Raw genomic sequence first — 72,089 nt, 5'->3', positions numbered from 1 at the left:
TCGACGTGTAATGATTAGGGCTCTTGAGGGCATCATCCCCATCCCTCCCCCTTCCCACCAAGGCCCCTTAACTTATCTGAATCCTGGTATCCTCCTTTGTGTGGACGTAGAGCTGTGGCTCTGGTGACCTGGGTCACCTTCCCCCCCAACCCCCCTCACTTTAGGCTGGCTGGCAGAGGTCCCTTTCTCCTTTGCAAATCTACCTCTCACTTCTCTGCCCTCTTTCTCCTGTTTCACTTCCCCTCACTCCTCTCCCCCACCCCCAGCTTGCTGCTTCTTGGGGCAGAACTGAGGTCCTTTCATATCCCTCACCCTCGCTCTGTTTGCTTTCCTGGCCGGGTGCAGACAGCAGGAGGCCCCTGCTGTCCATTAATGACTTCCAGACACAGCCCAGAGCACAGCTGAGCAGCTGGGCAAAGCAAGGCAGCGGGAGGCCAGGCAAACAGGAGTTGGAGAAAGACGGAGCCACTGGGGAGGAAGAAGAAGCTGCAAAGAGGGCCACGTGGTCAGGACTCCGCCTCACATTTGGAGAGATCCAGAATGTGTCTGCTGACGTTAAGGGCTATGCCTCCAGACCCTCCTTGGAAGTCTGTCCCTTCCCACCCAGTGCAGCCCATTGGTCTACCAGATCCTCAGCTGAACCCTACTCTGCCCTGCTTACCAGCCGTGTCTCTGGCATGTCTCCATTTCCTGCCTGGTATTTCACCTTCCCTGCCTTCCCTCAGGCTATACCTTGTTGTGTGTGTGGGGGGGGGAGGGGACTTTCCTTCACCCGTCCCTTAAGGCCTATTGTCACAAGCCTCTATGTCCACAGTCTCAGGTCTAATTGCCTATGGTACCTCTCTCCTGGCATAGAGCTCCCGATAACCTATTCTATAAATTAACAGCGCAATAGAAACAAATTATCTACCACAATCAAGTTGATTTCATTCTTGACATGCACACAAACCAATAAATCTAATACAATACATGAAGATTAAAATCACATGATTATCTTAGTAGATGCAGAAAAATCCTTCAATAGAATTTAGCATCCCTAGCCTGGCACCGGTGGCTCATACCTATAATCCTAGCTACTCAGGAAACTGAGATCTTAGGATCACCGTTCAAAGCCAAGCTGGGCAGGAACATCTGTGAGACTCTTATCTCCAATTAGCCACCAGAAAACGTGAAGTGGCGCTTTGGCTCAAGTGGTAGAGTGCTAGCCTTAAGCTGAAGAGCTGAGGGACAGCTCCCAGGCCCTGAGTTCAGCCCCATGACTGATAAAAAACAATAACAACAAAAAGAATTCAGCATCCCAGCTGGATGCTAGTGGCTGTGGCTCATGCCTGTAATCCTAGCTACTCAGGAGGTTGAGATCTGAGGATTGCGGTTCAAAGCCAGCCCAGGCAGGAAAGCCTGTGAAACTCTTATTTCCAATTAGAAAACTTTCATTTCTATCGGAAAACCAGAAATGGAACTGTGGCTCAAAGTGGTAGAGGATTAGCCTTGAGCAAAAGATCTCAGGGACAGCACCTAGGCCCTGAGTTCAAGCCCCATAACCAACAACAAAAAAAATCAAACTACCATGAGAAAACTGAAATGGGACAGAAAGATTAAGACTATAAGCCAAACATATGGAAGAAGATGAAGTTCTTGGATATAAAACATAACAAATGTCCACTTCTTTAAATTAGAATTGAATTGTAATTGTGCTCTGGGGAAGTGGAGGAGGAAGAAGGGACAAAATGATTTAAATATTTACAGGGAAGTGTGAGTTTACAAGGAAATTATTAAACAAAATAGAGGGAAATTGACTGGCCAGATGTTGATTACTTTATAGTCACTTTAATTGAAAATAGCACCTGGAATGACCTGTCTATTCAGCCTGCCATTTCAGGACATGTAAGTTTCCTATGAGCCACTGGATATCTGGGAGGTGGCTGGCCTTGAGTTAACCCAAAAGATCTCGCTGGATAAACTTCCAAACCAAAGGCAGAGGGAGGGTCTTTCAATGCCAACCAAGGAGGCACTGCCAGTCTGGCAGCCAAGAGTTCCCTGCTGGCCACTAGTGGCTCACACTGGTAATTCTAGCTACTCAGGCAGCTGCGCTCTTGGGACTGAGGTTTAAAGCATAGGCAGTAAAGTCTATGAGACTCTTACCTCCAACTAACCAGCAAAACAGCTAGAAGAGGAGGTGTCTCTCACACCTGTAATCCTAGCTATTCAGGAGGCTGAGATCTGAGGATTGAGGTTTAAAGCCTTGCCTGGGCAGGAAATTCTGAGACTCTTATCTCCAATTAACCACCAAATGCCAGAAGTGAAGCCGTAGCTCCAGGGGTAGAACACCAGCCTTGAGCGAAAAAGCAAAGGGACAGTGCCCAGGCCCTGACTTTTAAAGTCCCAGTACACACACACACACACACACACACACACACACACACACACACACATGAATTCCTGCCTCCCCCCCCCCCCACAGGGTGGGCGGCTCACTGAGAGAACTCCTTAGGCACTCACCCAGCAGAGAAGGAAATAACCTTTAGACATCTCCCATACCCTAAAGGCTTAAGCACCAGGCAAGAATGATATCTCTCCTCTTACCCTCCAACTCAAGAGGAGCAGGAAGATTACATCACCGCATAGTGAAGAAGCCAACCAGGCCTCTCCAGGTATCCCAGCATGAGGTTGATACCATTGGAGTTGAGGACCACTGCCAGAGCTTCAGAGAGACATTTCCCATGGCACGGGAAAGGAATGTGATGTAAAAGAAGAAACTCTCTGCTTGCAACTCTTCATTCAATCAGGTGCCCATCCGTTCTGTTATTAGTCTACAAATGTATTTGTTTCCTGTGGCTGCTAGAACAAATGACCACAATTTGAATGGCTTAAAACAAAAATAAATAAATAAACAAAAAAGAAGTTCTCTCATAGTTCTGGAGGCCAGGCCTCTGAAATCAATCGGTTGGCCTTTCTCTGAGAGGCCTGTGAGTAGTGAGGACCAGGAAAGGCCAAAGTTAAACAGACTTCCTCAGCCCACCCCAGCTTTAGTCCTGGCTACACCATGTCTCAGCAGTAGCCGGGAGCAGGTGTCACCCCCATTCTTGCAGTGAGAGGAAATCCCTCTTCCGGCCAGCTAGCTGTGGACATAAGCAGAATGAATGAATAGAGGTAGGGGGATTGGTCACTGGAAAACTCAGAGCAGTCTGGTTCTCAACACTATATCTGGCCATCCCTTCCTTTTGTCCCTCTGCTCATTCTCTTCCCAATGGGTGGATCTCCAATGGGTCTATCTCCATTATACAGAGAGGCCAAGCTTCAGCAGAGAAGTCTCCCAGCCCGCACAGTGCCAGTCCTGAGCTGGCCAGCTGCTGGGAGGGTCTCTCCACCCCAAGGTCAAAGTACTTCCCCGGTATTCAGCAACCCAAATTGCAGACAAACAGCTCTGATCCCATCATCACTGCTGAAAATGGGCGGCAAGAGTGACAATGGGAATAAGTCAGAGGCTGGCTGAGCAGGGAAGGAGAGCTGTGTGGCCCGGCAGGGAAGAAATGACAGGCGTCATAAACAAGCATGACTTCACGCTCGTCTCCGCACACGCCCCTCTGAAGTCAGACAGACCCCTCCCGTCCCCTGGGCCCACTGTACACACCACGAGGCTGTGTATTCCTGGGGGTGAATCTGTGGCTTGCGCAAGGACCACAGGCACGTGGGCTGTGTGGGGGAAGACACACAGGTTCTGCCCTGGGAACCCCGGAATAAGTCCTAGACATCTCTCTATGTGGGGCCTTGGCCTGGGTTCTGGGAACATGGGGTGGGTCTTTACCCTCCAGACCCCCAGCCCTGGAGGGGAATGCACAGCTATGGGAATCTGCCATCACATTACAGAGTCAGGCAGGATGAGTGGGGGAACATCTATGGCCTACGGTGTTCAAGAAGAAGAGAGCTTTCTCCTGCAGTGGGTCAGAGGAAGCATCCAGAAGGAAGAAATCTAAAGATAAGGAAAGAGACTCCATCCAGGCAAGGAGGACTGGAAGGCCAACTACAAAGTTCAGTGGATTGGGACCCAGGATGCGGAGACCCAGGGATCTGCTGATCCATCTGACCAACGTTCTTCCAGGAGCCACAGGCTCAGGGGCTATGGCCACCAGGTGGACACCATGTTGAAATCTTCCTACCACAAGGATTCTTCTCTTCCTCCACTCCATGGATGAAGTGATAGCCAGAAAGGCTGCTGTTCCATGTAAGCTGTGGCCTCAGACCACCCAGAACCCCTCTAGGATACCCTGAATTTGCCACTCATCCTCCTATGTCAATAATTTTCATGTGCTCCCCATCCTGACCACAACCCCCAGCTCACATAGCAGGCTGCCCACATCTCTCAAGCTGCCTGAGACCAGGCCCTGAAACACCAGCTTCAGGCTTTTCAGCTGGGACATTAGGAGGAGGGTGAGGCCTGAGCAGGGGAGTGCCCAACTCTGGTTTCTGAAAGTACCCTCTCTCTACACCCTCATTCTGCTCATGTTCAAAGCTGATGGACAGGCAACATGACCTCCATACAGGATGGGGGGGTGGACATACTTCCTTAGGGAAGCCTCCAGCTGTCCTGGCCCTTCAGGCAGCTGAGGGCAAGAATACAGAGCATGCTGGCCTTCACTAGAAAGCTGGCAGGATGCACATACATAGATGGCCTACTGAAGAAGCAAATCGCTGGCTGGGATTGTGGCCAAGCTGGAAGGGATAGTCTTGTTTGAAGAGATGGCTGTGTACTCTGCTAATTACCACTTGCTGCCCTCTCTCACATATTCTTAGACCCTGTGCTCCTGGAGGGTCTTATCCTTTTAAAAGGCGATTGAAATTGCCCGTAATCATGCTGGAATTTAGTCATGCTGTTGGCATCATTAGGTCCCAGATATGTCTGACCTTAGAGCTCTTGCTTTGCATTGTTCTGCGGCCTTCATTTTCTCACTGCCCTGGGTTCAAGTTTCCGTCCCTTTTTATTCTTGTCCCTCTTTCCTTGTCTATAAACAGGGTCATAATCTTTGTGGTGCTTAATTTCAAATTTCTGATTGATTGGAATGAGAGATGATCAAGGTTAGAAATGTATACCTTTGGAGGGGTCCATGAGGGCTTTTCCAGAGACCATTAGCTCATGAAGAATCTGGCACCATTAGAATGGATTGACACACTGGTTGATTTATAATACAATGCCATTATTGGGAGGTGGTAAAAGGTAGGAGGTGTGGCCTACTGAAGAAAGTAGGTCACTGGGGGTGTGTCCTTGGGACTATACCTTGCTCTGGCTCCTTTTTTTTTTTTTTCTATATCCTTTTCTTTCCACTGTTTCCTGGCCACCATGATGTGAATTTCATCCCTGTTGTGATGGAGAGAACCTTCAGAAACCATGAATCAAAAATCATTCGGAGCTGGGTGTTGGTGGCTCACACCTATAATCCCAGCGACTTAAGAGACTGAGATCTGATGATGGTTCAAAGCTGCCCAGGCAGGGAAATCTGTGAGGCTCTTTTCTCCAGAAAACCTGAAGTAGAGCTGTGGCTCAAAGTGGTAGAGCATTAGCCTTGAGCAAAAGTGCTCAGGGACAATGACCAGGCACTGAGTTCAAGTCCCATGATCGACACCCGCCCCCAAAAAAATCATACTGGCCTCCTTTATATTTCTTACTCTTGGGTATGTGGTCAGCAGAGATACAAAATAATCACATTCCACCATAGTCTGGATGTGGTGAAAATGAGTTGAATCACCATGTGTGGTCAGTTGTTGAATCCTTGTATGCTATCAGGAAAGCCCTAGAAACTGACCCTTGGTCTGTTCTTAAGAATATGACCCTAAGAATTCCTTCCTTGTCACTGATGGATGATGTTTTATGTCCACTCACATCAATGGTGCACATCTAAGTTCTAGTTTCTCAGGATTTACCAAGATTGATTTGTGCACATATTCAGATGACTGGAGAGTATAGGTTTTGCTGTTACAGTCTTGAGTTTTGGTTGCCATTGAAGGATTTACGTATGGTAAGTCCCAAATAAGAGCCTGGACCTTGAGAGTTGAGTGGGCTTCCCTGAGTGGAGGAGATACTTTGCATGGGTCCTTTAGTTCTCTACTACTGGAGCTGTCCCCGAGCTTCTTTTGCTCAAGCTAGCCCTCTACCACTTGAGCCACACTTCCAACTTTTTGGTGGTTAATTGGAGATTAGACTCTCATAGACTTTCCTGCCTGGACAGGCTTCTAGCCATGATCCTCAGATCTCAACCTCCTAAATAGCTAGGATTGCAGAGGCGAGCTAGTATTCATTTATTATTTGTTTTCCCTAACCATGAAGGTGGAAGATCTCATCTCACTCCAGTCAGAAGGACCTATTACCAAGAACACAAATAACAACAAGTGTTGGTGACGATGTAGTAAAGAAAAAGGACCTTTAGACACCGTTGGTGTGAATGTAAACTCTGGGAGTATACCACTATGGAAGCCATTATGGAAATCAGATAGAAGTCTCCCACCAATTAAGAGAACTACCATATGATCCAGCAATACCACTCCTTGGCATATAGTTGAAAGAACGTGAGTCAGGATACTGTAGAGACACTTGTACATCCATGTTTATTACAGCACTGTTTGAATGTATTTTTCTTATACAGTGAAATTATCTCAGTAATGCTGAAGATCCCTTGACCATCCCATCCTCCTGGAGTCTCAGGCTCTATGTAACAACTATTTGAATTTGTGGTCTCTCCTTGCAGACCTTCCCCTATGCATTTACGCCCACCTATCCCCTATATGCAGAGTTTCCATGGAAAAAACATAATCTGTCCATATTGCCTGCACATGGAATTTTTCCGCCATCCACCTGTCTTGCTGAATGAAGCGTATGTCAGTGTGGAGCTCTCTGCTATTCTTCTAATAAACACTCTCTTCCCTAGTAGCAACAGACAAGCTGATGTGGTCTTGTCTCCTATTGATGGATATTTGGGTTCTGGATAAAATTCTGTAGTTCCATCTTGTGGAGAGAGAATATTTGCACTCCACCCCTACCCCAGATTTTAAAAGGTAATTCTCACTTCCGCTGGGCAGAGTTAGTGAGTGAGTAAAGCATTGAATCATTATTCTCTGTGGTATGGAACCAGTGGGTAGATCCTTACTGACCACTAAGCAACAGGAATCTGTAACTGCCGAGTGAGCAAGCTTGAGTATATAATGATAATGGTGACATTTATCTTGTAGAGATCAAAATTGGTATCACAAAGGAACATACAGATGTCCCGTGCCTCTAAATGGGATAGGATACAAAGCTCTCAGCTTGCCTTAGACATGTTATGCCAAAAAAGAAAAAAAAAAAAAAAAAGTTGAGCTTGAAGCCAATGAATTCACTTTAGAACTGACTTTTGGTTTTGAAGAGAAAGAGGAAGTCGAAAATCCAGCTAAAGCATCCATAAGGGAAACTCAGACAAATTTGGAAGGAGCTGATTTATATAGCAAGTCAGCGTGATGAGACCAGGAAAAGGGGCGTCAGTCAAGATTAAACAGAATTTAAAAGCTGACCACATAAGTCCCATGTGTGACCTTTCTTTTGGCCATCTGTGAGCAGAACACATAAAAAGAGACTTCATCTTGGAGAGAATAGCAAATTGTGACCAGGCTGTGTTCATTACACGACACCAGTGACTTCCGGACCACTTACTGTGACAATGGCATTATCATGGCCTGGGAAAATGTCCTTATAAAGAATGAGAGTATAATAGGATTTGCTTTTTTTTTTTTTTTTTGAGGGGAAAAAAAGCTATGAAGGCAGACCACAAATTTAGTTATTTTGTATAAGCTGATTACCAGTGGCTTATTAGTATAAAAAATACTCTGGCAAGCTATTTTCCTCCCAAACTGGAGGAGTAAAAGTATTTGCAAAAAATGTCACAAGTTAAGGTGCAAGACCAATGCGTATAAAGCTGGAGTTAAGCCTTTAGATTCCTTTATTGATAGCAAAAGCCCACAAACATGTGGGGAAATCATTTGGCAATAAGTGGTCTGAACCACACAAGTATTCATACTCTCTTGCTTATGAATCTGACTGCTGGGAAGTTAACTGGAATGAAATAATTGGAAGAAAGGGAAAACCTCTTGCTTGCAAGGGTGTGGATCTGTGAGTTACGTGTTTTGGCTTGATGGCGTTCGAAGCAAAGTTCTGAAGTCTATGTTGCAACTTGGAAGGCAGAGCTAGAAACTAGGAAGTGGGCTGAGATTACAGCCATGCAAAGGCATGTGCCCCTGGGGCTCCGGCCAGTGCAGAGTCTGCAGAGTGTTTGTCGAATCTGGGGAAGGGGAAGGTCCTCTGGGAAGCAGAGGGCTCATAGATGGGGTCTGGGGTCGGGGAGTGTTTTCCAGCTTTTCACAAAACTTTAGGATAGTGCTGTATGTACTGTCATGGCCACAGATACAACTTCAGTGAAGCCTGGAATAGCTCGTGAATGAATATCCCTCAGTGAAATTACGTTGCAGCAGATAAAGCAGATGGAGAGGGACCCAAAGAACCAGGCCTCTCTACCCATTCAGATGTCACCTGCCACATCTTGGACAGGAAACTGAGGCTGAACAGTTACAGGCTTGTGCAGACAACTACATTGATAGTCCCAGGACCTGATTTTGACATTTAAAATGTACTCTGTTCATGTTGACACAGAATACAAGTATTCTTAGGAGTGAGTAGCTGTAAATTAAAATGTATACATCACAAAGTATTGAAAAAATCATTTTCATAAAAAGTTAATATGGCATAGAAAAACATAAACTTCAAAGCTGAAAATCAGTCGTAAAATAACAGGTAAACACAATCAGTGAGGCCATCCATTTTACAAAAGCACCCCTGGCCCTAAAAAAACATAGGAAAGTGAGAAATGCAAAAGCACAGTTTGAGTACTTATGGCAATATTAATATCAGATGGTAGAATTTAAAGCAAAAGAATGAAAATCATTCAACTGCAACAAAAATAATATAAAGGTCTAACTGCCTTTCTATTGATTAGATTGCTCTCTTTTTGTATGCAAAGCATATATAGCAACAGGACTAATGCTACTGGATTTATCAACAATTTCTGTCTTTGATAGATATAATTGACAAAAACTATGGCCATTTATTATTTGAGAAAAAGAATGAATACTTTGAATATCCATATCCCTTATCAGGAGACTAAATATTTTCTTATAAAACATTAAGAGCTTTAAAAACTCACCCCCACTGGGTGACAGTGGCTCACACCTGTCATCCTAGCTACTCAGGAAGCTGAGATCTGAGGATTGTAGTTCAAAGTCAAGCGTGGGCAGGAAAGTCCGTAAGACTCTTATCCAATTAATCACCAAAGAACTGGAAGTGGTGCTGTGGCTTCAGTGGTAGAGCGCTCACCTTGAGCTGAAGAGTTCAAGGACAGTGCCCAGGCCCAGGGTTCAAGCTCTACAAGTGACAAAAACAAAAAAATCACCCCTCCCCCCACCAAACAACAACAACCAAGATGGTCTCAGTCAGTTTTGTTTTTTTAATGGTCAAATACCGAACTTAAGGGAGGAAAGGTTTAGTTTGGTTTAATCTCAGAGGTGTCAGTCCGTGATCCTTGGATGATTCTTGATTTATTGTATGGCAGACATCATGTCTGCTTGGTGAACTTCATGGTGCGGAAGTGTGCAACAGAGCTTGCTCATTTCATGGCAGATAGGAAACACAGAGAGAAACACAGACAGACAGACAGTCAGACAGACAGACAAAGACCCAAGACAATTCAGCCCCCAAGAGCCTGTTTCCAGCACTTACTGATAGCAAAGACCTACCTCCTCAAGTGTTCAGAACTTCACAAAAATTGTATCACCAGCTGGGATCTAAGCCTTCTATATGTGAGCCCCCTCCTTTTTTTTCAAGGGGAGGGGAACTTGATATTGAAATCATAACATTCCTTGCTTTTGGTCCCCCAAAGACTCATGTCTGTCTTCCAGTGCTAAATATATTTAATCTATCTACAAGAGTCACTATAGTCTTGAAAGTTGCAGCATTGTTCGAAAGTTCAAATGCAAAGTATCTTTTGAGACTCAAGGCAAACTCTTAGCAGTGAGTCCCTGTAAAGGAAAGGAAAAGAAAAGAAAAAAGAGAGTAACATGCTTCCAAAATGAAGTGGCACAGAGTCAATATTCCTATTCCAAAAGGGAAAAGGTTTGAGGATAAAATTACCAATCAGTACACGTAGAAACAGACACCAATCGCTCCTCTGGTGCTAACAAAGAAACTGTTCTAGGAAAGGAAAAGTAATTATGGTACCCTGTGGTTCAGCTGTGAATAGCATTTACATAGTAATGATTATATTCTTCCTGAATAGCAAGCTAATCAAAATGATAATAACACTGGAGAAATGAGATTTAAAGTAGATATGGGGGGGGGGGGGGCTAGGGACAGAGAGGAAAGAGTTAAATTTTCATACTATATTATGGAAGCACAACAAATGAAGCTTACAAGGAAATGATCAATAAGTAACAATATGAGCATACTAGTTAGAGATATGATAGTAATGCCCAAAGAATGGACTAGAAAGGTTTACTAGGAAATGGATGGATCACTGTTATTGCTATGCTTCATGCACAGTTTCAGTCTTTACACTGTACATCATATAACTTACTGATCAATACTCTTTAAATTTTGTCATATCTTTAAGTCATTATATTAAAAAAGGAGAGCCAATTCAACAACTCAGTTTATAAACACAATGCATCTTGACCAATGTCACCCTTCCCATCATTCCAATACTTAATTTAAATCAAGTAATTCTGGGAATGAAATGAACCATCCCAGCTACTTGGAGAAAAATGTTGGACCATATTTTCCTAGCACATGCTACTCTACACTTAGCCCAGCTGCTAGCCTTGGATGGAGAAATGACATCCTTGGCTCCAGTACCCGAGAGAAAGGGGTTTCTTTCCACGCCAGCTGAAAAGAGCTTCCAGGACTTGACTTGGCTGGGATGGTCTCCTGCCCCTGTAGACCAGATAGATGTGGACCATTTGATTGGACCAGCAGGTGTCAGGGTCTATTCTGTGGCTAATAAGTCTTCAAACTGCATGTGGCCCTCTTTGAGACCTCTAAAATTTGCATTTGGCTTTCCTTCTGTCTGCAGAGCTGATCCGCCACATGGCTGCCTGGCTTCCTTTTTTATTTCCTCCTGCTTTTTTCAAATATCACCCTCTCTATGAGGCTTCTTTGGCCTTATGAAAATTAGGACTCTCGTGGTCTACCAACCAAGCCTTTTGTTTCTCCATGGTAGGTACTACCACCTGGCTACCATCTCATGTTTTAAGATATGTTGTGTAAGGCAAACTTAGGTGCTGGTGGTTCACACCTGTAATGCTAATTACTCAGGAGGCTGAACTCTGAGGATGGTGGTTTGAAGCTAGCTGGGGCAAGACTTATTTCCAATTAACCACCAACCAGAAGGTGGTGTTGTAGCTCAAAGTGGTAGATTGCTAGCCTTGAGCAGAAGAGCTCAGAGATAGTGCCCAAATCCGAGTTCAAACTACATGACTGTCCAAAAAAAAAAAAAAATAGACAAACTTAGGCACATCATAATTTTAATGAATTCATCGAGCAGCTTATCTATGGGGAAGTTCCAGATTGTAGTACTCTAGCACTTCTCTGAGCTAGTATAAGGGGAAAGCTGTAATACTCCGTCTCCCAGCACTGGGGCTGGGGCAAAGCTATATGAACAACCACTGTTACCTCTAACAAAGCTGGTTTATTGAAAGATCATCAGTGCAATTTTCCTGATCCTGTTTTCCATTTTGTACTACCCACTGCTAGCTACAAATCTGGGCATTAAGTGACAAGTGGGTCTTTTGACTCTGAAAAATCCCTGGGCTTCCATAGTACCTTCCCCTAAAGGCCAATCATCCTATGAACACTTCTTTCATTTTCTCAGCTCAGTGTTCCTGCCTTCCTGCATCCCTCTCTATACAACCACCTCTAAGGCCACGCTTCCGTCCATGTGGCCTCCATAGTTGTGGGACTGTCTCTGGGTTTGCTTGTTTGTGTTTTGGTTGGTTGTGGGGCTTGAACTCTAGGCCTGGGTGCTGTCTCTGAGCTCTTCAGCTCAGGTGAGCACTCCACAGCACCACTTCCATTTTTTCTGGTGGTTAATTGGAGATAAGAGTCTCATGGACTTTCCTTCCCGGGCTGACTTTGAACTGTGATCCTCAGATCTCAGCCTCCTAAGTAGCTAGGATTACAGATGCGAGCCACCGGCGCCTGGCTAAGTTGTGGGACTCTTTAGGACATTGCTCTGAGTCTCATTGGACACCTCTTGGCAGGGCTTGAAACCCAGTGAGAACTTGATCCCAAAGGACTGCTATGTATGGATCCCAGGCATCCTTGATTAGAGCTTCCTCCCATCCCCCAGCCCGTGTGTCTCTCTACCAGCCAACTCTGCCATGCTCCAGGCTGACTCCACTCCTGGGAAAGCCCCAGCACTTCAGTCTTCCAAGTGCCTGGCTCAATAAGCCCACAGAAAACTGTCCCCACAAAAGTCCCCAAATGAGATCTTTTCAAAGTCGGTTCAACTCCTACACACCTCAGAGGCAATAACTCCAAGCAAGAAATGAATTCTCTTGAGTCAGTCTTCAGATCCCAGCTTCATGACTGGTGTTGGGGTGCTGGCAGAGGTGATCTTGCTGGAACCCCCATCTATGAAGACTGGGGTGGAAAAGACCCCCTAAAAAGAAGCTCACCTTAAGAAAGACTGGATGCTGCTGCTGATCACATGTATGGTATATGTGTGTACACCAAAGGGGAACCAGGAAGATGACACAGAACTAGAGGGAATCAGGGAAAAGCATACAACAGCGGGACCCATTAGCTGCACAGGATATTGATCAAAATGAACCAAGCAACTTAATGGCAGCGATGAGAGGGAGGGAACAAATGGGAAAGAGGGAACAGCTGATGCTATGCAGAACAAAAGAAATGTACATATCACCCAATGTGGAAGAAATAACTGTATCGCAAAGCTCATAGAACTCATAAATGTTATAGACCGTGATAGACAATTTGCTCCAGGAAAGTTAGAATGTGTTTGTGACTTTAACTGAGCTATCCCACAATACTGTGAAATTTGGGAAATTATGTAATCACTTGATCACAATAAAAAAAAAAAGAAAGAAAGAATGGATGCCAAGTTGGTAGGAAGGATGGATTCTTCACCTACAGGAACTCAGGCAAACTCCACAGCCCCACCGCCACTATAGGCTGCCCAGACCTGACTCTGGTGTCATGTTTTTTTTTTTTGTTTTTTTTTTTTTTTTGTTGGTTGTGGGGCTTGAACTCTGGGCTTGGGCGTTGTCCCTCAGCTCTTCAGCTCAAGGTGAGCGCTCTACCACTTGAGCTACAGCGCCACTTCCGGTTTTTCTGGTGGTTTACTGGAGGTAAGAGTCTCACGGTCTCGCCTGCCCAGGCTGGCTTTGAACCGCGATCCTCAGATCTCAGCCTCCTGAGTAGCTAGGATTACAGGCGTGAGCCACCAGCGCCCGGCTTCTCTGCTTAATTTACACCCACTTTCCAGTGTTACCATTCAATGGATCCAAGTCAGAAAAAGACATACTTACCCCCTAACTCCTGGGTTGACACAACCATATATATTTCCAGAAAGTTTAGTTAAACAGCTTTGTTCCTCCTTGCATCTTACAAAAGAAGAATTCAGGCAAGACATGAACAGAGAAAAAGGTGATAGGGAAGTCTATTAGAGAAGAAATATGGCAGAAAGCGAGCACATAGCATAGACCTGCCACAGGAAGATGGGATTTCAGCCCATGTCCGCCATCTTAGTTGTCTTTGTGTTTACCGAGCTTGGGTGTAAGTTAAATTGTGAGAACTGGATGGCTTTCTGATTGGTGGGTTTCCTTTCGTTTTCCTTTAAGGTGGGGATGCCAGAGGTGTATTGTCCCACCTTTATTTGCTCCTTCTGTCATCCTTCTTGCTTCCTCATTCTTTCGTAGACCCCTGTCCCCATTTTGTTGTCAGGCAGGCTTTAGTTTATCAGTTTACCCTGCTCAAGCTGAAAGCTGTATAGGTTGCAATTCCCCCATGGCTTTTCTACTGATTTGTACAATCAGCACCTGCCTTAGCCCCAGCCTGAGCCTTTGTAGGGACCAGACTGGGCCAGCTGTGGCATGCCATAGACCCCCCCCCCCCCTCCAACTTTCCCAGACTGAAGAAGGTAAGGGCGATGAGAGGGTAAGGAAACAGGACAGATTGGCCATGTAACATTCAAGAGAATTAAGTACAGATGTTCTTCAACCTACAATGAGGCTGTGTCCTGGTGAACATGCACTTAATATATCTACCCATAGAGTATCCTAGCTCAGCAACACAGTAGGTAATAGATGATTAGTTCTCTTGATGAATGGGGGAACTCAGTGTCAACAGAGAAATGTACCTCATATTGCTAGCCTGGAAAAGGATCAGAATTCAAAATTTGAAGCAGTTAGCTGGGAATGTGGCTTGGTGGTAGAGTGCTTGCCTAGCATGCATGGAAACTTGGGTTCAATTCCTCAGTACCACATACACAGAAAAAGCCAGAAGTGGCCCTGTGCCTCAAGTGGTAGAGTGCTAGCCTTGTACACAGAGACCTGGGCTCCGAGTTCAAACCCCAGGACTGACAAAATAATCGAAGCAGTTTCTTCTGAATGCATATTGCTTTTGCACCATGTTGAAGTTAAAAGAAAAATCCTAAGTAAAACCATTGTAAATCGAGGACCACTGGTAGCGCACACTCTGACCTCAATTTCCTCATCTGCAAAATGGGGAAGAGAGCCATTTCTGCTTCCTTACTGGGCCAGGGTGAGGATAACTAGTAAGATGTGTTTTGCAGACTAAAGACTCTAGTGAAAGGTAAGGTAACTCCTAGACTTCCTGGGCCATCCTCCTTCAGTAGTTCTGAGGTTGGAGAACTTGTTTTGGACCAAATTCTCCAGAAAAAATAGCTCCAGGCTGGATTCCACCATGCAATCTGGAAGCTCACTTATTTATGTTCAGTGATGTACATACCCTGAAGGGAACAGAGATGCCCAGGAGCCTGGAACTGAAGGGAAGGAAGAGCTAAGTTTAGAAGAGGCTCAGCCTCTTAGCAACAGGCACCTGAGCCAACCTGTGTAGGTTCATCATACTCCGTTTCCCACCCAACCCTTGTGGAGAGCCTGGCCCAGAGAATTTCCCTCCACCCCCCGCCCCCATTTGCAAAGTCATCACTGTCTTGCTTCCACTTTGTGTCTAGGAAGGGCAGCATTTGCACAGCTTCTGTAGCTGATCAATGCCCAGCTCCATTGTCGAAATTCTGAATCTCAGGCCTAATCCATGCCCAGGGGAATATGGCTGGAGATGAGAAAGTTTCCAACCTTTTCTTGAAGCCATGAACAGCCCAGGATTGTTGCTCTACAGATAGAGCAGAGAGCCTGTTGCTTACTATTCTGTGTGGATAAAATGGGAGCCCCTGGAGTGTTCTAGCACCGGGCCTGACAAAAAGAGGAGATCCTGATCCCCTACAAAGCACTGACTCAAAAGTTAGCCATCAAGTCCCATATTACCCATTCCTGGGGTTTGCCTTATGGAGGCCTGGGATTAAGAGACTGGTGGAGCAGCAGAGGGTGAGGCTGTGGTGGTGGTGGTGGTAGGGAGATAGGGTGTGGCAGCCTTGCCTGGTTCCAATGATGAGTTTGGAATTCCCCAGAGCTTACCAGAAGTCAGAAAACCAGGGTGGAGTGGGTTGTCCTTCCTGTCTTCTCTCTGCCCACCCTCCCTACCTCCCACCCCTACCCCACCTCCTATCCTCCCAGCATCAACCACAGCTGGGAAGCTGGGGCAGGTATGCACAGATTGATGGTACACCCTGCCTTTGGCACAAAACAGAAGTGAGCTGGGAAGAGAGGCATCTTGGACCCTGGGACGAGGCCTTGCCCTGACGTCAAGATAAGAAATTGAGATAGTTAAGGGGAGAGAGTGACTCAGGGATCCGCCTGTCCAGCTATGATGCCTGGAGAAAAAAGCGTGTCTCAGGTCCAATTCAGGATGGGAAGGGGCTGTTTTCTGGTCCTTGGTCAGCCCCAACAGATTTGGGGAAGCCTAGGGGAAGCATTTCACATAGCTGGACCAAGAATCCGGGGTTGAGAGGCTGGCTAAAGCCCTGCCAGGGTCAGGCAGGGTGGGAGCAGGCTGAGAGGCTCAGGATTGTGGATCACTGGCTCTGGACTGGATAGAGGAGGGACTGGTAGGGCCCTAGAAGGGAGCAGGGCAGTTGTAACTATTGAAATGGAGGAAGAGGGTTAAGAGTCAAGAAGGTCCTAGGAGTTAGAGAAGCTGCCATGGTTTGAAAATGTCCCCCCCAAGTTCAAGTATTGGAAATGTAATGTCTATGGAAGAATGTAGAGAGTTGGGAATCTTAAAGAGGGGGTTAGGTCATATGAGGGCAGATCTCTCCAAAGTGGATGAATGTCATTATCATTGGAGTAGATTTGTGATCAAAAGAGTAAGCTTGCTGTAAAAATGCATTTGGAGTCAGGAGCTGGTGGCTCATTCCTGTAATCCTAGCTACTCTGGAGGCTGAGATCTGAAGATCACAGTTGGAAGCCAGCCCGGACAGGAAAGTCTGTGAAAACTCTTTCTCTCCAATTAATCATACAAAAAGTCAAAGCTGTGGCTCGAGTGGTAGAGTGCTAGCCTTGACTGAAAAAATTCAGACACAACATCCAGGCCCTGAGTTCAAGCCTTGGTACTGGGTCTCTTTCTGTCTGTCTCTGACTCTGTCTCTCTGTCTCTCTCTGTTTTTCTCTTCCCCCTCATAAGCTCTGAGCTCCTGCTTTCTGTCTCTCAGATTGTAGAACTATGAACCAAATAAATTTCTGTTCACAATAAATTAGTCAGTGTGCAGTATTTTGTTACAGACTAAGGAAAAAGCTAAGGTGAGCTCAGATCTAGATGGGATATAGTATGAGCCATGTTGTTAAGTGACCCAGAGCACAAAGATCAAGTACCAGAGCCGGGAGGCCCCAGAGTACTTGAACCCTGCTCAGAGGTTCTGAGTTTCCTGGGCCCAGCCTCATCTACCCTGCTATTTGGGGCTTTCTGTGTTCACATCTCTGACCCCGCCTTGCAGACATTCCCAAGGCCTCCCTGGAGACAGAGTAGCCTCTTCCATCTCCCATAAGCACACTGCAATCTCATCCTTCACACTCGACACTTCCTGAAATAGTCTGTACTTACACAGTGGCCTGGTCCTCCTCCCAGCTTTATCTCAGGAAGGCCCTCCCGGAAAGTGTTCCTGGCCACTCCAGCCCCAGGGACCTAGAATGTGCCTGGATCCTATAATATGTTGAGCAGTCACTCAACACTGGCAGAAGGACAAGGATATGGCACCAACCATCCTGGAGAAAAAGTCAGCTGCTGGCCTCACTGCATGGTACTGTCGTGTGGGGGAGAGAGACAATGACCAGGGAGATGAGCATATCCGTCATCACAATGCTGAACTACCACCATCCCCTGATGTCCTGAGTGGTTGGTTGGAGGACCTCCCTCCGTGGATACCAAAATCCATAACCACACGTCCCTTCTACAAAATGGCATTAGTGGTTTGCTATAATCCATGCAACCTCCTCCTTCATGCTGTAAATGATCTCTAGTGACTTGCTTAGCTAAGAATGCACGTACATTTATTATTATATAATAACAGTACGCGTTTTTCAATACAGACTTGGTTTTTGTTTATTTTTTGTTTTATTTTATTTTTGGGGTCCGGTTGTGGGGCCTGAACTCTGGGCCTGAATGCTGTCCCTCAGCTCTTCAGCTCAAGGCTAGCCACAGCGCCACTTCTGGCTTTTTTTTCTTTTTGCATATGTGGTGCTGGGGAATCGAACCCTGAGCCTCATGCATGCAAGGCAAGAGCTCTACCACTGAGCCACCTTCCCAGCCCCAGACTTGGTTTTTGGAAAGAGTATTTTCAGTCTGGTATTGGTTGGAACCCATGACACAGAAGCAGTCATCCAGAAGGCCCACACTACCTGGTGTGGTGAGCACGGGTAAGCCTCTGGTGCTCCCATCAGACCTATGAGGAGATGAGGCATGGGACTGTGAGCAAGAATAAACCTTACCTTCTTATAAACTGGCTCTCTCAGGTATTTTTTTTACTTTTATTAATTTACTTTATTGTTAGTATAGAGGTGATACACAGGAGGATTACAATTACAGGAGTCAGGTAATGAGTACATTTCCTTTCATACAGTATCTTCCCTTCCCTCGCTCTCTCTAGTCCCTCCCTCCCATCTCCACCTGCCAGCTGCCTGCTTCATTTTTATCAGTATCCAGTGAGCTCCACTGTTGCACTTCCTCCTCCTTTTCCCTCAGGTTCTGTACCCTCCCTCCCACCCTTCCAAAGATGTACTCTTGAATACACCAGACATAAGGTAAAGAAGACTATCATCAAAAAGTAAAAAGAAAGAAAGAAAGGAAGGAAGGTGGTAGAGCACTAGCCTTGAGCTGAAGAGCTCAGGGACAGCACCTAGGCCCAGAGTTCAAGCTCCACAACCACCACCAACAACAAAAAAGTGTTTTTGTCCAACTGGCTACCTTCATTTCAGACTTTTCCTTTAAATCTAGATTGTGCCTATCAGAGAAAACCCGATGTTTGTCTTCCCGAGTCTGACTTATTCCATTTAACCCAATCATCTCCATGACATTCCCTCCATTTGTCCTGCAAGTGACATAATTTCATTTTTCTTTCTAGCCGACTAACATTCCACTGTGTGCATATGTCACATTTTCTTTACCCATTGCCCATTGACATGGGCACCTAACTGATTCAATAGCTCGGTTATTGTGAATAGTGCCACAATAAATGGAGGCGTGCAGGTGGGAGAAAAAAGGTGCTTTGTCAAGTATTACTGGATAAAACTCAGGCCCTTCTGCTTGCTAGACAGGCTCTCTACCATTTGAATCATATCTCCCAACCCTCTATTTTTAAGAAGTTTTTAATTCACATATAACAATGATACATGTTCATGGAGTGTGATTTTTATTTTTTGCCAATCCTGGGGCTTGATTTCAGGGCCTGGGCTCCATCCCTGAGCCTCTCTGTGCTCAAGGCTAGCACTCTACCACTTGAGCCACAGCACCATTTCCAGTTGTTGTTTTTTTCTGAAGAATCAAACCCAGAGCTTCATGCATGCTGGGCAAGCACTCTACCACTAAGCCACATTCCCAGCCTGTGATATTCCCAGTGTGATATTTTGAAATCTGTGTACATTGTGTAATGATCAACTCAGAGTAATTCCCATATCCATTCCCTCAAACGTATATCATTTCTTTGCACAGAGAACCCTCTCTTCTAGCTATCTTGAACTATACAATGCATCACTGTTAATTATCACCTTACTGAACTACAGAACAACAGAACTTGTATCTCCTATCCAACTATAAGTTAGTAATTGTAGCTAACCTCTTTCCATCCCTTCCCTCCACTCCCCAGCCTGGGATAAGTTCCTTTTCCTACTTTTATGAGATCAGTATTTTTAGCCTCCACATACAAATAATGTTCTGGTTTCTACATAGAATGTCACCCAAAGGTTGATGCATAGGAACTTAATTCCCAGGGTGGCAGTTTTGGAAGGAGGCAGAGCTAATGGAAGGTCCTTAGGTCATACTGGGAAAGTGGGCTTGGAGGGGATTATGGGTACCTGGTCTCTCTTCTCTGTCTATTCCTAATACACAATCACCCCACTGCCATCCTCCCTTCCTGAGCCTGCACTGAGCCATTTGGAGTTTGAGTCTTTAAAACCATAAGCTAAATAAAGCCTCTCCTTACTTTCTAAATCACCTGTTTCCTACATGTTGTTAGAGTGATGGTAAGTTCACCGATACAAATGAAAACGTGGTATTTTTCTTTCTGTGCCTGGCTAACCTCACTTGATGTAATGGTGTCTGTGTTCTGTCCATGTTGCTGCAAATTACAGAACTTTAGGCATTTCTAGCAAGGCTCCAGATGCTTTCTGCCACTATTAGCCCCTGAAGAACAGTTGGAGAGTGAAAGCTTTTCTTGAACCTTCCTTCTCCAGTACTAAAAAAAAAAAAGAAAGAAAGAAAACACATGAGGTGATGGGTTTTTACATTTGATTTAACCATTCTGCATTGTAAACACATACAAAAAAGTGTCACATTATTCCATATATATATATATATATATATATATATATATACAATTATTTGACAATTTTCGAGTTTCACATGCTGTTGACCCAACAGTTAAGATTATGGTTCTGCTATTACACTGCTGGTGGAAATGTACACTTATACAACCACTTTGGAAAGCAGTCTAGAGGGTCCTCAGAAAGCTAAATATTGACCTCCCTTATGACCCAGTCATACCACTTCTAGGCAACTATCCTGAGCAACAGGAACTAGTATACAAGGACACATGCACCTCCATGTTTATTGCAGCACTGTTCACAATAGCCAGGATATAGAAACAACCCAGATGTCCCACCACAGATGAATGGATCCAAAAATTGTAGTATCTATACACAAGAGAATATTATGCAGCCATTAGAAAGGACAAAATAATGGCATCGCAGAGAAATGGATGGAGCTAGAAGAAATCATGTTGAGCGAGGTAAGCCAAGAGCAAAGAGACAAACGGCACATGGTTTCCCTGATAAGTGGATGTTAAATCCAAAATGTAAGGTGATACAACAAAATTAGCAAGACTTAAGAAACAAAGGATTTCCACTCATCAGGTTGAATCACTACTAAATAACCCCATGCTGCTGATCACATATATGGTATATATGTGCACACCGGAGGGAAACCAGGAGGATGACACAGAACTAGAGGGAATCAAGAAAAAACATACAACAGTGGGACCCATCAGCTGCACAAGACATTGACCAAAATGAACTAAGCAACTCAATGGCAGCGATGGGAGGGAGGGAACAAGTGGGAAAGAGGGAACCGCTGATGCTATGCAGAACAAAAGAAATGTACATATCACCCAATGTGGAAGAAATAACTATGGCAAAGCTCATAGAACTCATAAATGTTTTAGACTATGATAGACAATTTCCCCATGAAAGTTAGAATGTGTTTGTGATTTTAACTAAGCATCACTATCCCACAATACTGTGAAATTTGGGAAATTATGTAACCACTTAATCACAATAAAAATTTGAAAAAAAAGAATAACTCAAAAAAAATTATGATTCTGTCTCCCTGGAGAAGCATCGGTTTAAAAACAAACTTAAGTGATGCATGCAGCTGATGTCCAAGTTTGAGTGCTGCTGCTCTTGGTCAGTGGTACCAATGGCTCCACCTGCTGGCCTTTATGGGGGGTTTACATCACCTTTCTAAAGGGATGCTTAAATTAGCTCGTGTTGTTCTTGGACCCAGGTTAGGGGAGCTGCACAAAGTACCTCTTCTAATTTTTTCCTAACAGCCCTGCAGAAGAAAGCCCTATCACTAATTCAGTGATGGGGAAAGTAAGACTCGGGATTGCCCGTGGTGTCACTAAAATCACACATTTGATAAGTGGAGAAACTGAACTCCGGCCCCTTTGCCTGTGCCAATGACTTGTAAATCCAACCAGTAGTCAAAAATCACCCAGGGAGCCTTTCTGAACTTGAGATGAGGCTTTCTGGAGAACCCTGATACATGCTGCTCCTTGTTCACACAAGCAGAGACACATTGAAACTAGCCAAAGGGCCAGGCACTGGTGGCTCAGGCCTGTAATCTTAGCTACTCAGGAGGCTGAGATCTGAGGATAGCGGTTCAAAGCCAGCCAGGCAGGAAAGCCTGTGAGACTCTTATTTCCAAAGAACTACCAGAAAACCAGAAGTAGTGCTGTGATTCAAAGTGGTAGAGCACTAGCTTTGAGAAAAGGATCTCAGGGATAGCTCCCAGGACCTGAGCTCAAGCCCCAGAGCCAACAAAAAATTTTTAAAATAAAAAGGCAGAAGCTGGCCTTTTCTCCCAAGGGTGGGGACTGGCCCTGAAACTAGGGTGAGGTCCACCGATCCCACCCTCCTGAATGGTGGTTAGTGGGGAATAAGTTCAGAAGGGGAACTCAGGGGGTCTCAAGGAAGAAACTGGGGCTATGGGAGATACTTAGGACTCAAGGAAACTTCTACTCATTAACTGGACATTTCATCACCTAACAAGAGGAATATGTATTTAACTGGGAGATACACACACATCACACACATTGAGAAATACATATCACATCATGTACAATGAAAGCATATATATGTGTGTGTGTGTGTGTGTGTGCATGCGCATGTGAGTGTGTGTGTGTGTGCGCGCGCACACACACACACACACACACACACACACACACACACAGAGTTGGATCACCATGTCTTCAGGTTCTATATCCATGGATTCAACTAACTTCAGACTGAAAACTTTTTGGAAAAGACTGGCCCCTGTAATGTACATGTATAGACCTTTGTTTCCTGTTATTCCTTAATCTGAACATAACAACCAAAACCAATTCCATAGCATTTATGTTGTATTAAGTATTGTGAAGCATCTAGAAGTCTAGAAGAGGATATGTATCTATATCTATATATGCAAACATGCCATTTTATAAGCACCCGTGAGCACCCTTGGATTTTAGTTTCTAAGGAGGACCCAATTGCCCATGGGTATAGATGACTGTACACACACACACACACACACACACACACACACACACACATACACACACATACACACCCGGGCTGGAGGAAAGGGACACTAGCAATACAACTTTGGAAGCTGGAAAGCAGATATTTGAGTGGTAACTTGTTTAGTCATGTATTCGGTTGAGTATCTGCTATTTTCCCCAGAACAGTATGAAGATAAGAATAAATGCACAAAGATCCAATGATCCTCTAATACACAGGAAGGGATGTCAGCAGTTAAACATTGCCACAAAGCTGGGCACCAGTGGCTCATGCCTGTAATCCTAGCTACTCAAGTGGCTGAGATCTGAGGATCACAGTTGGAAGCCAGCCTAAGCAGAAAAGTCTATGAGACTCATCTCCAATAAACTACTCAAACAAAAGCCAGAAATGGTGCTGTGGCTCAAGTGTTAGAGCACTGGCCTTGAACCAAAGAAGCTAGGGACAGCACCCTGGTCCAGAGTTCAAGCCCTAGGACTGGAAAAAAAAAAGTTGCCATAAAAAAATGGGAGTCAGGCTTGTTGAACCGTGGCAGCACCCTTGAAAGAACTAAAGGCCACTCAAGCAAGGAGGAGCTCTGGTGTCTTTATCTGCTTGGCAAGGTCATGCTAAGAGATGAGGGCCTGCAATGTGCAATCCTATTCAAGGACCAAGTCAGCCAGGTGGTGATGGCTTTAGTCATCAAGTGCTGCCCACAAACCTCACTTATTTCTGCTCCATAAATGTGAACTAAGGACAGAGCCACCTGACATCTAAGGGGGAGGTAGCCTCTTGAAAGGGAAAGACCAAGAAAAAAAGGCTGAAACCATGACACTCATAATTATAGGGACCTCTAGAAATGGAGAAAGAAGCAGTTCACATAAAACTCTAATTAGAATCTTTTTTTTTTTTTTGCCTGTTGTAGGTCTTGAACTCTTGGCCTTGGTGCTGTCCCTGAGCTCTTCAGCTCAAGGCTAGTGCTCTACCACTTGAGCCACAGCACCACTTCTGGTTTTCTAGTAGTTAATTGGAGATTCTTATCTCATGGACAGTCTTGCCTGGGCTGGCTTCCAACCACAATCTTCAGATCTCAGCCTCCTGAGGAGTTAAGGTTACAGGTATGAGCCACCGGCACCAGGCCTAATTAGAATCTTTAGATCAGAGGTGATGCTGCATATTTTATCCCCAAATAGAAGATGGCCCCCCTCCCATATTTGTCCTGAGACATAAACAGCTACTTTGTTCCACATCTTGTAAGCATATTAGGGAATGTGTTGAATGATGTTTAAATTGATTGTGTTCTTTTTTTTTCCGTTACAAATGATTCTTAACAACTCTGTAGCCAAGGAAAGTTACTTTTAACTTTGCTGGGTTTTTAGTTATTTTGTTTATAGATACTTATTTGCAGAATGAGATGACATTAGAAAAGCCTCCCTCATAGTTTTGTGAGGAAGACCCAATGAATTCATGAATGTAAGCTCTTAGATGAGTGAGATGGTTATCAGCCAGGGGTGATGGTGGATCCAGAGAGGACATTTGGAGACCTTTTTGGTTGAAACAACTGGTGTAAATGTTTCTGGCATCTGAATGGGAGAGGCTAGAAATACAACTAAACATTTCATCATTCACAGGACAGCCCTTCACAAGACTTACCCCAAATGGTAACAGTGCCAGGGTTGAGAAAGCCTGGAATTATGTATGACAATAAAATAACTATTCAATAAATATAAGTCCTTTTTAAAGAGCTGCAATGAAAATTCTTTCCTTATTGTCTAAATACAAGTGTGTCTCACAGAAACTATCATTCCCTCCAAGTAAGTATGAAGCTTTCACCAAAATTGTTTCCCTTAGCCATGAACATCTAAGAAAATTCTGCAATGCAGGATGTGTGCCAAGTACTTTCTTACCACAAAATAATAATTGAGAAATTACCAAAATGGAGACTCATTTTGCCCCACCCTTATCCTCCTTCTACCTACCCAGAATTCAAAACATTGAGATTTAAAAAAATCTCATAAATAACTATTTGTTAAAGAAACACAAAGTGAAATATTAATTCATAAAGCAGTATCAATGAGAGCATTATAACTTAAATGTCATTGAATATAGCCAAAAAGAAAAAAAAAACCCTTGGTAAAATGGTCTTGTGAAATTTTACAAAATAAAGGAAATTGAAAACAAATGAGCTGAGCATTCACTCCCAGAATACAAATAAACAAGATGATGAATGCTAAGAGAGGGAAAGGGAGAAAATTAATAGAGATAAGAAAGAAATGAGTACAATGCAACCCAAATGTAACCTCATTAAGGACTACTTTTTACAATGCCAATGAAAAGCAAATAAGGTGGATTCAAAATTAAAATGAGAAGCAAAACTAGAAACAGAAATAAGAAATATTAGAAATGAGGAAAAGGATATGATCTCAGATACACACGAGGTTGAAAATTACAAAAATATTAGTTGTAGACCAGGTGCTTAGCATGTGCAAAGTCTTTGATTCAATCCATATATACTTATCTCCCCAATCTTTCATATATTCTTATATATTTACAGTCTTTCATCTATTCTTCAATCTACCCACCCATCTGTATTGTATTATAAGGTGAAGAACTGACCTACCTCCGTCTGATTGCAATCATTCCTAAAACCTTATGAAAAGTGCAGTAAGTGAATAAAGAGAGGCAAATAAACCCACAAAGCAAAAACGGGGAGAAAAGGAAGAGGAAAACAGCAATGAAATCTTGGAAGCTAAGAAGCACATACTTGAGTCATAATTGACTTAGACTCCAGATGGCATAAACTAATCCGGGAGAGAGGAAAGCTGAGAAACCAGATTAAAACCTCAAAATCCAGCCCCTGACCCACAATGTGACCATACAATCCACCAGCATCAGCACAGTAGCGACCTCTTGGATCACAACCAGGACACTGGTTGGCCTGCAGTGGCACCATCAGTCAAAATCCTGGGCCATAAGGAGACCTTCTATCCATTCTTCCCCAAAAGGCCAATCAGTCAAACATAGGGAGGTGCCTTCTGTAGACCAGCAGGAACAGAGTGAGCCCCAACACAACAGACCATAATAGTGCTGAAAGGGCTCAGAAAGCCAAGTTGTCATCAGAACAAAAGCTCCTAAAAGTAAATAGATTCTACATTCAAACCTGGGCGGCTGCCTGCTAAAAATGGATTTAAGTAGGATTAAGGGTCCTCTCATATAATAACCAAAATATAAAGAGTACAATAGGAAAATCATTCATCATACCCAGAAACAGGAAAACCACAGTTTGAACTCAAGAAAAGTGGGCTGGGAAGGTGGCTCAGTGGTAGAGCACTTGCCTTGCATGCCTGAGGCCCTGGGTTTGATTCCTCAGCACCACATAAGAAAAAAGAAAAAAGCCGGAAGTGGTGCTGTGGTTCAAGTGGTAGAGCGCTAGCCTTGAGCTGAAGAGCTGAGGGACAGCACCCAGGCCCAGAGTTCAGGCCACACGACCGGACCCAAAAAAAAAAAAAAAAAAAAAAAAAAATGAACTCAAGAAAAGTGACGTCAGAAATGACATGAATCAGATGTTAGAGTGATCTGACCATTTTAAAGCAGCCATCATTTTTTTTAAAGCTTCATTGATCATTGGTACATCATTCTCTTGAAACAGTTGAAAAATCTCAGCAAAGAAGAGATAAAAGGAAACCAAGTAGAAATTGTAGAACTGTAAAACACAAGAAACCACAATTTAAAAGCTTACTGGATAGATTTAATCATTTAACCAAATGAGCCCTAACAGATTCAGATGATGGCGCATCAATCAACTTATACATGAAGAAATTTGACAAGAGGGTAGACACATTGTACTTGAACACAGACTATAGACTTTACCCAATCTGAACAACAGAGAAAGAAATAGATGGGGTTGGGGGTGGAGAGAGAACCGAGGCTCAGGACCTGAGATATTCTAGTAGTTCTTCCTGACCTGTGGTTTCACTTCCTATAGTTTTTTTCTACTAATGGAGAGCACCAGAGATAAACAATTTATAACTTTAAAATTGCATATGGTTCTTAGTAGCTTGATGAAATCTCCTGCAAACCTGCTCTGGCCCGGCCAGGATATAAACCATCCTTTTGTCCAGAGGATTTACCCTGTACATGCTACCTACCCATTAATTACTTAGTAGCTGTCTGCTAAGACATCTATGTCCACATAGAAAATTCCAAAGCCTATAAATTTAAAAAAATAGTCTTCAGTAAATAAGGTGGCAGGATACAAGATTACCATCCAAAAATCACCTACACACACACACACACACATATATCATATATATATAAATAAGTCGGTATAAGAACCTCTGCCTAGAGGGTGACAGGAATGTAAGAAGATGGGACTTAGGTCATGAGTCACTACCTGGAGGATAATCACCTGATGAACTGGAACACCTCAATGGCATGTAAACAAGAAAGAAATTGCTAGTTGGTTAAGTCACAGACTGTGTTTGCTCTGAGCCAATAAACTCCCATTTTTGCTTAATCACTTTGAATCTGCTTTTGTTTTTTTAATTCTAGCTTGTTTGTTTGTTTTAATGCCAGTACTGGATAGGGCTTGAATACAGAGACTGGACTGGTACTCTTCTTAACTTTTTTTTGTGTGTGTGTCAGTCATGGGACTTGAATTCAGGGACTGGGGACTGTCCCTGAGCTTTTCTGCTCAAGGCTAGACTACCACTTTGAGCCACAGCATCGCTTCTGGTTTTCTGGTGGTTAACTGGAGATAAGAGTCTCATGAACTTTCCTGCCCGGGGTTGGCTTTGAACCACAACCCTCAGGTCTCAGCCTCCTAAGTATCTAGGATTACAGGCGTGAGCCACCAGCATTCAGCTTTGCTTAGCTTTTCTTGCTCAAGGCTGGCACTCTACCACATAAGCCATACCTCAGTTCCCAGTTTTGTTTTTTGTTGCTGTTTTCTAATTCTAGAAGCCAAATGAGCCCTAACAGATTCAGATGATGGCATATCAATCAAGTTATACATGAAGAAATTTGAAATATTCATCACCTAGACTCCTGGAAGCCCTGGTTTGGGGGGGGGCATCTCTGAGAGGACCCACCTTCTCTGTACCTCTTCAGATTTTTGCTTTCAGCTCTGCTGAAGTTCTCCCTGTAGACTCTTTTGGGATTGTGAGCTCATCTATTGCTCATGAAGGTGGAAAAGCGGAGGGGAGGGGAGGGGAGAGGAGGTGGGTGGGTGAATTCTGTTTCTCACTATGGTTTCCCAGGGGGCCTGACAAGGCCTACTGTTATCTGTTGCAAGCAAATCACCCTTTCCTAAAAACTCTCTTTCTCATCAGTTCTGGGGCTTAAACTCAGGGCCTGGGCACTGTCCTTGAGCTTCTTTTGCTCAAGGCTAGCACTCTACCACTTGAGCCACAGCACTACTTGCGGCTTTTTCCTGTGCCTGTGGTACTGAGGAATCGAACCCAGGGCTTCATCCATGCTAGGCAAGCACTCTACCACCAAGCCACATTCTCAGCCCTCTTTAAAAACTCTTTTAGGCCAAACTCAATAATAAATATCTTTCAGACTTCAGTACATCTGCCTCCTGCCATCACTCCAACAGCTCATATCCCATAATAAGGAACAAGGTAGCTCAGTGCTTTTTCACCCAAGGAAGTATGGGTGATTTAGTTACTCACCTGGAGGTGTTGGCACCTTATGACGTCTAAGCAGAAGGAATCACCGAGTTTTCTTTGGAACCTCTGTAACTTGTGGTGCCAAACACAGCTCCATCTACCCCGCCCTACGTCAAAGCTGACACCAATTTACCTTCCAGTTGCTCAGGCCAAATGCCTGAGGGCCATTCCTGTCTCCTTTCTGCCTCTCATACCACACCCCGAACCATCAGAAAATCCTGGAAGGAGTACAACAAATACAAATCAGAGTGCTCGGATTTATTTCATTTATTTTTTATTCGACTGGATGGGACAACTGGACGCTGCTAGTCTCAATTTAGAGGTGTGTTTTTTTTCCCCCTCCACCTGAAAGGGTGTCTGTTAGTTGAAGAAAAACATATTGGGCATATTATTTAAAACATGATTCACACATATTATTAAAACATGATTCTTGTTTCCAAGAAGCATCTTTATCTAGAAAACCAGCCTGAAGTTTGTCTTATTTTCTTGTTTTTATTTTTTCATTTAAGGCCAAAGCATTGTAATCAATCCAAATGTGTGTCTTTGGGGAGTACAGCTTAGGTGGGCTTTCTTCTTTATACTTTTCTCATTTTTTTAAGCATGGTTACAGACTATTTTTATTCATTTTTTGTTGGTCATGGGGCTTGAACTCAGGGCCTGGGTATTGTCTCTGAGCTTTTTTGCTCAAGGCTAACCATCTAGCATTTTGAGCCACAGCTCTACTTGAGTTTTTCTGGTAGTTAATTGGAGATAAGAGTCTCATGGACTTTCCTGCCCAGGCTGGCTTTGAATCACAATCCTCAGATCTGAGCCTCCTGAGTAGCTAGGGATGACAGGTGTGAGCCACTGGCATCCACCTCCGATTATTATTATTTTTCTAATTTGTTTTCAGTCTTGAAACACAAGTCCATATGCTAGGCAAGTGCTCTTTACCTCTAGCCCCTACATATTATTTGTTTAGCTATGAAAAATTGGTTCAATCTTTTTCCCAGTGACAAGACACTTAAAAACAGAAACAGACTTGAGGCCTCTTCTAATGGATCCACAAAAAGGCAAGTCTTCAGGCAGCACACCTGAACTCCAAATAGAAGCTTCCTTTCTCTCACACATTCTAAGGCATTGAGACATTTTTCCCCTGATACCACCCACACACACCAGGATTGAAGCCAAGACAAGACAGGTGCCTGGAGGAGCAACTGGCAAAGTGTCAGCCAGGTGGAGGACCTCAGGGCCCCCATCCCTTCTTGCCCTTCTGTTTCTGATTCTCTTCCATCCAACATCATCTCCTTGCACTGCCCCCCCCCCCCACTCCCACTTCTTTTTTCTTTTTCTTTGACTCCCAACTCTTTCCATATACACTTTGGTGAGGATGAAGACAATCCTGATCCAGAAACGGGCTTATGACTTCTTCCTGGCCAGTTCTGACATTCTCCTGACCATGATATTTAGTTCAGAATGGAAATTAAAGTCTGTTCCAGGGCATTCCCTTTAAAAAATGTTTTATTGTTATTATAAAGGTGATGCACAGAGACGTTACAGTTACATAAGTCAGGTAAATGAGTACATTTCTTTTTGGACAATGTCATCCCTACCCTCAATCCCAGTTTTCCCCTCCAGTTCCCCACCCTCAAGTTGTATAGTCCGTGTTCAACATCGCGTCTAGTGAGCACCACTGCTGCAATAGTTCACCCTTTGCCCCTCCTCTATTTCTGTGCCCCCCCTTACCCTCCCAAAGACAAAAAGAAAAAAGTCAGAAACAGTAACAAAGAAACAAAAGCCTCATTTCCATTTCCTGGAGTTCATTTTGATAGATATTATATTAGATGATCAGCTGCATATAGGCATTGTGCCTTTGTGTTCCTTTCATGAGCCAGGTTATTTCTTTTGAGTGTTGAAGGAAGCCCTTACTTTCCTGCTGGGCTTGAACCTGGTAAAACAAAACAAACACCACTTCCTGCCCTTTTAGGGCTATCTGAGCCAGTTGATTATTTCTTTTCCATCCTTTTTTGTAGCCATGAAAGTTAGATATTCAATCAATCGAAGACTAATACAGTGAATCAAGAGACAAAGGATCATAGGAGAGAAACATGATTGCAATCTGAAACTTGTCTGTCTGAGGAAAACTGTAGCCTGGAGGCCTCAAATCGTGACAGTACCTGGTCACTATGTGTCAACGTCCAAGGCATTACATAAGAATGAGGGATTTTGATGTCCCTGGAACCAAGCCTCTAACCTTAGGAAGAGGTAATCAGGCTACCTAGTCCTGAGTAGTTCCATAGGGTTTATATTACAGGCTCACCAAGCAAACTCCATAAGCTTTCCTACTATTCATGGATTTCTACCATATGCATTCTGTCTTATAGCAGTTCAGTTTGTCTTGCAAATAAAACCTTAGGGCCTGCTTCATTTGTTGGTGCCCTGTGAATTTTTGGCTGTAGTCTGATCAACACTGCCCATCCCTGAGGAATTTTGTGGGGCTTATCTCCTTAGGAGACTCCATGTAAGTTCACCATTCTCTGGATGTGTGTGCAGTCCTTCCCTGATGTTTGTCCTCCTATAATTTTTTTTGATGGACAGAATTCAGAGAGAGTGACCTTCTTCAAAAGATCTTGAGGCTCCCCTTTCCTCCTTATTGGATCCCCCAATATCCAAGTGAAAAGTCCAGGATAACTTCTACCCAGAAAAGGAGACCACCAGAAAGGCAAAAGGATGAAGCATTCTTTTTCTTTTTTGCCAGTCCTGGGGCTTGAACTCAGGGCCTGGGCACTCTCCTTGAGCTTCTTTTGCTCAAGGCCAGCACTCTAACACTTGGGCCATGGCACCACTTCCGGCTTTTCCTGTTTATGTGGTACTGAGGAATTGGTCCCAAGGCTTCATACATGATAGCCATGTACTTTGCCACTGTTAGTATTATGCTCACCTTTGGTCCTCAGCTCTACCCAGACCTGAACCCCTCCAATCCCTGGAGTTCCCGACACACAGCTGGCCCCTCTCTCTCTTCGCCCAGATCCACCTGGGCGCCCATCTACCTCACTTCCAACCCTCAGACGCCTCCTGCTACCTGGATGGTGACGGAGGCCTTGTGCTCCCTCTTGGGGGGAAATATGACTCCTCTAATAAACCTTATAATAACCTTTCTCCTGTGCCTGCCTGCCTCTGCAGGTCCCCCTGGGATGGGTGTGTGGGACCCTTCAACAACTAAGCCACGTTCCCAGCCTGAAGCATTTTATGTAGGAAGAAGGGCTTTATTAGAAGATGCACAGGTATCAGACATCCAACATCCAGCCACTACCTGAGGCACAGATCTAAGAGACTGGAAAGTATGCTGCTAAGTATTGTTGTTATACAACTACACCCTTCCTCTAGGCTGGTGCACAGCTTAAATGGGAAAGACTCAGGTAGATGTCAACCTCACAGGACCCTCAGTCTGCTACCCTTTGTTAGTGGAGGGGCTACATAATTTCAAAATCCAACTCCTAGCGGAGTGGAGTGACACATTTTCCAGTATCTCAGACACTAAAAGCCTGGGCTGTGACTGCTGCTGTCCCCACAAATGGCAGGTGATCACCACAGGCAATGCTGGGTAGAGGACAGTATGGAAATTCTGTCCTGAATATAGAAAATCTAGATCCTGAAAGAATGTTTGTCCTCCGTCCTTTTCTCATTCTGCCTACTATCCAGCCCTAAGCAACAGTCACCCATTTCCCACATTCTTTACAGTTCAAGGCCGACTTTCAGTGAGGGGTGTGTGTGTGTATTTCTAATTACTTTTTGGAATCTACTTTTCTCGCTTTTTCTTTTTGTGGAACAGGGGCTTGAACTCAGGGCCTTCACTTGGTAGGCACTACCACTTGAACCACACCTCCAGCCCTTTTTGTATTTTTCAAATAGGGTCTTCCACTTTTTTGCCTGGGGCCTATCAGGGACAGATATCCTCCAGCCTCTACTTCCTAAGTACCTGGGATTACAGTATCATATCATAGACCACCATGCCCAGTTCTCTCCCTTTCTCCCAATCTCTTTTTTGTGATAATCAGGCTTGAACTTTGAACTTGCTAGGCAGGTGCTCTACCACTTAACCATCCTTCCAACCCCTTTGTGCTCTGCATTATGTTTGAGATAAGAGTCTCACTTCTGCCTGGACACAGGCCTGGGGTGACTTGCCTATTTTAGGCCCCAGCCACAGCACCCAGCTTAAGGGGGTCTTGTGAACTTTCCTGCCCCAACTGCCCAATCTCAAACTTCCAAATAACTAGGATTACAAACATGAGCCACAGATGCCAGCCCAGCTTGCTTTTGAGACAGGGTCTTGATTCATGTACCGCTGACCTCAATCCAGGATCCTCCTGTCTTTACTTTGGAGTAGCTGGGATTAGCCCCATACTTGGACCCTCACTCATTCCTGCAGGGTTGATTTTCCAGAGAAAAGCCAGTAGCAAGCAGTACATCCTAGTTTGCCATGTGGGTAGTGATGGTGGTGGTGTGTGTGTGTGAGGAGGAAGCTCTTCTTGTCCTTGCCATATCCTTTAGCATACATGTCTAATGTGTTTAACGTTTGTGGTGTGCTGTGCCCCTAGATTGGGAGGTTATTCAGGACAAGTGGGGTCTGATTGTCTGTGTGCCAGAACTGCCAGTCAACAAATGTTTTCTGATGCAAACATCATGTGACACAGCCCCATCAACCACCAGTTTTCCCTCAACAGAGTACTTTGTTCTTCGGACACTATTATGCTTATTCAGGCTAGAACGCCACCACTAAAAAAAAAAAAACAAAAAAAAACCCAAAACAAAAAAACTATCCATTGATTAATTCTTTGGGCTGAATTATCATTCATGGATGGAAATGGGCCATTACTTTTTTTTTTTTTTTTTTTTTCATAATGAAGGCAGGAAAATCAACCGACGGTGCAAGATCGGATGTTCTATCTTTAGGAAGATCAAGACACTGGCTACGGTGAAGTGTGAGAGCAGGTCAAGGCCTCAGGAAGAGGAAAACGCGAGAAGAGGAAGATCGAGAGAAAAAAAAGGAGATCAAAGCGAGCACCCAGAGAAAAAGGCAGATCCAGATAAAGCAAGGAGGGCCCTTAGGAAGGGGCGAAAACAGAGAGGGCAAGGAAACTTAAAAGAGAGCGGGAAGAGAAGAACTAAAGGAGGACTGAAGTGCGTCGGACTGGCTCATGGTCCTCAGTGCTGGGGGGAGGCTGGGGGCGGGGCCTGAGACAAGTGCCGTGCGAACAACGAATCCCCCCCCCTTACTTCCGACGCAGGATGGTCGCGCCCGACGGCGGCGGCCAATGGGCGATCCGGATGTTGGAGCGGCGGTGGCGGTCGGGGTTGCTCGCTGGCTGGGGGTAGGCGGCCGCCGCCATGATGCTTGTTTGCTTTCAATGAAAACGAGGGGGGCGCGGAGGAGGAGGCGTCGGCGTCGGTGGCGGCGGCGTCGACGGCGCGGAGGCGAAAGCGGTGGCGGCGACGGGCGCAGCGAGGAGGGCGAGGCCGGGGGCCGAGACAGCGGGAGGGCGTAGTGGCGGCCGGTCGGGGCGGCGGAGGCGGGCAGCTTGAAGCGGTGGCGCTCGGAGGGGGAACAAAGAGCGGCGGCTGAGGCGGCAAACGAGCGGCGGCGGCGGCGCTGCAGCAGCGGGCGGGACTGGTATGGTGGTTCCACAGGTCAGACCCCGCTGCGCTCACAGGGAGGAGGCGGCGGCGGCGGCGGCGGCGGCGGCGGCGGCGGAGGAAGGCGTCGCTCCTCGAGAGGTGAGCGAGCCCCGGCCCGAGGCCGCGCCCGCCCCGGGCGCGCTGCTGCCTCGCTCGGCCCGCGCTCGGACTCTTTCCCGCCCCCCCCCCCCACTCCAGGCCCCCCCCCCTTCCCTCCGGTCCGCTCGGCCCCGGACCTGGGCGCGCGCGCGTGCGCGTGCGCGCGCGTGGCTCCGTCGTGGGCAACTTTCTAGTTTTTGTGCATGGCGGCCCCAAACTGCTGTGCTGAGACTGATGATCAGGTGGTTGGGAGTGGGGTGAGGGGGGGTGGGGCTTGTCACCCCGGTCCCCCCCCCTTCCTCACCCTTCCCCAGGACCCCTCCCCCTCCCCTCTGGACGACAAGATCGCCGTCCCGCCCCTCCCCGGGCCGCGCCACCCGTCCCTCCCCCCCCCCAATCCCCCGTTGCTCCAAGTGCAGCAGTGTTTGGGGGGGTTGATTGACGGCGGGGGCGGGCACTCTGCCTCCTGGGACACCCCCCCACCGCCCCCCTCCCCACAATCTAGTCTGGGACTCAGGGGGCCCTGACGGGGTGGCAACTTCTGAGAAAGTGGCTTTGCGCTCTGTGGAACTTTGCGCTCTACGAACGTTGTGACCGCCAGGCGGGAAAGCGACTGTTTTGTTTTGTTTTGTTTTCTCCTTACTCCAAATTCATTTATTTATTTGACTTATTTTCTGCCTGAGCCGGCTTCGAACCTCGATCCTCAGGTCACAGCGTCCCGAGTCGCTAGGATTACAGGCGTGAGCCACCAGCGGCCCTGGCCTTAAAAAGTATTTTAAATTTAACTTATCATTGAGGGGGGCGGGGGGCAGGGAAGGGATCGGGATGAATTTTATGGTTAGAGAAGCACTTTTAGCCCCAGATCATTCGATGGTAGTGCCGAGGACTCGGAAATTGTACTTAATAATTGGAAGCAGTTGCTTTTCCGCCCTGCAATCGCGTTCTCATTTTGTTGTTTTTATTTTTTAACTTCCAAGTCGTTGGGTTCCCCCTCCCCCCCCCTTTGGCTTCCTTTGACTCGCCTCCTTTGCCTTCCTGAAAGATCCTGCCAACCCAACACCTGTAATCTTTCCTTTTCTTTAACTGTAAACAACAAATGGCAACATTGTGAATGGACTCAGTGCCTGACCTTCTTGGATTTACTGTAAGCTGATGTTGAAATAATCTGCTTGAATTTGAGTTCCTATATTTAGCTGTTTTACAGGTGGACTGGATAGTGCTGAATATTCTTACCTGCTTGTAGCTGAGATTTTTTAACTTTGGAGAGGAAGAGTGTGAATACTGAATAAATGTAAAATGGTGTGTAGTTTGTATTCTTCACCATCTACTAGAATTTACCACCATTCCAAAACAGTTTTAGAGGCTGATAAGAGCATTGATCAAAAGGTGCTGAAGACTTTAAAATTGTTTAGACAGTTGTCACAGTCTTCAGAACGTGATTGCCTTTTGGAATAATTCATTGTAAAAATTGTGCATCTTTAGACAAATGTTTGCTTCCATCTTACTTGAAACAAAACATTTGAACAGCTGCACAGGAGACCTAGAAAGATGAAAGTGTCTTGCCCAAGATAATTTGAGGGGAAGGATCAGGTTTTGTCTGCTGCTGGCAAGTGTACATGGAAGTGTGAAGTAATTGCCACAGATTTGTTTGAACAGGGTCTTCTTCCATTTAAGGTAGATCTATGAGGTCTTTCCTCAGTAGTTGAACAAAGATACCTACTGAAATGGACAAAAGTATGTAAGAAAAGACATACACTTTCCTGTGAAACTAAACATTCCCCCTGAAAGGCAGTCCTCCTGTAATTTCACATTGTGCCTTGATCAGTGCTGATATAGCCTGGAAGCTGCTTTTAATTGCCTAATTTATAGGCAGCTTCAGATTTATTAAATCTTGTTTGCAATTCAGGCTATTTCTTTTGAATATACAGAACTTGGCCTTGACTCCAAATAAAGACATTGTAGAGATTCACCAACAGTACTTGTAGTTTGTAAATATACACCTTGATTAATGTGTATATTTTTCATTATTTAGTAGTTGTACAAAGGGGTTACAATTCCAGAAAAGTCAGGTTATGAGCACAGTGCTTCTTGGCCAATATCACCCCTTCCATCATTGTCTCCTCCCATTTCCCCCCATAACCTTGAGTTACATAATCTTTAAAACATTCACTTTTCATATCAAAGTACAGCAGAAGAGGATAATATGTGTAAAGTATATTGGAATAAGTGACTAAGGCAGCATATACTTGTGATCTTTGGGATATGAGAGATGAGGGGTTAGTGCTACATTTGTAACCGGTTCCCAAGTACAAAGTCCACTGGTTAGAAAGCTTTGTTTAAAGTATTTCTTACTTTGAAAAAAGTCCACACAGGTCCAGCTAAGAATGTTTGTTTCAATGAAGCATAGACTTGGATTTATGGGTCTACAATGCTGTATTCACTTGTTCTGACTAGAACTTAATGTATTATCTAGGAAACTCCAGTTTAATCCTCAAGTCCCTTAGTATCTGCAGAATCTTTTACTGATGTACTTTTTCCTTTAACTTTAGCTGCTACTCACTTTAGAGGTAACCATCTTGAAATGAAATGTGATGGAATACTGTATGTAGTTCAGTATTGAATACATTAAGTTGTAATCACACTGTACATTTAGCACATATGCATTAGCATACAATGGGACGCACCAGAGTTTGGTATTTGAAGGAGTTAAGAGGAACAGGAGGGGGCTTATTTAGGCTGCCTTAATTTTACCCTTCTTATCCCTTCTTCATCTCTGTATATATTTAAACATTTATTTACATATATTTGTTGTACAAGGGACTTTCAGTATGACATTTTCATACGATTACCCTTCTGTTACTCCTTTGTCCCCTATACCCCTTTTAAAAGTGTCAACAGTTATATTGTTATCATTATAAATTACTTCAACCATATTTAGCTTCATTGACCCTTCATTCCCCCTCTGTACCTGCCCCTCTAGCAGAGCCTGTTTTACTAATTTGTCACTTTTTAGTGTATATTAGTTAGACATGAAATTTTACAATGCTATGTATTGTATTCTAGTCTCATTGTTCCTCACTATGGCTCTCCCCATCTTCCCTGCCCCCTATTTAAAAGCTTTCGGCGGGGCTGGGAAGGTGGCTTAGTGGTAGAGTGCTTGCTTAGCACTCATGAAGCCCTGGGTTCAGTTCCTCAGAACCACATAAAAAAAGCTGGAAGTGGTGCTGTGGCTCAGGCAGTAGAGCACTAGCCTTGAGCACAGAGAGGCTCAGGGACAGAGTCCAGGCCCTGAGTTCAAGCCCCAGGATGGGCAAAAAAATAAAAATAAAAGCTTTCAGTGAGTTTTCTTTTTTTTTTTGGGTCCGGTCATGGGCCTGAACTCTAGGCTGGGCGCTGTCCCTCAGCTCTTCAGCTCAAGGCTAGTGCTCTACCACTTGAGCCACAGCGTCACTTCTGGCTTTTTTCTTTTTACTTATGTGGTGCTTAGGAATTGAACCCAGGGCCTCAGGCATGCAAGGCAAGCGCTCTACCACTGAGCCACCTTCCCAGCCCCTCAGTGAGTTTTCTTAAGTCATATAGATACCGTATATTTTGATGCTATTCATTCTCCCTTATTTTCTCTCCCTTTTTCTCTTATACCATCAGTTACAATCATATTTTCTCTATATTTATGTCTTCATATATACAAACAAGTTTCTTTTAGGTCTAGTTCCCACAGTGAGCAAAAACACAATACTTGGCCCTTTGGGCTTGGTTTACCTTGCTCAAATGGCTGACATTTGTATTTTCTTGGTAACTCAAGTTACCATGTTAGTTCTATCATATGATGGCCCTGGTGCCTGGACTCAGAACTCTTAAGATGACTCGACTTAAGATGACTCTACTTAGTTGCTACCTACATGTAGTAAGAACATAGGCTTAATATGCACTGCTTAATTTCAGTTGCTTTGGAAGAGCAGAGAAGGATTAAATTTAGGGGAGAGTATGGTGCCAGTTTGCAAAAAGTATCACTGAATCGTAGCTGCCAAACTAGGAAGGAGAGTCATTTTCCACAGAAGGAGCAGTGAGTTTGCTGAGGTGTCAAGTGTTGGGGTAAGGCCAATGGTGAGATGTTCCTGGAACAGCAAGAGTGACTTGAGAGGAACTTAAAAAGTTGTATCCTGCCCAGATTTAAAGGATCATGTTTGGTAAGCTTCAGGTTTATGCCTTTTTCCTAGAGCAAGGAGAGGACCCCCCCCCCCCACACACACATAAAAGGAGGTTTTTTTGTTTTGTTTTTGTTAGTCCTGGGGCTTGAACTTAGGGCCTGGGTGTTGTCGCTGAGCCTCTCTGTGTTCAAGGCTAGGGCTCTACCACTTGAACCAGAGCACCATTTCCGGCTTTTTCTGTTCATGTGGTACTGAGGAATTGAACCCAAGGCTTCATGCATGCAAGGCAAGCACTCTTCCACTAAGCCACATTGCCAGCCCCTGATTTTTTTTTAATGGAGAAACAGTTATTACTGTGGAGAATTGAGTGGAGACCCTACATGTAAAAATCAAAGTCACATTTTAGATAATGAGATAGTGAGGGAAACTGGTTTTAATATAGATTTATGGTATGTGTAGTCCAGTTGTTGTTGAAAACAATGGAAGTCCTAAAATAGTACCCATGAAAGTTCATGTTTGAGAACTTAGGCTTAGGTAGCCTATAGAACTTAGCTGGAAAAAAAATAACCCCTGTGTTCACCAGAAGGCAAATCTTCAAGTCAAGGTTCTAAATATGCACACCATCTTGAGTAGCATGAATTCTTGTGCCGTCCCACACTCAGGAAGTGAATCATGCCTTTATTCAGTGTTTCCACACTGTATATGCTGGCTGCCCATTAGCACTGTCAGCTTGTTGTGGCATCACAGTGCTGGTGTTTAACCCTTATTTTATCTAGTCCCTGGAACACAAGAACTGTGGTGCTGGCAAATTGGATATGTCAAAGAGACATCATGAAATGCTTCAGAGTGAAAAGGTGAAAGTTCTCAAAGGAAAGAAAAAAATCTTACGCAGAATTTGCTGAGATCTAGGGTACAAATGAATTTTTCACATGATATGAAGAAGGAGAAAGAAATCTGTGCTATCACAAATTGGAAGTTTCAGCCACTTCATATGTAGAAGCTCCAAACTGTAAAGAGCTCAGTTGTATTCACAGTTTCATGCATCTACTGGGGAGCTCTTGGAATATATTCTCCACAGTTAAGGGGAAGCTACCATATTAGCAGTTGAGGTTTAAGGGTAACATTTTGGGAATCATCAGTGGATAATTAGAAATAAAATAGTTTATATTGATACTATATTTTTTTTTGGGGGGGGGGTCCAGTCGTGGGGCCTGAACTCTGGGCCTGAGCGCTGTCCCTCAGCTCTTCAGCTCAAGGCTAGCGCTCTACCACTTGAGCCACAGCGCCACTTCCGGTTTTTTTCGTTTTGCTTATGTAGTGCTTAGGAATCGAACCCAGGGCCTCATGCATGCAAGGCAAGCGCTCTACCGCTGAGCCACCTTCCCAGCCCCTGTTGATACTATTTTTGTATTTGGCACTTTGTTTTGAACTCATGGCTTTGCACTTGGTAAGTAAGTGTTCTATCATTTGAGCTTCAGCCAGCCCATTTACTTTAGTGTTTTTGGTGATGGTGATGGTGCTGGTGTTGGTGCTGGTGCTGGTGCTTGTGCTTGTGGGACTTGAACTCAGGCCTGGGCCACTATCCCTGAGCTTTTGTGGTTTAGGCTAGTGCCCTACCACTTAGATCCACTGCTCCACTTCTGGTTTTCTGGTTGTTAATTGGAGGTAAGAGTCTCATGGACTTTCCTGTCTGGGCTGGCTCAAACTATGATCCTCAGATCTTAGCTTCCTGTGTAGCTAGGATTATAGGTGTGAACTACTAGACCCAGCTCAGGCACGGTTTTGTGCTTTTTCTTGGGTTGGTCTCAGACTTTGATCCTCCTTTTCCCTCTGGAATAGATAGGATTACAGACATGAATAACCATGCTTGGCTTTTTTTTGGGGGGGAGGTAGTCATGGGACCTGAACTCTAGGCCTGGGCACTGTCCCTCAGCTCGTCAGCTCAAGGCTAGCGCTCTACCACTTGAGCCACAGTGCCACTTGTGGCTTTTTCTGTTTATGTGATGCTGAGGAATCAAACCCAGGGTCTCATGCATGCAAGGCAAACACTCTACCACTGAGTCACCTTCCCAGCACCTTGGCTTTGTTTTTAAGATGAGGTTTCCTTGACTTGTTGCCCAGGCTACCCTAACCATATACTTCTCTACCCTGAGCAGGAGTGATTTAAGTCATGCCAGCCTACCTAGCCCAGTATATTGGTGTGTGTGTGTGTGTGTGTGTGTGTGTGTGTGTGTGTGTGTGTGTGTGTACGTGTACATGTACATGCATGGGCACATGTATGCTGATCTTGGGGCTTGAACTCAGGAACTGGGTACTGTTCCCAGCTCAAGGCTAGCAATCTTGAGCCACAGCTCCACTTCTGGCTTTTGGTGGTTAATTGGAGATAAGAGTCTCATGAACTTTCTGCCCAGGCTGGCTTCCAACTGTAATCTTTAAATCTCAGCCTCTGGAGTAGCTAGGATTACAGGCCTGAGCCACCAGTGCCTGGCATTATTCATATTCTTAAATCAACTTAGTGTTTTTAATTTCCTTGATTCATAAGCATTCTCTTACACAGAAAATACTGGTTCCCAACTATTAAGTGTTTATTTGCTTAATTTTACAATGTGAAATAAATCGATGTGATGCCAGTGCCTTACTTAACTTCACAGCCATGTGATTTCCATAGTATGAATAGCTGGACAGAAACTTAATAAGATGTTTTTATTTTTATTTATATCTAGGTTGCCTCCCCTTCTTATCTCAAACAGTACTGTTGTATTGTACTTAATTAGGACAAAGTATGTAGGTTGTATATTTCATAGTAATTGCTTGTCTGAAAGAGTCCTTTGATTTGCCTTACACTTGACCAAAGAGTACTCTTTCACACTTGTCTAAATAATATTTTGTAGCTGTAAGACTTACATAAAATATATGGTCAGTCTAAAGTTGGGAACAACTGCTCCAAAGCAGGGTTTATTGGGAATGGCATGGGATTGTAGTCTGGGATATGTGTGCTGTGGTGGACCACCCAAGGAGACTGAGGCAAAGGGGAAGTGTCCTCCAGGCTGATTTGAAACAAAATCCATTGCTTACTGGGCTTGTTGCAGGAATTGGCTCATGGTGGAGGCGGCTGTGTCCTCTGCAAGTGACTGTCTGATACATTAGTTCTCCTTTATCTTACCTTGATATACTATATTAGTCCCTTATATTACCTTATGCTAATGAGATGACTTCAGATGGTCGGTTCCCTAAATAGCAGGAAGGGTTGTTCACCTGATGATCAGAGGTTTGAAAAGTTCAGCCCAGTTTAAAGACCAGTAAGAAAGAGAAGAGAGCTAAGCCGGGCACCAGTGGTTATGCCTGTAATCCTAGCAAGAGCTAGAGACCAACCTGTGTAAGAAAAGAGCTGGGGATGTAATGTAGTAATAGTGCTTGCCTAGCATATACAAGCCGCTGGGTCCATCTCCACCACTACAAACAGCAACAGTAGTGTAACCTGTTGAGCAATAAGAGTTGATGAACTAGACGCTGCTGTGAGGATTGCTTGCCTGGGGAGGGGAACTCTTCTCCCGTATCCCTATGATATCTCTTTTTCTGGCTGTTTATTTGTATCCTTTGTAATACTCTTGTATAATAAACTAGTGAACTTGTAAAATGTTTCTCTTGAAACATTTTAGTTGGACCAAAGGAGGGAGTAAAGGGAATCCCATTCATAACTGGACGTTGGTCAGTAGTTTTAAGTGACAGCCTTCTATTTGTGATTGGTATCTGAAGTTGGGTCTGTATTGTGGGACCAAGACATTAAACTGAAGAATCTGTAACTCCAGGTAGGCAGTGCCAGAATTGGACTGAATTACTGGACAATTGCTCGTTGTGTGGGGGAGAAACCTTCACATGCCAGGTTGTAGAAGTGTTAAGTGTAAGAGTAGAGAAGACAAAAGGATACGTTTTTTCTTTATGATGGGTCTGTTCTTTTGCTTGTAGAGGTAGGGAGAGGTCACCGCGCATGCTTTCTTGGGTAGATATCAGTTATCATTGCGGATTTTAGCTTTGGTGTTTACAATTTTGTAGTTTGAAATCTTTTTTATCATGGGAGAACCCAGACATTTGTTGCTTTCCAGATTGTGGTTGAGTGTAAGTTTCATTCTTGGCACAAAAAGTAGACTAGAAGCTGTTACCTCCTTTCATTAAGTCTGATTTCAGTAACTCTGCTTCCCTTGTAACTAGAGGTTGTTAAAATATAGGGTACTTAGGGCTTCACTTAAGGAGCTCCTAATGTACTCGGCTAAGGATTGAGAGTATATCTTTCTACCCTTGGTTGTTATGAGTATCTTCATTCTGGTCTGCTTCCTTTATTTTTCTTGTCTTTTTTTTCATCAGATTCTGATGAAATCCTGTCTGCAATCCCCTCACTACACCATAGACAGACCACACACACACATACACTCTCCCCCCCCCCTTTTTCTCCCTCTCCCTCCCCCTCTCTTGCCCACACACACACAGAGACTCTTCTGGAGTTGAGAGTAGATTCCTGAATGTTCATCCCCTATTGCCTTTTCTCCACTAATGATACTCAGTCTGACTACCCATAATTTCAGTGCTTCAGGATAGTTTTTATTTAACTCATTGTGTTTAGGTTTGTGTTTTTGTTTCACACCCCTGACTTTCCTAGGATGGTCATGAAAGCCTATATTTCTAATTTCTGTTATAAGTGCAAACATGTAGGTTTAATATATCATTCCCTAGCTTAACAGGGTACTGTTGGCCAAGTATAAGACAAACTGAACATCCCATGAATGATCACAGTTGAACTAAAATAAACTCGACTTTTTCCAAGGAACTCTTGAGTTTCTTATTTTGTGGGAAGTAGTATTTAGAAATTATAAATAGATACCTGCTTTAAAAAGATGTTACCTTTTATTTATTGCTTCTTCAGAATACTTACTGGGTTCTTTTCTTCATCTCACAGGCATGCCCAAAGAAAAATACGAGCCACCTGACCCTCGGAGGATGTACACAATTATGTCCTCTGAGGAAGCAGCAAATGGAAAGAAATCACATTGGGCAGAGCTTGAAATAAGTGGTAAGACATGCAAGCATGAATTTATGGTATGGGACTGAAAGCTATGGTAGGAAAATAAGTTTCCTGTGGCAATACATGAAAGAAACTGATCATATTTCACAAGTGTTCATTTTCCTTAAAGACAGGAAGACTTGGTGGAAAGAACATGGTTTTGAGTCAAAATTCAAAACCCATTCTTTGTTTTTTCTCTTAGTATCAGTGTCCATTTATAAAATGGGAAAAATAATGCCAGAGATGAAGTGAAAATTACCCATTCTTTGATTAAATAAAATTATGCTTCTGCATTTTCAAATATTAAGACTTCCAGTGGGGCAAGAAGTGACTTTTCTGTATGTTTGAGGATAGATTCTTTTTTCTTATTTGTTTCCTTTTTAGTCTGCACCTCTGAGGACATTAGTAATTCAGAAATTAAATCTTGAGAACTTCAAACAGATCTCAAATTCTCTTCTATCTTGAATACAGTTTAGATGTACCAAATAAATATATGAACTCTGTCAGGTGCCGGTGGCTCATGCCTGTAATCCTAGCTACTCAGGAGGCTGAGATCTGAGGATCATGGTTCAAAGTCAGCCCGGGCAGGAAAGTCCATGAGACTCTTATCTCCCCAATTAACCACCAGAAAACCAGAGTGGCCCTGTGGCTCAAATGGTAGAGCACTCACCTTGAGCTGAAGAGCTCAGAGACAGTGCCCAAGCTCAGAGTTCAAGCCCACAACCGCCACCCCCACCCCTCACCCCCCAAAAAATGAACTCCTAGACTTACTAGGACTATTCTTGCTCAGCAAGCAGCCCTGCTAGTAGGAATGCAATCTAAAATGTTCTAGAGTTGGTGAAGAGTCATTTTTACTTCTCACGGCAACCAGTGCTGAAGAAATTTCTTGTCAGTGTTGGCTTATTATGCATCCACCTTCCTTCTTTCTGTTTGTCCTAATTCTTGACTTCTGAAAAGTACAAAACAAATACTGTCCTTTCACCTATCCCTAGGTAAACATAAATGCCCTTCTCTGCGGCCCTGGTACAGATTACTAGTCATAGGAGTGTCTCCTTTTCACTCTTGATTTCTAGAGTGCTTGCACTTTTGTTTTGAAAGATAGAATCTCATGCTGACGCTGGAGCCAGCCTCAAGGTCTGAGTGTCTCTTTACTCTGGCTGGCCTTGTTCTTCCATCCTCATCTCTGCCTTTGGAATAGCTGGGATGTCATTTTATCTTTAAGTATTGTACAAAGGGATTTGATTTTGAGTGTTGTTATAGGATGCAGTTAAGTTACTGGAAAACATTTTCATTCTTTTGAGGCTTGATCTTAACTTCCCTTAGACTAGAGCAGCCATAAGTCAAGGATTAATTTGTACTACTAAAAAGACCCAGTGCCTTATGAGTTAAAAGGTATTTATTTCATCTAAATTAGAAGTAAGTCTTAAAGTAGCTTTCAAGCCACTAGATGATAATCAGTTCTTAAAAGTTGCTTTTTCTATTACATGTGCTTGCTCATTTTTCTTTCAGATTAGATCCTGAACCATTAAGGCGATTACAGAAAAAGTTTACATTGTTGAAACTATTGACTTCTTAATCAAGAAATGACAAAGTACAAATTTATTATTGCATTCAAAGATACTGTCATGTTATTCTACCTGAATTCTGTCTCTTCTTTTACTTGATTATATAGTTATAATTTGATAGCAAATATTTCTGGACAGTACAGATTTTGCTTACATGATTCTTTTTTTAATTATTAGTAGTTTTATTATTTGTAGTGTGCAAAGGAGTTGCCATTCACCCAGTTTATTAATACCATGCATCTTGATCAGTATCAACCATTTCTTCATTCTCATCCAACCCCATTTCTTTCCTCAGTTGTCTTAATTTTGTAGGATATGAATTGAATTTCATGACTGTATTTTTCCCACCCCCTTCCCCTCTTACACGATTCTTGGTCATGGATACTTGGGTGCTCTAGTCTTAAAATTCACCTGAGAATACCTTGTTTCCCTTTTCATTTTTAGTCAGAATTCTTTTTTTCTTTTTAACATCAAAGTATAGATAAAAACAGCCTCTGAGACACTGGAATTTTATTTTGTTTCACATGAATTTAAATCAGTCATGTTTAAATATTAGATGGATCATTAGTAGAAATTATTCATATTCTGTTTGTATGATAAATTGAGGTCATTTTAAAGGATACATTCTTTGTGCTTGTAAAAATACAGTCTTTGAAGTGCTGTTATACTTTAAATTTTTGTTTCAATCTGCTAAGTAGAGTTGTTCTAGAACAGTTTAGATTCCTCTGTGAACCTTTCTTATACTTCTGGTTATGTTACTAATCATGACATCTAAATCTTAATTCACAGACCAAATTATCATAGAGACCACTATATAATCTTTTTTTTCTCCCGTTACAGGAAATGTAAGAAGCTTAAGCTCATCTTTGTGGTCACTGACTCACTTGACAGCTTTGCATCTGAGTGACAATTCCCTGTCCCGCATTCCTTCAGACATTGCCAAGCTTCACAATCTGGTGTATCTGGACCTGTCTTGTAATCAAATCCGTAGTTTACCGGCAGAACTCGGAAACATGGTATCACTCAGGTATGCAGATTCAGTTATTATATAGGAATTATATGCCCTTAAAAGAAAAGAAAGTATATCATTAGCTTTATTAGGAAAGAAGACTCTTTTTGATGGTATTTGAAGGAAAGGAAACATAGTTATATATTTTATTGAAAGTTTTGTGTTGAATGTTGACTAATAATTAAATCCATTACATGAAAATTTGTGGACAAAGTAGGGGAAAACAACTATCAGGCACTAGTGTTATGCCTTATACTCATCTGTGACAGACAGTTGGAGTATCATACATTCTTTTGTTTTTGTTGTTGTTGGTAGTCATGGGGCTTGAACTCAGAGCCTGGGTGCTATCTATGAGCTCTTTTTTTTTTTTTTCTCTTTACCACTTTAAGCTGCAGCACCACTTCTGGTTTTCCTTGTGGTTAATTGGAAGTAAGAATCTTAGACTTTCCTGCCTGGCTGGCTTTGAACTAGGATCCTCAGTGAGATCCTCAGATCTCAGTGTCTTGAGTACCTGGGATTACAGGGTGAGCCACCCATATCTGGCTCCATACATTCTTAACAGTGGGGCCAGGAAGCCCTTGTCAGTTGGAGGGATCTTTCTACTATCCTAGAGCTTGTATGGGTAATTTTTTTAACATAAAGCTAGAATTAGTTCTTGAATTTGGAGATCTGTAGTATGGTACAAGGAATTAGGCACACAGAGTTTGGATTAGAATCTTGATTTTTCTTGTCTATAAGTTCTGTGACATTAAGGAAGCCTCTTAGTTAGAAGTTAGGGATATCTGAGATGAAAAAAAAGCTACTTGTACCCTGCCTGGAACATAAGGTATTTTAACAAGTATTACATTTTTATCATGGTAATTAGATCTGCTCAAGTTAAATATAAAGACAAATTCCAACTGTTAGGTTAATCTAATTTACCACACACACACACACACACACACACACACACACACACACACACACACACACACACACACACACACACACACACACACACACACTCTCTCCAACTGTTAGGTTAATCTAATTTACCACACACACACACACACACACACACACACACACACACACATTTATCTATTTTATTGTAAAGACAATGTACAGAGGGGTTACAGTTACATGAGTAAGATAATGAGTACATTTCCTATTGAGCATTGTTACCCCCGGGCCTTTGTTTTTCCCCAACCATCCCAATCCCCCACCTCCTTACAACTTCCTAGCTGAAGCTGTAAAGATCGTTTTTAACAGAGTGTCTTGTACATCTCATTGTTACAATGGGTCAACCTGTATCCCTATTTAAGCATTTTGTTTTTTTCTTCCCCTCCCCAAATTAGAAAAATGTATATACAAGTTGCAGGGCACCAGAATCAAATACAGTGAAAACAGGCGTTATACTATACCACTTTTTTATTGTGGTTCTCTGGCTTTTCTGCTGCCTTCTAGTAAAACAGGAATAAAAGGATCTTGTGGAAGTTCCTTTGCCTCTATTATTCCAAATCTAGCCGTTTGACATTTTTCTGGGCTTAATTCATGAATATGACTCTTTGTCAGTCCTAGGGCTTGAACTCAGGAACTGGGCTCTGTCCCTGAGCTCTTTCACTCAGGCTAGCTCTCTACCACTTTGAGCCACAGCATCATTTTGGTTTTTGAGTGATTAATTGGAGATAAGTCTTATAGGGACTTTTCTGCTTGGGCTGGCTTTGAACCACGATCCTCATGTCTCAGCCTTCTGTATAGCTAGGATTATAGGTGTGAGCCATCCGTGCCTATCTGAGTATGACCATTTTTTTATGAAACAAATTGACTTACTGGGCTTTTTCTATATAATGTATTTGAAAATAAACAGGAATCACTCGGAAATACTTTCTCAGTTCAGTTTATGGCATCAGGGACTTAAAGTTACTAAGAAGAAAGCAAGGTCCATTTAAATTTCAAGAAAACAGATTATAGAAATAGTTCTCTTAAAGGTTTGATAATGTTTGATAAATAACAATACAGGGTGCTGGTGGCTGAGGCCTATAATCCTAGCTATTCAGGAAGCTGAGGTCTGAGGATCCACAGTTCAAAGCCTGATTGAACAGAAAAGTTATTAGTAGTTAACACAGCTGCTGTTATTTCTGAATGAAATATGTCTAGAAAAGTTTATTAAACTTCATTGGTCATTCTAGTTCTCTTCTAACAATTTATGTTAGGTTGTTTTATCATATCTTTTTTTTTGGTGTTGTTGGTCGTGGGTCCTGAACTCTGGGCACTGTCCCTCAGCTCTTCAGCTCAAGGCTAGCGCTTTACCGCTTGAGCCACAGTGCACTTGTGGCTTTTTCTGCTTATGTGGTGCTGAGGAATTGAACCCAGGGCCTCATGCATGCAAGGCAAGCACTCTACTACTGAGCCACCTTCCTAGACTAATTTTCTTAAATTTATATAGTAGACTACACATAGACTAGACCAGTGTTCCTTGCTGTGGTCTTGTACCAGTTTACAAAACTATTCTGCAGTGGGATAAATAATAGGTGAAACAGTTTTTTTTGGTTTTTGTTTTGTCTGAGACTAGGACTGAAACTCACTATCTGATGCTTTATGCCCTTTGGCAGGTACCCTACCACTCAAGTTATACTTCCAACCCCAACAATTTTTTTTTTTTTTTTTTTTATTGTAAAGCTACTATACAGAGGGTTACAGTTACATGAGTGAGGTTATGAGCCAACCCCAACAATTTTTAAAAGTAGGAGCTTGTGCCAGGCACTGGTGGCCTCACAGACCTGTAGTCCTAGCTCCTCAAGGCTGAGATTTGAGGGTGACAGTTCAAAGCCAGTCTGGGCAGGGAACTTTGTGAGATTCTTAATCTCCAGTTAACTACCAGAAAAGCTGGAAGTAGAGCTCTGGCTCAAGTGGTAGATCGTTAGCACAAAAGATGAAGGACAGCACCCAGACCCTGAGTTCAAGCCCCAGGACTGGTAATAAAAATAAAAAATAGGAGCTTGTGTTTTGTTTATGTAATTTTTTTCCCTGTATTTTACAAAGATTGGTGCTTGGCAGTTCTTTTTTTTAAATTATTAAATATAGATAAACACAAGACTAGATATTGTAATATAAAATTTTGCAGTTCTTAGGTACTTATTTTCCTAATATATGTTGATTTTAAGTGTTAAGGTTAATATGCCTCTGAGTTCTGTAATTTTTCTCTCAACAGGGAGCTCCGTTTAAATGACAACCAGTTACGAGTTCTACCTTTTGAGCTGGGAAAACTGTTTCAGTTGCAAACACTAGGCCTGACAGGTATAACTTCTGTTTTTATGTTTTTTACAGTTTTATATGTCTTTGAATCTAAAGAGATAAGAGAATACTTTCATCAGGGAAATTTTTTTTTTGCTGGCTCACTTTTTTCCAGGCCTCATCAGTTTCTTAGATACATCCCAAAGTGTTTCTCATTTGATGGTTAAGATACAGAATATCTACTAGTGTTAGTTTTTTCTTCTCTTTTCTTTTTCTTTTTGTTCTAGCCTAAGATTGCTTTTTTGGGGGGAGGGGAGAGGATTGGTTTGGGGCTGGGGCTGGGGCTTGAACACAGAGCCTGGACTGTCCCTGAGCTTCTTTTCCTGAAGGTTAGCACCACTTGAGTCATGGAGCCACTTCTGGCCTTTTCTGCTTATGTGGTTGATGCTGAGAAATCGAACCCAGGGCTTTGTGCATGCTAGGCAAGCACTCTACCACTAAGCCACATTCCCAGCCCCCACTTTTAAACTTTTTATTTTGGGATTTACCTGCACTTGTGACCAGTAGTACAAAATGATCTTTGTGCTCATTATACAGTTTCGCTTAATGGCCACATCTTTTAAACTGTAGTGCATTCTCACAAGCAGAAAATACAGTGGTACATTTTATCAAGTAAACCAGGCACAGGGAAAAATACAGTGTCACTGATACATTAATGTAGACACATCAGATTTATTGAAGAGTGTAATGGTGGCTGCCAGACACTATAGGTGGGGTGCTGCATTTAAGTTGGAGGACTAGGTCTGCTGGCTACTGAACAGCATGGTAATAATGGTTATTAGTAGCATATTGAACAAAAGAATTGATTTTAAGTATTCTTTTTTTTGGGGGGGGGGGGGGTCTGGTCGTGGAGCCTGAACTCTGGGCCTGGGCGCTGTCCCTCAGCTCTTCAGCTCAAGGCTAGCGCTCTACCACTTGAGCCACAGCTCCACTTCCGGCTTTTTTCTTTCTGCTTATGTGGTGCTGAGGAATCGAACCCAGGGCCTCAGGCATGCAAGGCAAGCGCTCTACCACTGAGCCACTTTCCCAGCCCTGATTTTAAGTATTCTTACCACAAGGAAATAGTATTTGTAGTGGGTCTGTTAAATAGCCTGATTGGATCATACCACAATGATACTATTGATACACCAACCTAGCTAGACAACACTTAAAGAATTAGAGTTAAAAACAAAAGCAGGGCTGGGAAGGTGGCTCAGTGGTAGAGCGCTTGCCTTGCATGCATGAGGCCCTGGGTTCGATTCCTCAGCACCACATAAGCAGAAAGAAAAAAGCCGGAAGTGGCACTGTGGCTCAAGTGGTAGAGCGCTAGCCTTGAGCTGAAGAGCTGAAGGACAGCGCCCAGGCTGAGTTTAGGCCCCACGACCAGACACCCCCCCCCCCCCCCACAAAAAAAAAGCAAAAAAGCACAAAGGAGCATGCAAGAAATCCAGCATCTATAAATCATAACCATACAAAAAGTGGTGCTAGCTAAAGGCATAGGAAAGTTCATAAAATGAAACATTATATTGTACCCCATATTTAGATATAATTGTCACATAACATTTCCATCATCAAAGGATCCTTCATGTTGCTTTGTTACAGTGTTGAGACTTTGTTTCTTCCTCTGCTCCCCCTTCTGACAGCTGCTGATTTATTCTCTTCATACATAATTTTGCAAATGGAATCCTATTGTGTGTTACCTTTTGAGGTGACTTAAAATTTAATGTAAATTTATTTTGAATTAGCATATATTAATATGAGATTTCATTGTGATAGTTTCATATAAACATCCAGTGAACTTAGGAAAGTTCACCTTCCATTTCATTTCCATTATTCCTCCCTCTTTTTCATTATACTGTTTTCATATTTGTGTATGCATGTATATGTAGGTATGTATATAATTTGATCTTTTACCATGTTTAGAATTTTGAGCCCTATGTATATTCTAATATCTTTTTCTGTTGAATAGCTGGCAAAGATTTTCTCTTATTTTGTGGGTGTTTTTTGCTTCTGGTAATGGTTTCTTTTGCTATCCAAAAGATTACCTACCTATTGGTGAGATTAAGGTATTGAAGTCTCTCATTATTGTTAAGGGCTGTCTGTATTTTTGAGTGTAGTAGTGTTTATTTAATGAAGTTGGATGTAGTAATACTACCCATGTACTTAGCAGTTCTTATTTCCTCTGGATAGATCCTTCCATTTATCAGTATAATGTGAACTTTTTTTTGTCTCCTCAACTATTTTGGGTTTAAAGTCTATTTTGTCAGATACAAGTGCAGGTGCTCGTGCCTGTTTTAAGGGTCTATACACTTAAAAAATATTTTCCCAGACTTTCAACCTAAGATAGTATTTGTTTTTGTGAGATCCATTTTTTATATTCAACAGATGGTCCAGCCTTGGTTTTTACTCCAGTTTACCATTTCGTAGTTTGGATGGAGAATTGAGAAAATTAATTGATTGGTTAATATGAGAAGTATGTTGTAATTCTTGCCATTTCCTTGTTACTTTAGTGTTTGATTCTTTTCTGCTCTTTGTTTTCTTAAGTGAGAAGTATTTTGTCTTATATGTTTGGGTTTAGGTTAATACTCTTCTGTGTGCAGACTTAGCTTCCTTTGATTATCTTCTGCAGTGCTGGTCATAATTGCTTTAGCTTTTATCATGGAAGGTTTTTATTTCTCATTGAATTAATGAAAGAGAGTTGAGTAATCTAGGTTGGCAGTTATTTTCTTTCAGCACTTAAAATATATCATTTCAGGCTTTCTTTGCTCTAATGTTTCTGTTGAGAAATCTACTGTTCTCATGGCCTTCCCTTTTTAGATTACTTGACCCTTCTTGAAGCTTTCATTGTTTTTCTTCTTGTCTGTACTTAATATTTTAACTATAATACGCCATGTAATGTTTCTATTCTGGTCCTACTTGGAGTCCTAAAGATCTCCTGTACTTGAATGGGCATCTCTTTCTTAAGATGTGGGAAATTTGGGCTGGGATGTAGCTCAGTGGCAAAGTGCTTGCCTAGCAAGTGCAACGTCCTGGGTTCGATCCCCAGTACCTAAAAAAAAGAAAAGACAAAAAAAATACAGTTAAGCCCCCCCCCCCAAAAAAAAAAAGATGTGGGAAATTTTCTGCTGTTAGTTTATTGAATATCTTCCCTATGCCTTTAGCTAGCACCACTTTTTGTATACTTATGATTTATAGATTTGCCTTTTAAAGGAGTCATGGAGTTCTTGCATGTTCCTTTGTGCTTTTTTGTTTTTGTTTTTTAACTGATTAATTCTTTAAGTGTTGTCTAGCTAGGTTGGTGTGTGTATCAATAGTTCATTTATACTGATGATTAGTGTTTCATGGTGTAACAGTCTCATGTTTTGTTTAACCATTCACCTTTGGAATAAAATCTGGGTTGCTTCCAGTTTGTGGATATTACAAGTTAAGCTGCTAAACATCCTGTGCATGAACATGAGTCATTGTTTTTCCAGAATAAGTGCCACTGCTTAGGGGCTTGCGCTTAGTAGGCAGCTGTTCTACCACTGAGCCATGTCCCCTAACCTTTATTGATTTGATTAGTTTTTTAATAAGGCCTCATTTTTACCCACGTCCACCTGGATTGTCATCTTCCTACTTAAAAATAGCTGAGATAATAGGTTAAGTAAGACAGGAGCTCATAAACTTTGTTTGGGCTGGCCTTGACCTTCAGTCCTAATGATCTCTGCCTCCTTAGTAGCTAAAATTACAAGTATGAGCCACCTTATCTAGTTCATTCTGCTTTTTTGTCTTGCCTTTCATAAGAGAATGAAAAAAGCATCATTCTTAGTTATCTTTTCATTTTTCTTTGGTTAGTATAATTAAGACCTTTAACATTTTACCTACCTATAGATTTTTTTTTTTGGTGGGAGTTGGGGGTCATGGGGCTTGAAATCTGGGCCTGGGCACTGTCGCTCAGCACTACCACTTGAGCCACAGCGCCACTTCCGGTTTTCTGGGGGTTAATTGGTGATAAGAGTCTCACAGACTTTCCTTTCGGGGCTGGCTTTGAGCCATGATCCTCAGTTCTCAGCCTCCTAAGTAGGTAGGATGATAGGCATGAGCCACCTGCACTTGGCTAGAATTTTATCTACTTTTTTTTTTTTAAGTGGAACATCAACTTGACTGGTTGAACACTGCATTGTACTGTTATTCCTCATTTGTACATAAAACATCTTCCTGGTTTTTGAGATTCTTGAAAATTCATGTAAGTTACTATATTTGCTTTTGTTTTTAGCACTCATAAAACAGTTGTTGAATTTACAAAAATGGCCCATTTTCCTCTTCCTTAGTCAACTAAATCAAATCTGCTATCTTGTTAGGTCTGTTAGTTTAAAAAAAAATCTTAAGTGAGCTGGTAACTGGTTGTTCACTCCTGTAAGCCTAGCTACTCAGGAGGTGATATCTGAAGACTGTGGTTAAAAGTCATTCCAGGGGGTTGGGGTTTAGCCCAGTGGAAGGGCGCCCACCTGGCGTGCGCAAGGCCCTGGGTTCGGTCCTCAGCCCTGGGAGGAAAAAAAAAAGTCATTCCAGGCCGGAAAGTCTGTGAGATGCTTATCTACAATTCATCACCAAAAGGCTTGAAGTGGAGCTGTGGTTCAAGTGGTAGAGAGCTAGTCTTAAGCAAAAAAGCTCAGGGACAGCACCCTGGCCCTGAGTTCAATCACAGGTGCGCGCACACATGCACACATACACACACAATCTGGGTGCATAACTTAGAATTTTGTCATTGTAATGTTTTTCTGTTAGCTTTATGGCATTGTTGAATCTTGCTTCATACCTTTCATTGTATTGATTGCTGTCTTTCCCTCCTTTAATTCCTCTTCCCAACCTTCTGTTCTCAATCTAGTTTCATTCAAGTTTGATCTTTTTCTTTTTTTATTGTGAAAATACTGTACAGAGGAGTTACTATTACTTGGGCAAGATAATGAGTACATTTCTTATCAAGCATTGTAGCCTCCTTCTTTGTTTCCTCTTCCCATCCCATCCTCCCCCACCCAATCCTCCCTGCGCAGTGCGCCGCCCCCCCCCCCCCCCCAAGTTTGATCTTTCTTAAGCATTTGTTACTCAAAGTTTTGGTGAGGCAAGGTTATATATAATGCACTATTAGAATGTATTTAGATTGACAAAATCCTTTAATAATTAGTGAGTACTTCTAGAGAACATGGTATTTTCTTTTTTATTAATACTGTCTTTAAGTAGTTGTACAACAGGTTTTAATACAGTATTTTCTTTATAAAGTGGGTTACATCTTAACATGTCCATGTCTGTGTATCCAGTTCTTGATCTGAGTCACTCCTTCTGTCATCCTCTTCCTCCTGTGATATAAATTGTAATTTTCTATATAAAAACTGAGAAACGAAAATTTTCTGTAGTTTGTACATTTTTGGTGAGTGTAATAGCCTTATAGATAATCTGATAACTTTGTTATATTTTTCAATTAAGTGTTTTTGTACTGATCTTGGTTTATCTATTTAAAAAATATTTGTAGGAAATCCACTTACCCAGGATATATTGAACCTCTATCAGGAACCAGATGGAACAAGAAGGCTACTGAATTACTTGCTTGATAATTTGTCAGGTACTGCAAAAAGAAGTAAGTGTTTGTTTGTTTAAATCTTTTAATTAGGAAGACATGAAAGAACATTGCTTAATTTTATGTTTTCTATTTTCAACCAGTTTCAACAGAACAACCACCTCCAAGATCTTGGATTATGTTACAAGAACCAGACAGAACAAGGCCAACTGGTTGGTAGTCTTATATTTAACTCTTTATTTTTACCTGTTTATTTTAAGCCTAATAGTATTGTTGGCATATTTCATTCCGATTATTAGTAATGTTAAAGTAGAATGCTTGATTTTGTTAGGTAATAATACTAGAATTATCCTTTAAAGCCAGCCCAGGCAGATAAATCTATGCAACTCATCTCCAGTTAACCACCAAAAAGATGGAATTGGTAGCGCACCATCTGAGCAAAAAAGCCAAAGGAAAACATGAGGCCATGAGTTCAAGCTCCAATACTGGCACCAAAGGGGGGGAAAAAAAAGGAGTTAATTCTTGCTTTCTTGCTCTGTATACTCTCTGTTATATAAAGTCATGTGCTCTGTCATGTGCTAGTAGTGTTTCTTAAACTGGAGCAGTTTTCTTTTCCCCAGGACATTTAGCAATGTCTGGAGACGCTTGATTGTGCTCCTGGCCTGAGTAGAGTTCAGGTACAGTGTTACTAATCCTCCAGGGCACAGCCTTACACCAACAGAGACTACTCACCTGAAATTCAGCTGTCATATACTAAGACATTTCTGTTTTGGAAATTTCCATGTCCTAATATGTTCCAAGTCTATAAAATTATAATATAGCTAGAGACGAAATTGAATTAATGATGTATATAATCTCCTTTTAATCTGAATTTTAGAAAAGACAGCATTAGAGTTCCTGTCTGTGTCACATGTAACAAGAATTGGTCTGTGACACTTCTTTCTTCTGCATGAATTAGCAATACAGTCATACCCCATTTCATTGACCTGGCCTGGCTGTGTTTTATATAAATACTGTTAACTTTTTTGGTTTTTTTACAATGGAAGGTTTGTGGCACTTCTGTCAAGTCAGTCTGATTTCTATAGATAATTCTTTGAATTTTTCTAGCAATAGACTTTCATAGTAGAGTACTTTAAAAAAGACAGTGCAGTTACACACTTAATAGATTATAGAATATAGATTATATTCACACAGACACACACACACACACTGAGAAGCCAAAAAACTAGTTTATTATGATAGTATTGGGCTAAACTTTATTATCTTCCAAGTTACACCTATAGTGGCTCTGTAGAAGAAAGCTAACCATGTCTATTAAACTTGTCAAGTTTCCGTATCTTATATTAGTAACTGGTGGCATAGAAGTCTTGGATTTAGAGGTTGAAAGACTCAAGGTCTTATTCTTTTTGCTTCTAAACTTCATATGCATACTTGTGCAGCAGGCAACAAGTACATTATCTTCTAACTTGTCCTCATGTGTCTTTTCATTGTCCATCTTGCTTTATTTCTTCCATGTCTAGGTTTTCAGTGAGTATAGGTTGAGTGGTTAAAGCCAGACTTAAACATTTAAGTTGTAATTATTGCTGGAATTAATTATTGGCTTTTATTTATTTATTTTTTTACCAAGTGTGTGAATAAGTAAAGTTATCTTTCCTACAGCCTTGTTTTCTGTCATGTGCTATAATGTTCTTTGTGATAAATATGCGACCCGGCAGTTATACGGCTACTGTCCATCATGGGCACTAAATTGGGACTACAGGAAAAAGGCCATTATTCAAGAAATCTTCAGCTGCAATGCTGATATTATAAGTCTTCAGGTAAGTCATAGAGAAGAATGTTTAAATTTCAAAAATCTCCCAGCATTGATAAAGCAAGGTGCAGGTATACTGGAATATATCACACAGACATTTTAAGTCCTACTTTCAGCAGTTTTCAAAATACTGGGTTTTCCCGCAAACACCCTGTTCATTTTGTAGTATTGTGCTGCCAAATACAGATAAATATTCACCTTCCCCAAATATTCCTGGTCACTATTTTTTAATTGAGCAACAACAAAGTTAGTGAAATTATGTCCACTTCCTAGATGAAATTTTGCATGACTAGCAATATTACTAATTAGGACATAGTGGGAAAAGTATTGGCCCTTATCAGTAACTGGCTTCTGGGTCCAGCTCCCATATCTTAAATAATCTTGGTCAAATGACTTTTTCCTCTGATCCATAGTGTGTAATAAGCTCCTTCCTTATGGTGTGATTCTTTTTCCAACATGTCTACTGGTAGAAGTCTGTGCATAGAAGTCTGTGTCTTCATTTATTATACTACATGACTAAAAACTGATGTTGGCAGCTGGTGTCATTAAGTTGTTCCAATTTATTTTAGATAAGTTAAATGGAAAATATGTTAAACATTCTTTAATCTGTGTGCTGTTCTTTGAAAAAGGTGATTTCAGGCTTTCAAACTGAAAGTATAGGGTTAATGCGTAGGAAAATTGAGTGAACATAACAGAATTAATGTGTAACACTCATAAATTCTATTTTGTGAAGTTATTTGCTGTTTATAATTTTTCAGGAGGTTGAAACGGAACAGTATTATAATTTTTTCCTGGTAGAACTGAAAGAACGTGGCTATAATGGGTTCTTTAGTCCTAAATCACGAGCTAGGACAATGTCAGAACAAGAAAGAAAACATGTTGATGGCTGTGCAATATTCTTCAAGACAGAAAAGTAAGCTTACCTTGTTTTTTAAAAAGGAAAATGTTCTCAGCATTTACATGGTGGGGGGGAGGCGAAGGGTGTGGAAATTAGCAAATAAGAGAACGACGTGCTTAGTATTATTAAGATATAGTACTATTGGCATAAGGAGTTATTGCTTTTAATGATCAGAAATAACCTTGTTTTGGAGACGAGCTTTAAATGCTGTTGTTTCTTCAGGTGTTTATTAGGTCTTTAACTCCAAATGTTAATTGAAATACAATGTAGTTAACATTCCTGCTGCAACAGTAGGATTCTTAAATCTGTACTTTGGGAAGAAAAAAAAAAAGATTTTTTCAATCTCAAGCCGAGATAGTCCAACGTGAAATCTAAACAGGATGACTGACTGTACTGTATGAGATTGTAAAGGTTTTCCAAGGTCTTACTTGTTTCAGTAATAGTGTGAAAAAACTTGAAGTGAATGTGTGGGAAGCTTACTGCTAACTGTGAAAGTTTTCCATAATAAGATTTAATGCCATTTATTTATGTCAGGGAATTTGGGGAGAAAAATATTTCCTATAAAGCTTGATATTCTCAATTCTTTGTGTGTATGTTTGTGTTTGTGTTTGTTTTAGATTTACTTTGGTTCAGAAACATACTGTTGAATTTAATCAGCTAGCAATGGCAAATTCAGAAGGGTCTGAAGCTATGCTGAATAGAGTCATGACAAAAGATAACATTGGAGTTGCAATATTGCTAGAACTTCGAAAGGAGTTGATTGAAATGTCATGTGAGTGATCCTTTCACCTCTGTAAAGTTGACCTTCTAAATTTAATAGTTCTGCTTAGACATCTTAAAAAACAGTAATTTCATTACTTAATGGTCTTGGCTTAACACCTGAAGAAACTCAGAATTTCTTTTCCCAAAAACTATCTCTTTCTCTGTCACAAAGATGAGAAAGTGTTCCCCAGAAAAGTGTTAAACCTCTTGAAAAATATTTTTGTTCTCTGGAATTCATCATATTAAAAAAATGGTGAAGTCAATATTAATTAAAATAACTGCTTAGGAATAGATTTACCATACACTTCCATGATTTCTTGCCAACAAGGATAGTTTCTCTAAGCTTCATTTCTCTTGATATACTTTAATAATTGCTTTTAATCCAAATCGAAAGTATGTTTAGAGTGACTTTCATGTTGAAAATGGAAACTGTCACTTGAACAGTTGGATCTGGGGATACTACAGAAGGACATCTAAAAAGCCTTGTTTCACACACATACATTGGGCTGTGTAAAGCAGTGAATCTCCCATTGCTGAGAAATACCAACCAGAAGTTTAGATATTCATTTTTTCTCAAGTTTGTTGTACATCAAATTCAGTGATTTTGTGGGATATGATTAGGGCAATTTTAGGGCCCTTTTTTATTCTTAGACTATTGCTTTCAGACTGTAAGAATCTGTGGGCTCACGGGCAAGTTTTACTTATTTTCTCTAATATAGCTGGCAAACCACATCTTGGAACAGAAAAACAACTTATTCTTGTGGCTAATGCTCATATGCATTGGGACCCTGAATACTCTGATGTGAAGTTGGTACAAACTATGATGTTCCTCTCAGAAGTGAAGAACATTATTGATAAAGCCTCGCGAAGTCTCAAATCCAGTGTGTTGGGAGAATTTGGAACCATTCCACTTGTCTTATGTGCAGATCTGAATTCTTTGCCAGATTCTGGTAAGAAAGATTATATAGAATCAGCCTCCCCCCCCCCCCTTTTTTTTTTGTCGGTCATGGGACTTAAACGCTCTTCAGCTCAAGGGGAGCGCTCTACCGCTTGAGCCACACCGCCACTTCCGGTTTTCTAGTGGTTTATTGGAGATAAGAGTCTCTCGGACTTTTCTGCCCGGGCTGGCTTTGAACCGTGATTCTCAGATCTCAACCTCCTGAGTAGCTAGGATTACAGGCATGAGACACCGGCACCCGGCAGAATCAGCACCTAGTTTAATACTATATTTTTTTTTTACCTGTTCACTTCAAATTTAGTTTAAAAAATTCAGTTTGTAATATTCATGTGTATTTGAAATATTTTTGGTAGGTAGGGAGACTTTTGAAAATGAAGTGGTAAACTGGTGCCAGTGGTTCATGCCTGTAATCCTAGCTGTTCAGGAGGCTGAAATCTGAGGATTGCAGTTCAAAGCAGGCCCGGGCAGGAAAGTCTTGAGACTCTTCTTCCCAATTAACCACTAGAAAACCGGAAATGGATCTGTGGCTCAAAGTGGTATAGCACTAACCTTGAGCTGAAGAGCTTAGGGACAGTCCCCAGACCCAGGATTCAAACCCCACAATGGACAAAAAAAAAAGGAAGAAAGAAAGAAAATGAAGTGGTATTATGGAAACTTAAGGTGGTTGGACATTAATCTTCTGGTAATCACATGTAATATTGGACATCCCTAAACCAATCTGCTCCAGTGTCCTAAACTTTCAACATTGTCATGATGTCAAAAGTAAATAATTCAGTGGGCTGGGAAGGTGGCTCAGTGGTAGAGCGCTTGCCTTGCATGCAGGAGGCACTGGGTTCGATTCCTCAGCAACACATAAGCAGAAAAAAAAAGCTGGAAGTGGAGCTGTGGCTCAAGTGGTAGAGTGCTAGCCTTGAGCTGAAGAGCTGAGGGACAGCACTCAGGCCCAGAGTTCATGCCCACGACCGGACCCAAAAAAAAAAAAAAGGTAAATAATTCAGTACCATGAAACCTGTTTGATGCCCAAAATTATTTAAAATTTAAAATTTTATAAAGTCAACTGGAAGTGTGACTGAAGTAGTAAAGCATCAGCTCTGAACAAATAAGCCACGGGAGAACTGGAAGCTCTGAGTTCAAGCCCTAGTTCTGGCAAAAAAAACACCAAAAAAACAAAAAAAACAATTGTCTATATAGTTACTTTCAGGCTAGATTTATAAGGTATAAATGAAGCATAAGTGAACTTCATATTTATGCGTTGGCCTGTTCCCAAGATCATTGTGTACATACATACAAATGCATTATATGTGTGTAAATATCCCCAAAGCTAAGTACCAAAGTACCTTGTGTGTGTGTGTGTGTGTGTGTGTGTGTGTGTGTGTGTGTGTGTGTGAGCATAGGTCATGGGCACTATTCCTGTGCTTTTTTGCTCAAGGTTAGTGTTCTACCACAGCTCCACTTTTTGTGGTTAATTGGAGATAAAGAGTCTTATAGAGTGACTTTGCTCAGGTTGGCTTTGAACCTCAATTGTCAGATCTCAGCCTCAGTTGTGAGTCACTGGTGCCTGGCCTAAAGCACTTTAGGTCTCTCCCTTCCCCCTACCCCCAAGAAAAAAAATTGTAGTCAACTTGAACTTTTAGTTTTAAAATGGGCTCTTTCTATGTTCAAAGAGCTGATCTCACATTCTTGGACTCAAGTTATTATCCCCCATGACCTCCTGACTATAGACACATCCTATCACATCCAGCTTCAGCTCATTAACTTGAAGTATGAACATATAAAGAACAGATAGAACTATACGTTAAATCCCAAGGGCTGAGATTTATAAGCATGCACTACTTCATACAGTTTTTTCCTTGCCTGAAGTCATGGATAACCAAACTCCAAAATAGTTATTTAGATAGTTTCTTTGGGAGCTGATTACAGAGTGTGGGCTTATAATCATAATCCCATAATCATGGGAGGCTAAAGTAGGAAGAATACAATTTCCAGTTGGGGGTGTACTAAACTCTGTCTTCAAAAAGGAAAAAACCAGTGCTCATTTGGGATTTCATTTGGTAATATAATCCTACTTTTGTTGATCAACTGTATATTATAGATTCTCATATTTTGTTCCTTTTGATGACTTTCCACCTCAGGTAGATCAAAAAGAGCAAGTCTAGTCTTAGTTTTCCATAAGTAATACAAGCAACAAACTGTAGTTCTTATAATAACAAATTAGATTTGTTCTTTTTTTGTGATTGATCTCCTTTCTTACAAACAATACTTTCAGATTTGCTTGTAGGCATGAATGCACACATATACACATTAGATAAATTTGATAGTACATTATAGCCTTTGCAGTAGATAATGGCCATTAAGAAACAATTACAATCTTTGTTTTCAAGGAAAATGAAAGTATTGGAGAGCTATAATTTTGTTAGGCTGTCTGGGTATTGCTGCCTCTGAGGCAGGTGAGAGTTCTCTGGTAGTTTCTCAGTACAGTATGACTAGCTACAAAGTACCATATTTTAGTAGCAAATCTAGGAAAATGTTCAGTCATGCTAGCTAGTGCAATACAAATTATCATGTGTTTGCAGAGCTCATTTTATGTGTAGGAAATTGAGAAATAAATGTTCAGGGAAGGTGAAGTTGCTTTGCCACTAACTGGTCTCTTCCACGGTTGACAATATAAATTTACAAAATCCCAAGATAGGGGCTGGGAAGGTGGCTCAGTGGTGGAGCGCTTGCCTTACATGCCTGAAGCCCTGGGTTCAGTTCCTCAGCACCACATAAGCAAAAAGAAAAAAGCCGGAAGTGGCGCTGTGGCTCAGGTGGTAGAGCGCTAACCTTGAGCTGAAAGGCTGAGGGACAGCGCCTAGGCCCAGAGTTCAGGCCCCACGACCGGACCACCCCCCCAAAAAAAAAAAAAACAAAAAACAAGATAAAGATTACATACCCTTTAAGAATTTTTGTAGCATAAGCAGAAATCTCGGATGTGGTTTAAGTCATTTTTCAAAGTTGCAAAGCTGATTTTAAAAACAAAAGGACCAGTTTAGCAAATATACTTAAGCCCAATTGTGTTAGATAGACATTGGAGAATGGTAATTGGGAAGACATATCTGTTTATGTAAATGAATAAAAGGTAAAATATTCAGTGTATTGTAACTGTAAAAATGGATTTGTTGGGCTGTGTCTTTTTCTTTTTTCTTTTTGCCAGACAGGGAGCTTGAACTCTCGGCTTGGACACTGTCCCTGATATTCTTTTTGCTCAAGGCTAGCACTCTACCATTTGAGCCACAGCACCACTTCCAGCTTTTTCTGTTTATGTGGTACTGAGGAGTTGAACCCAGGGCTTCATGCATGCTAGGCAAGCACTCTACCACTGAGCCACATTCCCAGCCTTTTTCTTTTTCTTTTTTCTTTTATTGTTTTGATATTTTTTTTTTTATTGTAAAGCTACTATACAGAGGGTTACAGTTACATGAGTGAGGTTATGAGTACACTTCCTCTTGAACATTGTTACCCCCTCCATTGTTTTCCCCCTACCATCCCCTCCCTCCCTCCCTTCCCCGAGGTTCTTTTTTTTTTTTTTGATTGTGATTTAAATGATTACATAATTTCAAAGTCACAAGTTCATTCTAACTTCCCTGGAGCAAATTGTCTACCACAGTCTGTAATATATAACAGTGTTCACATGTTATATACCATATTTGTGATCAACAGCATGGGGATATTTAGTAGTGGTTCAACCAGATGAGCGGGAGTTCTTTGTTTCTTAAGTCCTGTTTGTTTTGTCGTATCACCTAACCTTTTGGATTTAGCATCCACTTATCAGGGAGACCATGTACCGTTTGTCTCTTCGTTCTTGGCTTACCTCGCTCAACATGATTCCTTCTAGCTCCATCCATTTCCCTGCAAATGCCATTATTTTGTCATTTCTAATGGCTGCATAATATTCCATTGTGTATAGATACCACAATTTTTGGATCCATTCATCTGTGGTGGGGCACCTAGGTTGTTTCCATATCCTAGCTATTGCGAACAGTGCTGCAATAAACATGGAGGTGCACGTGTCCTTGTATATTGGTTCCTGTTGTTCAGGGTAGATGCCTAGAAGTGGTATGACTGGGTCGTAAGGGAGGTCAATCTTTAGCTTTCTAAGGACCCTCCAGACTGCTTTCCAAAGTGGTTGTATAAGTATACATTCCCACCAGCAGTGTAATAGGGTTCCTCTTTCTCCACATCCCCTCCAGCATTTGTCGTTGGCTGATTTGTGGATGTGGGACATTCTGACTGGGGTAAGGTGGTATCTCAGGGTTGTCTTTATTTGCATTTCCTTCACCACCAGGGATGATGAACATTTCCTCATGTGTTTCTTTGCCATTTTTATTTCTTCATTTGAGAAGTCCCTCTTTAGTTCCCTTGCCCATTTAGTAATTGGTTTGTTAGGTTTGGGAGGGATTAGTTTCTTGAGTTCCCTGTATATACAGGATGTTAACCCCTTGTCTGATATATTGCTGGTAAATATTTTTTCCCAATTAGTTGGTTGTCTTCCTAGCTTAGTTGCGATAGATTTAGCTGTGCAGAAGCTTTTTATTTTAAGGTAGTCCCATTTGTCGAGTCTCTCTCCAACTTTTTGTGACCCTGGGACTCTGTTCAGGAAGTTCCTTCCTGTGCCTATTAGTTCAAGTGTCTCTCCTACTCTGTCCTGTAGTAGTTTCAGAGATTCAGGTTTAATGTTAAGGTCTTTAATCCATTTTGAGTTGATGTTGGTGCATGGTGATAGGCTGGGGTCCACTTTTAGTTTTCTGCATGTGGCTGCCCAGTTTTCCCAGCACCAGCGGTTGAAGAGGCTGTGTTTCTTCCATTGTATGTCTTTGGCTCCTTTGTCGAATATCAGCTGGCTGTAGGCCTGTGGATTTATATCTGGATCTTCTATTCTGTTCCATTGGTCTTCGGGTCTGTTTTTGTGCCAGTACCATGCTGTCTTTGTGATTATAGCTCTGTAGTAGAGTTTGAAGTTCGGCATGGATAGCCCTCCCATATTGTCTTTATCCCCTAGAATTGTTTTGGCTATTCTAGGTCTTTTGTTGTTCCATATAAATTTTTGGACTGTTTTCTGTATTTCAGTGATGTACGTCATTGGGATTTTAATAGGAATTGCATTGAATTTGTATATTAGTTTTGGAAGTATCACCATCTTTACTATATTAAGTCGGCCTATCCAGGAGCATGGGAGGTCTTTCCATTTCCTAGTGTCTTCTGCAATTTCTTTCTTTAACTTTTTATAGTTCTCATTAAATAGTTCTTTTATATCTTTGGTTAGGTTAATTCCTAAATATTTTATTTTTTGGGAGGTTATTGTGAATGGGGTTGCTCCCTCTCTTCCTGTGCGTTATCAGTGTATAGGAAGACAGCCTTTTTATTTTTCATTGGAGGCTGGGGCTCAAATTTGCTGATGCTTTACACTCATTGGTAGGCACTCTACCACCTGAACTAAGCCTCTTTGCCGGGTTCCAGTCACTCATGCCTGTAATCCTAGTGGCCCAGGAGGCTGAGATCTGAGGACCGCAGTTCGAAGCCAGCCTGGGCAGAAAAGTCAGTGAGAGGCTTATCTCTAATTAGGCACCAAAAAAGCCTGCAGTGGGTCTGTGGCTCAAGTGGAAGAGCACCCGAGCTTTGAGCAAAAGAGCTCAAGGACAATGCCTAGCCTTGAGTTAAAACCCTAGGACTGGCACCTGAAAAAAATAATTTGGACAAATTCTGGCAAATTTAAGTAAACCAGAACATTTTAGGAAATAATATGTTTAGGTTTTTAAACTACTATCCCATGATTTTTTAAAATTACATTTTTCTTGCTGTATATTATACTTGACAATGATAGAATTCATTCCACTTCATTTTAGGTGTTGTAGAATATTTGAGCACTGGTGGAGTAGAAACAAATCATAAAGATTTTAAGGAACTGAGATATAATGAAAGTCTTACAAACTTCAGCTGCAATGGGAAGAATGGAATGACCAATGGAAGAATCACTCACGGTTTCAAGTTAAAGAGTGCCTATGAGAGTGGTCTGATGCCTTACACGAATTACACATTTGATTTCAAGGTATGCCTTGAAATTTGTAGACTTGTAAATATCTCCGTTTTTAAAAATTCATATACACTAGCTGTACAGGGGGGTTCATTGTGACATTGTCATACATGCATACAGAGTACTCCACCCATGGGGCTGGGAGGGTGGCTCAGTGGTAGAGCGCTTGCCTTGCATGCATGAGGCCCTGGGTTCGATTCCTCAGCACCACATAAGCAAAAAGAAAAAAGCCGGCTCAAGTGGTAGAGCTCTAGCCTTGAGCTGAAGAGCTGAGGGACAGCGCCCAGGCCCAGAGTTCAGGCCCCAGGACTGGACCCAACCCCCTCCCCCCCCCCCCCAAAAAAAAAAAAAAACCAGAGTACTCCACCCACCTCACCTTCTCTAGCAATCTCTGTCTCCCCCTTTCTTAAAACAATGTCACCTTTCATTGTTTTATTTTCATACATTCACATAAAATAGTTGGATAATATTTACCTTCCCTCACTCTCTCCATTCACCCTCCTGCAGACACTTGAACTCTTCTCCTGTTACTCTTTTTTAAGTGTATATTAATTATACCAAAGGATTGCACACCAGTAAGCCTTTAAAATGTGGGTGCATAATGAAATTTATGGACAGCAATATTCTTTGTGCTTTTATGTGAAGGTCCATATGATTGATTTCATGTCCTTACTTTCTAGGTAGCCTATTGAAATGTTTTCCAGAAAAAGAAGTCAGATGAAATAATGGCAGTAAATCAATTCCTAAGTTAGCATTTGCCTTTGGGGGCCAATTGTGTCTTGTACACTATCACTAACACAGGTGCATAATGAAATACTGCAGTATCTATCTAGTTTGGTATTAGGCGAGGTGAGGCATTCTTCGACTCATAACTGAAACTGTATACCTTGGAGTGAGTGCCAAAATATGATTGGCATTAACCATTCCTACTGTTCAAAAAAATGCATTCATATGTGTCTTATGTAGTTAGTAGCATACAATCTAGAAACTTCTCTTGGTTACTTTCCTCGTTTTTCATATAGGTGATTGTTGAAGAAAAGAATTCCATTTAGATTGTTGGAATGTAAATGAGCTTTGGTAGTCTCAAGGTTTCCTGCATTTCAGAACGTAGAAATTATGGCCTCTGTCTCTAAGAGGCCTTTAGATTCCTTTAGATTCTTAGACTGATTGAATCAATGGTGATAACAAAGAATGGGAGAGTGTGAAACTATATTCTCTCTTGTTTCTGTGTGGCTATGCTTCAGGGCCTTTGGCCAAGTAGAGAAGGCACAAAACCAGCGGATTTGCAAGTGCTGGATGTCATCAGGGGTGCTACAGCTATAGTTCAAAGCGAAAAATCACATCTTGTGCTAGACAGCTTCCTGTTATTATAACAATGTATCTGAGATCATTAACTTACAAAAGGAAAAGGTTTGTTTAACCTGCATTAGTTGTGGTTCTAGTTCATGATTGAGTGTCCCTGTGACTTTGGGCTTCTCTGATGAGGCAGCACATTTTGGCAGAAGCCAGTGCAAAAGCAGAGGAAAAGGAGAGCAGGCTAGGGGTATGGTTTCAGTGACCAAAGTCAACAAAGACCAAACCTCATTCAAGCCCACAGCACTTCCCAAAAGCATCACCTTGGGGACACCAAGCCTTTAACATGTGGACATTTAGAGAACATTCACCTCAAAACTCTGCAGGTTCAATCACAGATGAATATATACTTAACACCGTGGCGTGGCTATTAGGCAAAAGATGAACATCAGTAGTTGGAGACAATAAGTAGTGATGATAGGTTTTAGAATGATGTTTGGAAAATGATTCGACCTAAGATTTCAAGATTGAGAAGGAGCTAACAAGAGGCCAAATAGGAGAGAGTTTATGTACAAGTCCTGGGGCAGGAAAGAGCCCCAATAAATTACCTTATTTACCAAACATGATTGATTGTAAGGATGTCTTGAAAACACTCAGTGTTTCAATGTTCTTACTGGACTTTTTTCTTTTTTTTTTTCAATTCTTGTTTTTCAGGGTATAATTGACTACATCTTTTATTCTAAACCTCAGCTAAACACTTTAGCCATCTTGGGACCTCTGGACCACCATTGGCTAGTTGAGAATAACATCACCGGCTGCCCACATCCACTCATCCCCTCCGACCACTTCTCACTTTTTGCACAATTGGAGCTCTTACTGCCTTTCCTGCCCCAAGTTAATGGCATTCATCTTCCTGGCAGGAGGTAGTCAAGTACCTTCAGAGGACAACCTCAGTTTTACTTGCAAGCTCGTGAAAACCTGAATATAAGGGAGTGAGGTATGGCCACTGGGGATTTTTTGTAATGATGATTTGAATTTTCAGTCTGATTATTTGGTATAAGGGTATCATAAGAAGCCAGGTGCTAGCAACAGACAAATTCTGAGCCCAATATGCTTTATATACTGCTAGACAGGGATTGGTGTGTTTGCACCTATTTTTAATTTGTTACAAGTAATTTTCCTGTTTCTTCTATCTAATATAATATTTTCATGCCTTGAAATAGGAAAATGTTTGAACAGCATATTCTCTTTGCACAGAAATCTGTAGCACTACTTTTTTTGAGGCCAGTAGTAACACCCAGAGACCATTCTCCCAGACTTTACTCCCTCCTTTTTCAGACTTGTTTGTAAAATATAGAATTTGAATTTAGCCTTTATGATTGTATATGATCCGCAGAGACCTGATTTATGAAATTTTGTACTAAAAAATCAGATTTGAAAACAATTGTATTGTAAATTAAGGCTAATTTTTTTTAAACCTGTTTCCTGTGTTCTGAAGGCCAGCTTGTAAAAGAGTTGCAACAGACTTTCTCTGCAATGATTTGCACTGTTAGGGTTATGTTAGCCCTTTTGTACTACTTTATTTTTAAATGGAGAACATTGCTCTTTAAATCTAAGTCTGCTTAGACCTTAGGACATTTTCTTGGGCCAGAGGCAACTTAAAACTCATGAATTCATGAATTTTTATGAAAACTATCTACTAGGACAGATAAGCTGAACAATGAATGATCTGTAGGCATTTAAGGACTGAACATGATAGTTAATATATGTACATTCTGATATTTTTAAGTCTAACTTTTTTAAGTTATAAAATTACAGCTGCTTGGTCCAGCTTAACTCCTTGTTGAGACACTTCCTGTCCTATCTCCACTGTGCCTGCCTAACTTTGTTCTCACCGAGCACTGCCTGTGCATGCAGAGAAAATCTGTGCATCTTCTTTTATATTTTTTAAAAACATTTGTGAGAATTTTATGAAAATGCTTTTGTATGAGCTATGGCTTTTTTCCCATTGTGAAGCATTGCATATCACATTTTGGAGCGTGTACATAGGGTGGGCCATGAGACCCACGCACTGCTTCTAGGTGTCTCTGCACAGTGCTGTTTGTCACCAGAGTACTACTATCATGTGAGTTCTACTCGGTTGTCTGTATATTCCTTGTTCTCACGTTTTTTAAATCATTCCTTTTTTTTAAAGTAATTTTCCATTTATGAAGCAGTATAAATAATTGCATTTTCAAAATAGGTCCTTAAAGCAATTCTTCAGATCATTTTTAACGTGACTAAGTCATTTTAGTATGTCAACCAAGATAAAAGTTATGTCATACCCTGTATTTTGCCCATAGTGCCATTAATAGATTAGAGATGTAAAGTCAGCTTTAACTTTGCAAACTTAACGTGTGTATCTTCTGTTTTCATTCATTGATTCTCCCAAATCAAATGAATTCAAAGGGAGTTTGGACTAACTGCTTTTGTTTCAACTGCAGGCAGGGGAGCAAAAGGACACCATATAAGCATTAAGAAGAAAAATTGTTGAATGTTATTAACAGTTTTTATACAGAGGAGGAGTCATTTTGGATAATGACTTAAAATTTTATGGAAAATGTTCAGCACTTAATGTGCTTATTCTGTTTTTAGAGAAAATAAAATGACATACTGTTTAAATAAATGATTTTTTTTCTTTTCAAGAAATTCTCAAAAGGTTTTGATCTTCAGTCTGTCTGAGACTTGATTTTTCCCTTTAATTTTTTTTTTTTAGACTTTGTTGTAATGGTGGGTTTTTGTTGTTTGTTTCGTTTTTGTTTTTCCTTAAAATTGTTTTTGTGCTTTGTATTTAAGTTGTGCTGACACCAAACACATCCAGTTTATAATCAGTACATTGGAAAGCTGGTATTGCTGATGTAGAACCAGTGCATAAATTCTTATGGTCTTTTGTCTTATTTTTTTGGTAATGTGTGAATTAAAGGTATGTTTACTCGTTTTTCCTAAACACTGTGTTGGTAATGTGCGTGCATCATGACGATTTCCAGCCAGGGGAGCTGGGGGCTGGTTGGACTGATGAGACTGAGGAAGCCGCTTTTCCTATGGCCTGCATTGTGGAGGCGCAGGTCCAGAGAGCTTGGGGGAAGGGGAGGGGGGGGAGAAGCACTTACTCGTTTGTATTTGTTGGTGGAAGACATACTCTTGCATAGATGCTGGAACTAGAGTGCACTTGTTAGATGCTAAAGGTTTGAGCTTTACACAAGACGTTTTCATCTGTATTTGTTACTGTCTATATATATTTGAATTTGGAGGCAGCATATTAAGATATAATAGCCTGTTATGTCTTGAAAAATACTTGTTCTTGATTCTTCCAGACATTCTGTGGGTCAGTTTGAACAGCTTCTTCACCTTATTTAGGTAAATTGAACCGAGAATGTTGATTTAGAAATAAAATACTTGGATGTATAAAGAATGGTCAGTCACACCAAAATTGAATGCTACTTTTGAAAGCAAGGTTTTATGTTTTAAATATCTTCTGTGTCCTTGAATAATACCCAATAATCTTATACTTCCTAAAATGCAATAAAAAACTAGTCTGTTCTCCATGTAGATTATTTTTTGGAAATTCTGTGAACAATATATGATGTAATGTTTTTCTCTGATGTGTTCTTACTGGATAAATCCATCTTAGGAATGATTCCCAGGAAATTTGGAATATGCTTTCTGTTTTGGATATAAGAATTTGGAGTCGGGGCTGGGAAGGTGACTCAGTGGTAGAGCGCTTGCCTTGCATGCATGAGGCCCTGGGTTCGATTCCTCAGCACCACATAAGCAGGAAAAAAAGCCGGAAATGGCACTGTGGCTCAAGTGGTAGAGTGCTAGCCTTGAGCTGAAGAGCTGAGGGTCAGCGCCCAGGCCCAGAGTTCAGGCCCCACGACCGGACCCAAAAACAAAAAACAAAAAGAATTTGGAGTCATTCAGTTTCTTTGTAAATCTTTTGAAGAACACTTTGCCATATTTGTGGTGATTATTTATGCTTTGAGAATTTAAATAATGCTCATCAAAATCAAAATATATGGCATGATTTTACTGAACTTGTAAAATTAAATTGTTTATTGCAATTTTAATAGTCCCAGAAGATAGGCAAAGAACATCTCCAAGAAATGTGCTTTTTTTGTTTTTGATTTGGTAACAACCAGGAAAACTTAGTTTGTGTTAGCACTTTGAAACCTAACGACATCATTATTACCTTGGGTAGAATGCATTTCTGTTTCAAACCTCTTCTGATTTACTTTTTCAACATAACACTCAAGCTTTAAGAGTTCCACTTTTTTACTGTTTAAGTATAGAGAATTAGTTTCCATTGTGACTTTCAAGGTTTGGTTGTCATGTTGTATAAGGAAAGACAAAAGTGAACCTAGGCAGACAGTTGGCAGTGGTGTGGTGGTGTAACTGGTCAATCATACTATCCAGTACAGATGTTGCAGGCAATTCAGAGAATGCTATATCGTAAGGAAAGTTGTGTCCCCCCATCCCCCCCCCACCATAAACAGTGTTTTAGGATGTTCACTTTGCTCTTCTTTCTGGTTACATAAAATTTAAAAACCAGTATGCTGATGTGATGTGTAAAATAGATATCTAGTCTTTATTCACAGTATATTGTATCGTGCAGTGCACTGGACTGACTCTTTACCTTTCCTAACGAAACCCAGCACACTATCTGCACCAAGCTCAAAGAATGTCAATTTGCCTAGGCAGCTCGTGGATAAGGGTAATGGAAACCCAAGTTTCTACCACGTGAACTGGTGGTAACAAGCGCTTTTACTGTTCTTTTCAGTGGAACCTTCTGGTCAAATTGTAATTAGCTAGTATTATATTTATATGCAGGGTCTCTTTTCCTTACCGATGTATTTTCCTACTCATAGCCAACCAATAAATTCAATATCTGTTTCAAATATTTTAACAGTGTAATTTGTACAGCTGTAATCCTGAGACTTGAGAAAACTCAGTGTTAATTGACAGCGCCCATCTGCGTCATCTGGACCAGGGTTGTAATTCACCTTTGCAAAGGGAAGGGTGGATGGGGACAGGGCCCTGGGGTGGTGGAATGATAAGAACACGTTTCCCTTTCATGGCCACGTTATTCAGTATAACACTCATTGCCAAAGTTGGATTTAGTATCTAGGCGTCCAGTGGTCTTTTTGTTGTATATAGTGGGTACCTCATAATACAAGAATGGGCTCATGTGTCTTCCATGGTTTTGAAGGAAGTTGACCTATTTTAAATAAATGTTCTTAAGTACAGTAGCAAACACTGTGTTAAGCTTATACTAATTGATGAACTACCTTATAAGCCAAATGTATTTTCTTACAAATATAAACTTCAAGAATGTGTCACTTGGGCTGGGAAGGTGGCTCAGTGGTAGAGTGCTTGCCTTACATGCCTGAGGCCCTGGGTTCGATTCCTCAGCACCACATAAGCAGAAAAAAGCCAGAAGTGGCATTGCGACTCAAGCGGTAGGGCGCTAGCCTTGAGCTGAAGAGCTGAGGGACAGCGCCCAGATGGACCAAAAAAAAAAAAGTCACTTTCCAGAGCCTCAGATGTGAGCTTACAGTTGATTTTT

The 72,089-nt window shown here is 41.9% G+C and overlaps 1 protein-coding gene across 2 annotated transcripts; it reads left to right on the top strand.

Moving 5' to 3' along the window:
- The first annotated feature begins 33,341 nt into the window (after positions 1–33,341).
- Cnot6 (CCR4-NOT transcription complex subunit 6) lies at positions 33,342–71,421 on the top strand. Of its 2 annotated transcripts, none has more exons than XM_042688811.1 (13): positions 33,342–34,109; positions 43,209–43,322; positions 45,719–45,905; positions 49,081–49,166; positions 54,652–54,741; positions 54,840–54,908; positions 56,356–56,513; positions 57,265–57,419; positions 58,022–58,176; positions 58,886–59,116; positions 65,007–65,209; positions 67,202–70,213; positions 70,440–71,421. In XM_042688811.1, exons 2-12 carry the CDS (start codon positions 43,211–43,213, stop codon positions 67,412–67,414), a joined length of 1,659 nt encoding a protein of 552 aa, XP_042544745.1. In that variant the 5' UTR covers positions 33,342–34,109; positions 43,209–43,210; the 3' UTR covers positions 67,415–70,213; positions 70,440–71,421. The 2 variants fall into 2 exon arrangements, with proteins under 2 accessions (XP_042544745.1, XP_042544744.1); XM_042688810.1 differs by having other exon boundaries at positions 33,344–34,109; positions 54,652–54,756.
- Positions 71,422–72,089: the final 668 nt, after the last annotated feature.

Source organism: Dipodomys spectabilis, unplaced genomic scaffold, assembly GCF_019054845.1.
Source record: "Dipodomys spectabilis isolate Male_0828 unplaced genomic scaffold, ASM1905484v1 ptg000119l, whole genome shotgun sequence".
Lineage (NCBI taxonomy): Eukaryota > Metazoa > Chordata > Mammalia > Rodentia > Heteromyidae > Dipodomys > Dipodomys spectabilis.
Note: the sequence above shows the minus strand (reverse complement) of the source record. Positions and strands in the feature narration are given on the sequence as shown.

Excerpts from the sequence above, each read along its gene's own strand:
- Cnot6 (XM_042688810.1), top strand. The coding sequence starts at position 43,211 with ATGCCCAAAGAAAAATACGAGCCACCTGACCCTCGGAGGATGTACACA. Across the intron at positions 45,906-49,080 it reads GGAAACATGGTATCACTCAG|GGAGCTCCGTTTAAATGACA; the intron begins GTATGCAGATTC and ends TTCTCTCAACAG. Across the intron at positions 65,210-67,201 it reads ATTACACATTTGATTTCAAG|GGTATAATTGACTACATCTT; the intron begins GTATGCCTTGAA and ends CTTGTTTTTCAG.